Genomic DNA, 72,089 nt, shown 5'->3' on the forward strand with positions numbered 1-72,089 from the left:
CCCTGGGGGAGGTGATCGTTCTTTTGGACTGGAACCTTTGTGCAAGAAAGCTGGCGGCCCTGGGGGGGGCTGAGGCTCCCGGCTCCCTTGGGAGCCACACAGGTCAGGGCTGCAGGAGAATGTCTTTAAACAGGAAGAAAACAGAGTCACTGGGTAAGTGGCCTTGGTCCCACTGATGTCTGTAATCCCGAGATTAAGAGGCCTGTTCCCCATCCTGGCTCGGCTGTCCAGACACTGCTCTGTCTTCCCTCCATCCCCCAACTCTGGTTTCTGCTTTTTTCTGTCTCTAGGTCTCCCTGTCTCTCTCTCTCCTTTGTCTCTCACTTGTGTCTCTGCAGTTTTGCCTCTCCCTTTGTCTCCTCTTTCCATCTGTGTCTCTTCCTGTCTGTATCTCTCATGTTCTCACGTGTCTCTGTGGTTTTGCCTCTCACTTTCTCTCTCTGTCTCTGTCTGCCTCTCCATCTCTGGCTCTTTATTGCTATGTCTCTCCCTCTCTCCTTTTTCTCTCCTGTCTCTGTGTGCCTGGGACCAGGAGGTGGCGCTCAAACCGTCTCTGTCCCCCGGCTTGGTGGAGTGCCCGGACCGTGCTCCCGTCACAGTCCACTGCCGGGTGTATCTGGGGGATTTGCTGCTCTCTTGCTCACGACTCACTCCCAGAGACCTACTGTGAGCAGAGGCTGGTTTTTCGGTTGGAAGACGTGGGTCTCAGAATTAATGAAGAAGTGTTCTGAAACACATTAGAAAACAAACTCACAGGCATGCTCTCAGAAAATGGCAGCTGTCCTTCAGGATGTGGCCCTCCCCCGAAGGCTGCTCTGGAAATCAAGTCACAAATGGAGGCTCCTCTCGGGCTGTTTCCCTCTCGGTGGCACAGTGGGTAGAGCGCTAGGAAGACCTACATTCAAATCCAGCCTCATTACTAGCTATGTGATGCTAGGTGTGACTGAGCTTGTTTGCCTCAGTTTCCTCATGTCCAACTTGGAAATCCTAATTGCTCCCTCCCAGTAGGGTTGTTGTGACTTAGGACTAAGTTGGTCAGAACGGTTCCAGGCACATAGTAGGCCCTTTCCAAAATGTGAGTTATCATTACTGGTCTTGTTCCCAGTTGTCTTTACCATTACAATAATTTCCCGGGATCAGTGTTCCTGCTGTTTAAGTTGTGGTACGGTTTTCTCATTTTCTTGGGTTGATTTCCCATGTTTCGCTTCAGCTCATTGGAGTCTCTTTGAGCTTCTCTGGATCTGTTCTTGTCATTTTTTATAGCCCAGAAATATCCCACGATGCTCACGTACCGTGACTTCTGCTCCCCACATTTCCATTTATTTGCTGCCACCGATCTTGAGCCCCCTTCAGCTTATACTCAGCATGGAGTCTATGGGCCACAGGTTACAGATACTTCTGTCCCATAATTCCAAACTGCTTCCAGAATGGTCCATTAGTTGTCCATGGAGGCCCGGGCCAGTCTGGGGAGTCAATGGGCGTTAGGGAGAGGTGGCCATGCTACAGATGGTTTTCTGGGAACCAAAGGGTTCAAAGAACTGGCTTTTACTTCCACATTCACCTGCTGCACAGAAACTCCTTAAAGCCCCAAACCATCCTTTTCATGTTCTTGAACAGGCCACCCAGTGACCCACAAAGACATTCTCTCCAATAATTAAGGATATTTGTTTGGTCACAGAGACAAACTTGAAATCTGCTTTTCCAACGTGGTGGTTACTTCGCACTGTTGCTTTCCAAAGACAGACCAGAGCAGAATGAGGCTCCACATCCATAACCAGGGAGGGGACCCTGCTGTTTGACTTTTTGCTATCTTGTCTTAGACTGATCATGGTCACTAACAGCCCTCTCAAGGACTAATTCTAGACCAAGGATGCCGAGTTGATGGGGTTCCTGAGAAGAGAGGGAGGCGTCAGAATGCCCAGAAAGCTTAGTTCCCTTCTTGCAGACATGGCGAGGAGTGGTGGAGCTGAGATGGTCCTAACATGAGGGCACGTTCAGAGGTGGGAGGCAGCAGAGAGGGGCCTGCAATGGCTACAAAGGGGAAGTGACGGCTAAGAGGTGAGTGAAAGGATGGCTTTTGGCAGGGAAGGCCTGGAGGTCAAGGAGAGGAAGGGGGAAGCAGAGATCACGAGGAGATGGTCTTGAGGGGATTCTGAGGAAACTGCCCACAGCAGCCCACCTGGGGCATAACCTCATGTGACCCTTGCGCGTCATAGGTTGGGGCAGTGTTCTGTAGCTTCTTGACTGGGCCATTCTGTCCTGCTGGGACACTTGGTGCCCATGGCAGGCTCCCACCTGGTTGGCAGGAGGTGGCCCATGTAACCATCTGCCCCGACTGAAGCTTCTTCCTCCTTTGTAGGAGACAAGCAGCGCCTCCCCTCCTGGGGCTGTTGAAGGATCCGATGAGACACCTGTACAGGACTCCACACAAGGCCCGGCCCACATTCAGTAAGTGTGCACAGGTAAAAGTGAGCAGTCACTGTCTGTACCATTTTTACAAGGTTATTGCCTACTTAAAAGACTTTTTAAAAAGTCAAACTACCAGGATTTTCTCACCCATGACAATCAATTCCTGCTTGGGCCTTTTCATCAAAAGGGCAAATTATTTTAAAAATACATCAAGACCATGCCGGTTTGTGACCAAGCCCTTTTCCAAAACCCAAGGGCACTCTGGAAAGTATCCTAGGCTTCTGGAAAACCAGCCACCCAACTCTTCCCACTTTCATAAAATCCAAGCTGCTCCTCCAGGCCAGATTCTGTCCTATTTTACCTTCCTGCCTAACTGAGCTGCCAGACGAAAATTTCATTTTTAGTTAGAGCTTTGACCACTCTTCAAAAACCCAAAATAGACATCGAGAAAGGTTTAGTGTAAACATATTTAATGTCACTGAAATTACATTTCCTTCAACACTTAGAAAAAGCTCCAGGACTTCAATGGGTTCAAATAAATATCCTATGAGATTAATTGTCACACATGTGGAATTGACTTTTAAAATAACAGTGCACAATTCAGGACCCTTTGAAAAACAACTAAAGTTTTCAAAAAAATGTACAGTAGTACAGTGAGCTGAAGGAAATCTTACTACAAATATCAGAATCTCCCAGTCTCATGAATGAATGAAACCACCCAATAAAAGCACTTATTAAAATGCACTATCCAATCGGCATAAATTTGTGAAATTCTCTTTTTAAATAGAATTATAAATGGAAGTCGAGTCCTTCTAAGTAAGGAGCCAACTTGAAACTCCGGAGTTTCAGGAGCATCGTTCTCGGAGCTCTCAACAGTGTGGCCTAGATCCCCTCTGTAATGCAATCTCTTTCTTAAGCAGCTTCTAACAAGTCTTCCTCGACTAGCCAATTCAGCAAAGACAGGCCTGCCTTTCCCTCTAGACCTCAGCCACAAGAGGAACGCAAAGGGCAATGCCTAAAAGCAACAACCCAGAGGCCAAGACTCTAACCAAGAAGCTCTCGCTAAGGTTGAGGACTAGAAAGGGGCCAAAGCACAGAGGCTTCTCCTTCGGAAGGATGTATGAGGTGGCGGCATCCCTCCACCTGGGGATCAACTTTTGGACTTCTCATTGCCCTTCCTTTTGCAGCTGGCTCTGATTGAACTGGACCCTCACACCCAGAGTTCTCCCTTCTTCTCCAAGAAGTCTGTCGGGTCTCTGTCCCCTCTCTCGTGACTTATTTCTCACTGCCAGCAGTGGGCACACTGAAAAGTCAGCAGAGAAGAGCTAAGATTTACTAAGCCAGTTTGCTAATATAGGGAGATAACGGTCTTTGCCGACCACTGTATTTTAAAACCACTAATGGAGACGGGTATCAGGAATCACTACAGAATAAGGCCTAACCACATAATACTGTTGTACTCCAAATTAATAAATATTATGGGACTAAGAAGCCATTCGATGGTGAATTCAGCACAATGTTTAAGGACCAAAAAATACGTATCTGACATGTATTTTATCCCATGTTCTAATAAAGAATGTCAGGCTGTTTCATCCAACAGAACACAATGAAAATGTCGCTTTTCTGGATTGCTCAGTACACAGGATTCTCAAGTTTGATCTTGAACAGAAAAGATGAGGAATCAGTTTTCAAGAAAAGCCACGTAGTCGGTCAATCTGGCTAACTGTTGCTCATTGGGGATCGGTGGAACCGGAGCAGGCTCTGTTTACAAAAACAAAAAGAACAGATGTAAATATGACCCGAGGGACGACGAGACAGCAGTCGCATTTTCAGGCCCCCAACTTCAAAAACTAGATTTCTTCGGCCTGGGATTTACTTGTTTCATGGTCACTGGGAAGCTTTTGAGGGCCAAGTAAAAAAATCTAAGGATAACTGAATGCAGTCAGTCTTTAGACTATAATCAGAAATTCAGTGAACAATAAATAAAGGATTGGATCGTTGAGTTTCCCCCCCAAAAAATCTTTTTTTTAATTCCCTTTCACTGAACAGGGGAAAAATCTAGAAGGAAAAAGATGTAGTTAATTGGAAGGACAGCTCGTGGTCACTCCTGAAGCAGCCACGACAGGAATGGAAAGCCCTGAACAGGCTCCTTCCATCCTTTCCCTCTGAGCGCTTTGTCAAAACAGCCCAGAAGCCAGGTAGGAGGGCAGCATATCCTCAAATACTGTGTCACTTCAATGCCAACAGGAGGCCGGCATACAAGGGGGCAGAGCAAGGACCCTCAAGGCACTGCAGGAGACTCCAGAAGCTTCAGGCCCACCCTGTATCCTCACCAACTTAATTAAGTCTTATGATCATCCCTCTGCCAGCCTGATCAAGTCCACAATCATCACTGCAGGGCAGCTTGATGGCACCATGGACAGAACACCAGCCCTGAAGTCGGGAGTTCAAATCTGATCTCACACACTGAACACTTATTAGCTGTGTGACCCTGGGCAAGTCACTTAGCCCCAACTGCCTTGCAAAACACCATCCCCCCCCCAAAAAAAAAAAAAATTGGTCAGTACTCCATTAAGGGCAAATGTTGGTCCCTGTACCCTGTTAAACTACCATGTCAGACCAAGAAGATTCTCTAAAAAATAACTGGAACCTTCATCTGCCCCAATTCAGAACCCCATGGTCAAAAAGAGCTCAATCATGAAGTCAAACAAGACAGCCCCAACCAGGGAAGAGGAATCGCAGTCCGTCTGACAACAACCAGAATGTGGTACTTAATAATATTCAACCATAAGACTACAAGGCTACTGCTGAGTCTGTGCCGGCAATCCATGGGGCAGGGAGGTGCTACGGGGATGGGAATGCTGGGTTTGGAGTCAGGAAGACCAGACTGGTCTCAGCCACTTATTGACTGGATGACCCTAGGCAAGTCACTCTACCCTGCTTGCCTCAGTTTCTCCCTCTGTCAAATGAGACAGAGAAGGAATTGGCAAAAGTCCTCCAGTATCTCTGCCAAAAAAAACAAACAAACAAACAAAAAACCCAAAGGGGCCACTGACTGAAAGTAACTGAACAACAAAAATAAGTAACAAATCTATGGAAACTACAAACCTGATAAAGGAATAAATCTGTTAAAGGAAACATCCAGGGAACCTGCAGGTAAGAAAACAAAAGTATTAAATAGTTTTCATACAAAAGTCATAAACACACAGAAAAGCAGCATGTCTTTTCAACGGATCATCATGCAGAGCCACGACAGGCAGAGCCGCTGGTGGACCAGAAGGACGCCCGGCCAGGACAGTCTGCCTCCGCAGCCCCTGGTCCCGTGAGACTGTGGAGCCACTAGAACTATCGGATGACACAGAGGAGGGGACGATCTAGTCAAGTGACCAGAATTTTCCGAGACAGCGCATCTGGGGTGGTCTTCACCACAAACTTGTAAAACTGACATTTCCAATCACAGGCCACAAGTTACATTTCTTATTCCAATTTAGCCTGTCACACCAGCTTTGAACGCTCTGCCATCTTTGTGACATTTGCACCTTCATTTATCGTATCATCAGCACTTTTAATCTTAAGTTGTTGGTAAAAAATGTCAAGATGCCCCAAGACCAAGTATAGGCCCACGGTCCCTTCCCCAGCAGGTGGCCCTCCAAGGCGACACTGATTCGTCCATCAACGGCCGGCCCGCCAGAGAATGGGGGAATGCTTGTGCTCTGTCTAAACGTGCTGGCTCTCGCCAGCCTCCCTCACACTTACTGAACAAAGCCTTTTTTGTTTGTAAAACCGGTGCCTCCTGCAGAGTTTAAGGTTCTCTTGTCAGGACACAAAGCAGAACTCACCCTGACTCCAAACCAGAGGGAGGCTAGCGAAGGATCGGATGTCTGAGCGCTCCCTCCCCCCACGGGCAGCAATGCCAGTGAGCGGTAAGCCTTGGGCAGAGTTGGCACAAGGGTTCACACTCACGCTCCAGAGCTGCACATTCTCGCCCTTCTTTCTGCCCTAGACTCTCCCTCGGGTGTGCCCCTGATGGTCCATGTTCTCCTCCTACCCCAAACGTCCACGGCATCAGCTCTGGCCAAACGTGCCCGTGGGAAGGCTCTGCCTCGGGGGTCAGTGTGGGACAAGTTTCTCACACAAGTTCCTCGTGAAGCCCCCCGTGAGGCATGGGGAGGGCAGCGTACGCACATGGAGAGCCCCCAGCGCAGGAGTCCTGCGGCAACGACCCGGGCGGCGTTTCTGCTCTAAGAACATGGGCCCGGGCGCAGGCCCCATAAATCGGACCCCCAGAGTTTTCGGTTGTTCTTCTGCTCGACCCCCTCAGGCTAAGGCATAAAACGAGGGTCTCTGAGCCCCCAGGGTCAGTTCTCCTGCTCCTCTGCCACAAAGAGCCGTCCGTCCTTCCCGGGGCTCCAGACCTGACTCAGGGAGTCCGACCCGCCTCCTTAGGGAAGGAGCCCGCGTTCCTGCCCCTGAGTCTGGCCTGTTTGAAAACCATGACTTGAATCCCGTCCATTTTGTAAGCAGAGCAGCCCAGAGCAGCCTGTAAATGGAGGCCGAGGCTGGGCCGTGGAGCCACAGCGCCACCTACCGGGTTTCTTGGGCATCACCATTCTCGTGGTGGAGTCGGCCTGCCATCCTTGCTCTAAGACACCTGCGAGAAACCAGGAACAGACGTAAGAGCCGAGAAGGCGACCGCCATGACGGCGGCCAGGAAGGAGCGGCGCCCTCTCCCTCTCCTCCAGGACCCGGCCCCGCGCACACGACGCCCCGAGGGAGCTGCCTGGTGACCCAAGCCCACCCCCGGCCCCTGAACCCCGGCGGCCCCGCTTATTTGTTAGAGGCGACTTTCAGGAGGGGGCGCACGAGCAGACACCCAGCCCCGCGACACTCTCATCTAAAAATGGCGACATCAGCAGCTATTATTTATTATAGCGTTTTAAGAACACAGAATGGTTTGTCTATTTCCTCACTCCCCCGACCCCCACAGCTGCCCTCAGGTACAGGACATCATCACCCCCACTTCAGAGATGAGAAAACTGACACCGGAAGCATTTTCTAGAGGGTAGAAAGCAAAATTATGAGAATGGCTTACACAGAAAGTAAAGCCATGAAAAAACAGAAGCACGAGCTAAGGGCAACAATGACCGCCACCATCCTCTCAGAATCGAGGGACCCGCACGTCTATCACATTAAGGAGACAAATAACGGAGGATCATTCCACTCCAACAATTTACACTAATTTTTTAAATTTTTTTTAATGCCAAGGATGACCTGGCTTTTAAAACTCTTGTGCTAAAATGAATTCCTTTTGTTTAGGGGAAAAAAAAACACTGAGTTTTTGGGCTTCCACGTCTCCGCCTCCAGAAGCTTCTCACTAACAAGACAAAAGCAGTCACCCGGAATGCAGGGAGGCCCCCCTGATAATCCTGCCTGTGACAATGAGCTGGCACTCTTCTCTGGCCTGGGGTCAGAGGTCCCCCCGTAGCTGCGGCTCCAGGCCCAGGTTTTACTTTTGATTATGGAGAAGCCACACGTCCGAGGCCTCTGGGCACGAGGCCCATATGCCATGAGATGCTGAGGATGCTCTAAGGGGTACTGTGTCTCCCTAGGGATAAAGGCCCTTGGAAGGAGGAAGGGAGGGAAAGCCATGTGGTGATAGTGGGAGGAAAATGTGAGAAGGCTGGCCTGAAGGCACAGGAGAAAATGACAGGATGAGATGGAGCTGGGATCATGGGGGCTGATGGGGACAGGGCAGCTGGAGGGGAAGTCCCCGAAGGCTGGACTTTAGATCGCTGGAACGGCCCCCCATGAATGGCAGAATGACAAGGGAGGAGCTCCACAATGTGAATTCCAAACCCCTGGCGTGCCTTTCGGCTCCCCAAAATAACCCGAGAACAGCAAGACAAATTACCTTTCACGGCTTCTTCTACGGGAAGTCCGACAAATGCTGCGAAATCATCGGCGATGATGGAGGTGTACGCCTGAGAAACCAGTGCAAAGGCCCGTCTTCTCGTGGCATCTAGGGAGTGGGGAACAAAGAGGGCTCATTATCCCATACAGCCTTCCTTGGCAAGACACAGCAATAAGAGTCTTAAAGCTCCCCCTGCCCCCCAAAAGCTGTCTGTTCTTGGGGTCCATGGGGTTATACACTTTTGTGTGAGTTTACAATGTCACATCTCTGCTGAAAACTTACTAGAGATGATAAGAAAGCTAATATGGTAAGAAAAAGTATTTTCACAAAGATCCAGGTGGATAATTTTTCCTCTTTTTTAAAATAATATTTTATTTTTGCAAATACATACAGAGTTGTCAGCATGCAACTTCACAAACCCTCGTGTTCCAAAAAATTTGGAAACCAAGTGAACAAACCACCGCCAAAGGCGGCTCAGAGGGAGGCGGCTCGCTCCAGTGCCATTTTGTGGGCGGGGGCTGAGGACAAGCTGCTGGGCAGCTGAGAAAAGTCCAGACCAGGCTTTCTCAGGCCATGATGCCAGGTCGGACTCTTGCACGCCAGGGTGTCAGTCTTGCCCGGCTCTGCTGCAGAGAGGCAAAGGGGAGCCCTCTAGGCAGGGGGCAGAGGGCAGACCAGGTGACCTCACCCTTGAGAGAAACTGGGCCCCCTGAGAAGGCTCCACAAGGCAGAGGACGGTCAGGAGATGACCAAACACCGTGTCGGCCTGTTCCCGCTCCCGTCCCCCTGGCATTCCGAGGCACATGGCCAGACTGGGGCGTTGACCTCCCAAATCCCACCAATGGGATGACTGACGGTCCAGTGCCCCCCGCCCTCCTGCTCTTCCTCACACAAGACTGGCCCCCCCCTCCTCTCCTGCACCTGCAGGTGCACATGCTCTTCCAACAGCAGGTGAGCTTCCCGAGGGCGGGTCTGTGCAGTCTCGTCTCTGTACCTCACAGCTAGGACTCCATAAAAGCTGAAAGTGTCACTGGACACCTGCCTCGTTACCCTCCTGCCTTCAGAGAGTCCCTGCCCACTTTCCCCTGATTCTAGAGGAAATCTCGGGCCTGCCCGGCCTCCTTCTGGCCCCTCTTTTCCCTGCCCTCACCCCATCCAGCAGCTGGGACTCCCCAGCAGGGACATGATTCCCAGGAGGACATGGGACCCCCTAGGAAGAAGTTGGGATAGGGCTAAATGTCTGTGTTGACAAACAGAATGGATGGGACATGGCAGGAGGAGGGGAAAGAGAGAAGACAGAGGGTCTGAAAAAGTCTGGGCGGGGGGAAGGGATCCACCTCGAAAGGGTGGGATGATTGCCGCCCAAGGAGCCAAGGCAGCTGAGGATCCAAGCTGCGAATGAAGGAGGCCTCTAGGGGTCAGACAACCAGAGCCTGACCAAGGAGGACTGTGGGGCCACTGGACCGAGCTGTGGGGCCAGTATCGGGGTGAATATCGAGCTCCACTGTCCCTTTCCAAACAGGTCAATGCAACGCTCTGACCTTGGCCCACTGAGTGACCTTCATCCTGCCCGCAACATCCCTGGCTCATCTGGCAAAATGGCCCCTGCTCTAACAGATCCTTTGACAGCCCCCGCTCCCCAAAGTCTGTGCAGCCACACTCAGAAAAACCGATTCTCTTATAGAAAAAACACAATAACCAAGAGGGGCCTTTGTGTCAAACCCAAAGCCTGTGGCCTGCACGGTGAATGATCTTGAATCAAGATGGCGCCACAATCCAATGCTGGCTCACTTTGAAAAGGGTCTTCCTCTCTGAAGACCCACCTTCCCTCACCCCTGACAGCCCTAAACCTGAAGAAGAGCGAGGAGCACAGTGAACACGAACTTGGCTCTTCAGCAAAAGCCCGCCCCTACCTCTGAGTGCCTCCATGATGGGCTGAATGGTCTCCGACCACTGGTGTGAGCTGATGGTCGTGTAGATGCCTGGGAAATCTCTCTGCCAGATTCTCTGGCCCACCGACCAGATCCCCCCAAGTTCAGAATTTGCCTGCAATAAACAAAGACACCTTCACTGCCCTTGAACATTTCCATTTCACCACCTCCCAGCGTCCTGTGCTTCACAGAGAACTGAACAATGATGGACAAAAATCGATAAAGAAAGAATGACTCCGAGCCCCACGTGCAGGATCTACCGACGTGCCCACGTGGTTGTGGCGTCCCACTAGAACAGAACCAGGCCACCACACCGGACCCAGGATCCCGGTGCGCCACCCCTTGACTTGGTTTTTAAATATGGGCCACATTTAATTGTCATTCTATTTATTTGCTTAAATATTTCCCAACGACATTTTAATCTGGTTTGGGCCACACTGGGAGGGCGGACGGGGCCGTGTGGGGCCCGGGGCCTCCTGTTTCATTCCGTATTTGGCTGGAACGTTTTCTAGTTCAAAACCAACGAGCAGAATCTGAAACATTTCCATCCTCAGTTGTACTTAACTGTTACTCTAGAGGTTTTAAAAATTAAGATTAATGTATAAGCACAACTCAGCCTTCTAAAACCCTAAGAAAGCCATGCTTGTATTTCAAGACTGAGCCTTGGAAGGAAAACCAATGTTAGAGATACTGAAGAAACAGGTTTTCTGATATCCAGACTTCTCCTGTCGCTACAGAACCCCGACTCTTTAAGAGCTGGGAGGTGTGAGATCTAAACTCAGATGATGTGGCCACAGGAATTGCTGAGCAGAACGCCCCAACTCCTTCCGTCGTTCTATAAAACCCTGTGTAAAACTTCAAGGACTCCTGATGTCACTGGAGGGGAAGCTTCCACCGAGGGCGCCCCCACAGCCTGACCGGAGCCCAGCCCATCCCCCTCCCATACAGGGCTTCTGTTGACAAGCTGGCTGGTCCTCCAATGACGGACTATGCCAGGATTATCATCCAAGTCTTTCCAGCATCTCTGGAGAAAACCACTGGTTGGGAGCACTTCCAAGCGCATCATGTGCACAAGTTGGAGGAGATGACCTCTTGTGGCCGGGACTGTCACGCTACCTTCGGCTCTGCTGACGTAATCTAGGAGAATCAAGGATGTGGCAGCCGGAAAGGGTTTGGAGGGAACTCAGGAAGTGATTAAAATAACCTTTCTGCCCATCAGGTCACCACCATTTCACAAGTCACTCTCTTATTTATTTGGGCTGCTAAGTTTGTCCTAGGGCTTGTGTCAGGGCTGTTGCAATAGGAAATGCTGAAAAAATGTCATGACATTGGATTGGTAATCACAGAACAGCTCATTTCTTTCTTTCTTTCTTTCTTTTTTTGCTGAGATAACTGGGGTTAAGCGACTTGCTCAGCTAGGAAGTGTTAAATATATGAGGGCAAAAAAGTTATCAAACTGTGCATACCCTTTGACCCAGCAGCGCTACTACTGGGATTATATCCCAAAGAAATACTAAAGAGCGGAAAGAGACATATATGTGCCAAAATGTTTGTGGCCGCTCTTTTTGTTGTAGCTAGAAACTGGAAGATGAATGGATGTCCATCAGTTGGAGAATGGTTGGGTAAATTGTGGTATATGAAAGTTATGGAATATTATTGCTCAGTAAGAAATGACCAGCAGGAGGAATACAGAGAGGGTTGGAGAGACTTAAATCAACTGATGCTGAGTGAAATGAGCAGAACCAGAAGATCACTGTACACTTCAACAACGATACTGTATGAGGATGTATTCTGATGGAAGTGGAAATCTTCAACATAAAGAAGATCCAACTCACTTCCAGTTGATCAATGATGGACAGAGGTAGCTACACCCAGAGAAGAAACACTGGGAAGTGAATGTAAATTGTTAGCACTAATATCTGTCTGCCCAGGTTGCATGTACCTTCGGATTCTAATGTTTATTGTGCAACAAGAAAATGATATTCACACACATGTATTGTACTTAGACTATATTGTAACACATGTAAAATGTATGGTATTGCCTGTCGTCGGGGGGAGGGAATAAGGGAGGGGGGGTAATTTGGAAAAATGAATACAAGGGATAATATTATAAAATATATATATATATATAATAAAAAAAAATTAAAAAAAAAAAAATAAAAAAATAAATATATGAGGGCAGATTTGAACTCAGATCCTCCTGACTTCAGGGCTGGTGCTCTAGCCACTGTGCCACCCAGCTGCCCCAGCTCATTTCTTTTTTTAAAATTTCTATCTATCTATCTATCTATCTATCTATCTATCTATCTATCTATCTATCTATCTATCTATCTATTTATTTATTTTGCTAAGGCAATTGCCTTTCAGTGACTTACCCAGGGTCACATAGCCAGGAAGTGTTAAGTGCCTGAGGCCAGGGCTGGTGCTCTATCTATTGCACCACCTCATAGCCCTGCTCATTTCTCTTAAAGCATGAAACCCAACCGATATTTTCATATGGGAGGGAGGGAAGAAAGGACTAAGCATTTATAGAGTGCCTACTATATGCCAGGTTCCCCATTAAGCACTTCACAAATATCATCTCACTTGATGCTCACAACACTCCTGAAAGGGCAGAGACATGTCCTGCAATTTTGCAACGGGGGTTACTGAGGCAAGTGGAGGTAAAGTGACTTGCTGGCCACACAGGCCAGCGCTGTATGCGCTGGGCCCTCAGCCTCTGTGGAACACTGATTACCACGCCAAACACGTGTTATTCAAGTGCTTCTCAGGGGCACGATTTTTCATTGGCGGAATCGATTCTAACGATGAACTTCTGCATTTGTAAACCACTCAATACAGGGCACAAGACAAGGAGAAGAGAATTTGGGAGGTTAAGTATAATCTGGGTGAACTGAGCAATTACTATTACTAGAATCTTATTAAATATATTTGAAGCACGATAACTTCACACAGGAGTAAACATACGTGGAGATTACTTACCGATTTTATAGCAGGAGGAATTCTTTTCCAGAGATATCGGGCATTATTCCTAATTTGTATCCCCAAAGGGAAAAAAGAGAAATCAATTACAATTGCTTCATTAGGTACAATGTCCTAGAGCTACAGAATGTTTTTTAGAAAACATTCAAATTCCCCGTTACAGCTCTAGCGTTCGCTTGGGCCCGTGTGCGCACATGCATGGGGGGGATGGAGGGGGGAGGCAGCAGCCTCCCAGCTGGAAAAGTCAACTGCACTTTTTTCATCGGGAGAAAATCCATTAGCGACATAAGTGAGTTTACACCGATGCTCACTGCAGAGTGTGCGGGGAAGCTCTGCCCCACCTCGTCGTGAGCACAGCGAGGGTCCCAGCCTGCTCGAGGCCCTGGTTCTCCACACGTGGCCCTCGATGTTCCCCATGGGCCTCAGTTTCCTCAGGACCACGTGGCAGGCACATTCTACCTAATCCAAGGCAGCTGCTGCCCTAGACCAAACTGTCTTTCCCTTTGGAACTAAGTAATACTCGGTGCTGCCAACGTTGTTCAAAAAGCAATTTAAAGGAAATTTCAGGGCTTCTCAGAGGCTTGGTGGCAGGCTAAGCCTAAAACTGGGACTTCTAGCTCAGTTTCTGGACATCCAAATTACTTTTCTTTCTTATCAGTTTCAGAATCTAAATATAATCACAATGTGGGTTACATTTAACTTCAGACACCACAGTCTCCCTCCAGAAAATGACACGTTCTTTAAAGAGTTAGACATAAATCAACTTTACAATTGAATCATATTTTAAGCCCGCTCTGGGAACAATTTCAACTTGATTCCATCTAGTTTAGTGACTGTGCCGGCTGCTCAGCCCTGGGAAGCACAAAGGGCGGCTCCGCTCAGGAACGAATCAGAGTGAAGGAGACAGCCGCAGGTGAAGTACGGGGGGGCGTACGTCGGGGCCGCTCCGGGGGGCAGAGGGTGTGGCCGGGGACGCCCCGCGGGGGCCGACCCGAGGGTGAGACCGTGGGGTCCCTGCAGGCCACAGCCCGACCTAGGAAACCACAAATTCACCGCATCTGGGTTGTTTTCTCTCTGTCTGGTCAAACATTTCTGACCACACCGTGACCCGGCCCGCGCCCCTCCGAGGGAGCAGAGCCGCCTGGCCGCTGCCGTCCCGGGGACCCCGGCGGGGGACGCGTGGCTCTGGGACTGCCGTCAGCGCCCATCGAGAGGCGAGGCTTCCTCTGGCGGGGGCGGGGGGCGATCTTATTTCTTCTCATTTAGAGGATGAGCCAGGGCCACGCTACAAATGCTGACTTGGCATTGCCCTTGAACTTTTCTCTCGTTCCTTCAATTCAGTTCTGTTCAACCAGTGGTCATTATTAAATGCCTGCTGTATGCAGAGTAGTGGGGGCTCAAAGGCAGACAGGGCAGTGGCCCCGTCCTGGGGAGTGAAGATTTTTGGGGGTGGGGGTGGGGCTCGAGGAGACCCAAGCCTGCAAACAGGGAGGTGAACAATCTAAGGAAGGAGAGGGCAGAGCAGCCTGCGTGTCCGGCCCGGCACCGTCCCGGGGGCCGCAGCAGCTGAGCGGAGGGCGGGACAAACAGGGGCGACCGGAGCCCCTCTCGCTCCACTGTCCGGCCCCAGGATGGAGGAGGGCCCGGAGCGGCCGCCCGGAGCCCCCTGTGGCCTTCACTCGGGGGCCGCCTCCTCCGGGGAGATCTGGGCCTGACTTACATGTCATTGTGCAGCAAGTACAGAGCCAGCAGCTGCCCGTAGACGGGGGGCGTGGCGACGCCGCCGGGAGCCTAGAAAACAACACGACAGATGAGACCGAGGCCTGGGTGCGAGTCCTGCCACCGAGGGGCCCGGGCCGGGGGGAGCCCCCCAGGAGGCCTTTCCTCCCCCGCCCGCGAAGCCCCGGGGCTGCCCCTTTGTGCGATACTTTGACCACAGCGTTCTAACCGAAATGGGAGCCGGAGCCGGCTCTGAAACAGATTTCAACAGAATCTGTGAAGTCAAACAACGAAGCTTTGCCTGGGCTGGGGGGGAGGGGCTCCCCACCCCGTCGGGAGGCGCACCCCACCCCCCAGCAGCTGCGGGTCCTGCTGGGCGGGCGACCCTGCCCAGTGTCTGTGAGGGGCCAGGCCCAGCCCCCCCCAGGAAGCGCTCCGTAAATGCACTCCCCTTCCCCACAGACGCTCCTGAAACCAGGGAGGGACCCGGCATAGCGTTGCCATGGAAACACAGCAAAGCCCAGAATTCCCCTCGGGCTGCTCCAGACAGATTCTGACACGGGCCCTGCGGGGCCTGAGGGGAGACGGGGTCTGAGCCCTGGGGGGCGCACTGGGACCGGAATGACGGGGGTCAGTGTGGCGGGACCCGCCACCTCCGACCTCCACTGGCCTCTTCCCCAGGGTCATGAGCATTCATTAGGCGCCTACAGCTTCCCTCCCTGACTAGTGCGCCCCCAGTGTCTCAGACCCTGCCCAGTCCGGGCACAGGGCCACACTCAGGCCTCCCCCCCCCCCCCCAGGGAGCCCCTTCCTCTCTATCACCAGCTCCTGGCCCACAGCAGGTGCCTAATAGATGCACAAGCTGTAGAGCAAGTTCTGGTCCCTGTTTCTCCGCTGTCTGCATTCCCAGCGCCTGGAATACAGTAAGTGCTTAAAAAATGTTGGGGGACCGGCAGGTTCACCCCCTTCCCTGTCTTGCTCCCCCCCAAACCGGCTTCTGCGGGGCGGAGCTTGTCTCCACGTCCTCAGGACCCCGCATACAGTGGGAGGATAATAAATGCTCATTTAATAAAGAGATCTGGCCTAAGGACACAGGGGACCTGGTCCTCCTCCCACGCGGGCGGGGCGGGGGGGAGGTGGGGGCTGAGGAAGGGGCCTCGCTTGGGTCTCCCCCTCCCGGACTCTCAATTTCCCATCAGTGAAACGAGAGGATGCAGCAGTGCTTCGCCTCCCCAGGGCCAGACTCTGTTGCCAGGGTAACCGCCCCCACCTGCCTCCGCTCCGCGGTTCCGGTAACCGGCGCCCCGCCCCCCGCGGGTTTTGTTGCCCCACGAGCGCCCCTACTCCCCTCCCCCCCGCGCGCCCCCGCCAGGGACCGAGCAGCGCGCTCCCGCGGCCGGGCCCGCCGGTACCTCGAGCTCCTGGTTCTCGCACTGATCCAGCAGCTTTTTGAAGCTGAAGGCGGCGTTGTCCGCCATCACTGCCACGGGCATCTTCCCCGCCTGCTCTGGGCCTGGGCCTCCTCCTCAGCCGCCGCCTCAGGCCGGGCCCCGGAGTTCACAGCCGGCCACTGAGTCCAGGCTCCCTCAGGCGGCGTCGCGCCGAGAATGACGCACCCCCGGCGCCCAGCCCTTCTCCGGCCACCCCCCCACTTCCTGCTTCTTTTCCGCATGCGCAGACTTACAACTTCCGGCTCCCTCAGCAGAGCTCCGCCCACCGGGCGGCATGCCTAAGCCGCTCTGCTCTGAGATCTCGATGCTCTGGAGAACTCCTCTCTGGTCCACCTGTGGTAGAAGACAAGGCGGAACTGAAGATGGGGCGAGCTGGAGGCTGGGTCCCGCATCCCGACCCTCAGGCCTTCGCCCCGCCGGCCCTCACCCCGCTTCTGCCCGCAGAACTGCAGCCCGCTACAGCGGACGGGGAAACTGAGGCCCAGACCTGGCAAAGGACGGCCAGTGTGTCCCATTTTGCAGGTGAGGAAACTGAGGCTCAGAGAACTGAACTGTCCAAGGTCACGCGGCTCACAGGTGCCACATGTGGTCCGGCTTTATCCCTGCCAGCTCGGGGACCCTCCCCCATAACAGATGTAGCCCCTCCCCCATTACCCATATAACCCCTCCCCCTTACATTTGTAACCCCTCCCCATTACAGATATAACCCTTCCCCATTACACATGTAACCCCTCCCCATTACACATGTAATCCCGCCCCATTACACATGTAACCCCGCCCCATTACAGATATAACCCCTCCCCATCACTGATGTAGCCCCTCCCCATTACTGATGTAGCCCCTCCCTATTACAGATATAACCCCTCCCCATTACACATGTAACCCCTCCCCATCACTGATGTAGCCCCTCCCCATTACAGATATAACCCCTCCCTATTACAGATATAACCCCTCCCCATTACACATGTAACCCCTCCCCATTACACCCCTCCCCATTACACATGTAACCCCTCCCCTTTACAGATATAACCCCTCCCATTACACATGTAACCCCTCCCCATTACACCCCTCCCCATTACACATGTAACTCCTCCCAATTATATTATATCTTACAGATATAACCCTCCCTATTACAGATATAACCCCTCCCCTTTACAGATATAACCCCTCCCCTTTACAGATATAACCCCTCCCCATTACAGATATAACCTCTCCCCATTACAGATATAACCCCTCCCCTTTACAGATATAACCCCTCCCCATTACACCCCTCCCCATTACACATGTAACTCCTCCCAATTATATTATATCTTACAGATATAACCCTCCCCATTACAGATATAACCCCTCCCCTTTACAGATATAATCCCTCCCCTTTACAGATATAACCCCTCCCCATTACACCCCTCCCCATTACACATGTAACTCCTCCCAATTATATTATATCTTACAGATATAACCCTCCCCATTACAGATATAACCCTCCCCATTACAGATATAACCCCTCCCCTTTACAGATATAACCCCTCCCCATTACACCCCTCCCCATTACACATGTAACTCCTCCCAATTATATTATATCTTACAGATATAACCCCTCGCTATTACAGATATAACCCCTCCCCATTACAGATATAACCCCTCCCCATTACAGATATAACCCCTCCCCATTACACATGTAACTCCTCCCAATTATATTATATCTTACAGATATAACCCTCCCCATTACAGATATAACCCCTCCCCATTACAGATATAACCCCTCCCCATTACAGATATAACCCCTCCCCATTACAGATATAACCTCTCCCCATTACAGATATAACCCCTCCCCATTACAGATATAACCTCTCCCCATTACAGATATAACCCCTCCCCATTACAGATATAACCCCTCCCCATTACAGATATAACCTCTCCCCATTACAGATATAACCCCTCCCCATTACAGATATAACCCCTCCCCATTACAGATATAACCCTCCCCATTACAGATATAACCTCTCCCCATTACAGATATAACCCCTCCCCTTTACAGATATAACCCCTCCCCATTACACCCCTCCCCATTACACATGTAACTCCTCCCAATTATATTATATCTTACAGATATAACCCCTCCCCATTACAGATATAACCCCTCCCCATTACAGATATAACCCCTCCCCATTACAGATATAACCCCTCCCCATTACAGATATAACCCCTCCCCATTACAGATATAACCTCTCCCCATTACAGATATAACCCCTCCCTATTACAGATATAACCCCTCCCCATTACAGATATAACCCCTCCCCATTACAGATATAACCCCTCCCCATTACAGATATAACCTCTCCCCATTACAGATATAACCCCTCCCCATTACAGATATAACCCCTCCCCATTACAGATATAACCCTCCCCATTACAGATATAACCTCTCCCCATTACAGATATAACCCCTCCCCTTTACAGATATAACCCCTCCCCATTACACCCCTCCCCATTACACATGTAACTCCTCCCAATTATATTATATCTTACAGATATAACCCTCCCCATTACAGATATAACCCCTCCCCATTACAGATATAACCCTCCCCATTACAGATATAACCCTCCCCATTACAGATATAACCCCTCCCCATTACAGATATAACCCCTCCCCATTACAGATATAACCCCTCCCCATTACAGATATAACCCCTCCCCATTACAGATATAACCTCTCCCCATTACAGATATAACCCCTCCCCATTACAGATATAACCCCTCCCCATTACAGATATAACCCCTCCCCATTACAGATATAACCCTCCCCATTACAGATATAACCTCTCCCCATTACAGATATAACCCCTCCCCTTTACAGATATAACCCCTCCCCATTACACCCCTCCCCATTACACATGTAACTCCTCCCAATTATATTATATCTTACAGATATAACCCTCCCCATTACAGATATAACCCCTCCCCATTACAGATATAACCCTCCCCATTACAGATATAACCCTCCCCATTACAGATATAACCCCTCCCCATTACAGATATAACCCCTCCCCATTACAGATATAACCCCTCCCCATTACAGATATAACCCCTCCCCATTACAGATATAACCCCTCCCCATTACAGATATAACCCCTCCCCATTACAGATATAACCTCTCCCCTTTACAGATATAACCCCTCCCCATTACACCCCTCCCCATTACACATGTAACTCCTCCCAATTATATTATATCTTACAGATATAACCCTCCCCATTACAGATATAACCTCTCCCCATTACAGATATAACCCCTCCTCTTTACAGATATAACCCCTCCCCATTACACCCCTCCCCATTACACATGTAACTCCTCCCAATTATATTATATCTTACAGATATAACCCTCCCCATTACAGATATAACCCTCCCCATTACAGATATAACCCTCCCCATTACAGATATAACCCCTCCCCATTACAGATATAACCCCTCCCCTTTACAGATATAACCCCTCCCCATTACACCCCTCCCCATTACACATGTAACTCCTCCCAATTATATTATATCTTACAGATATAACCCTCCCCATTACAGATATAACCCCTCCCCATTACAGATATAACCCCTCCCCATTACAGATATAACCTCTCCCCATTACAGATATAACCCCTCCCCATTACAGATATAACCCCTCCCCTTACAGATATAACCCTCCCCATTACAGATATAACCCCTCCCCTTACAGATATAACCCTCCCCATTACAGATATAACTCCTCCCCATTACATTTGTAACCCCTCCCCATTACACATGTAACCCCTCCCCATTAAAGATATAATCCTTCCCCATTACAGATATTACCCCTCCCCATTTCAGATATAACTCCTCCCCATTACAGTTATAACTCCTCCCCATTACAGTTATAACTCCTCCCCATTACAGATATAACCCCTCCCCTTACAGATATAATCCCTCTCCATTACATGTGTAACTCCTCCCCATTATAGATATCACCCCTCCCCATTACAGCCCTCCCCATTATACATGTAACCCCTCCCCATTACACATGTAACCCCTCCCCATTACAGATATAACCCCTCCCCATTACAGATGTAACTCCTCCCTTTACAGATATAATCCCTCTCCATTACACGTGTAACTCCTCCCCATTATAGATATCACCCCTCCCCATTACAGCCCTCCCCATTACACATGTAACCCCTCCCCTTACAGATATAACCGCTCCCCATTACAGATATAACTCCTCCCATTACAGATATAACTCCTCCCCTTACAGCTATAACCCCTTCCCATTACAATTGTAACTCCTCCCCATTACAGATATAACTCCTCCCCTTACAGATATAACTCCTCCCCTTACAGATATAACCCTTCCCCATTACAGATATAACCCCTCCCCATTACATGTGTAACTCCTCCCCATTATAGATATAACCCCTCCCAATCCAAATATATCCCCTCCCCATTACAGATATAGACCAAGTGACCACCAGTTGACCCAGGCTCAGTCCCTTTTGGGACAGCTCAGTGTGATCTGGGAAATTCTGCAGGGAGCTCTCAGATTTCCTTCTGAGACAGGAAGCTGGTTTTCTTTGTCTTGAAAGCCTTTTCTTTATTGCCATTGTGTCAGGGAGGGCTATTTCTAGCAACCAGGGAGGCCCCAGTTAACTCCTAAGCAGGTAGGAATCTTTGGTTAACATGGTAGGAGACAATGTTTTTTGTAGCAAGATGCCATACAACTCTATTTGGGAGCCCTGTGATTTTCACCTATTTTCTCTGGAGCGAAAATTCTGTGGGATGATGTAGCGAGCTGTCGTCTCCAGAAGCTGCTGGATCTCTCTCTGGGAAGAGATCTGCTGTGTCTTCTACTCAAATCTCTCCGACAGATTCTTCTTCCTGTAACGAACCGTTGTCTCCAGGCAGTTGCTGTTAACTCTTGTCCTTAGAAGTGACTTCCCTTCCTGCAGAGAGCCCCGTCAAGCCTGATGCAATGCAGAGTCTTTCTTCTTGAATCCTGGCTCTGAATCTCCTCCAGCTCTTATCCTTCTCCAGGCCGATCTGCTCTCTGCGCCCAGTGCTGTCTCTTTTTATCCTCCCAGAGAATGGGCGTGGGATAATGCAAGGGCTTCTGGGAAGAACCACCCCAGCCAATGAGCTTGCCCCCTCTATCAAGTCAACCTGAGTTCTCACCTTGTAATTGTCCAGAAAACCTGAATTCTCACCTTGTCACCATCCAGACAACCTCAGTTCTCACCTAGTAATCCCAACATCTCCCCCTTTCTTTTGATTTAGAACATAGGACAGTCATGACCTTGAAACATAAATCCATCAATATGGGAAGTATTGCAGATAATTACATAAATGACCTTGAAACATAAATCCATCAATATGGGAAGTATTACAGATAATTACATAAATTACATAAGCACATAGTAACATAGTAATGTAACACATGCTAGAAGTATATAACATAATCATAATCAAATAATCATAAATTGAAAATTTATAAATGTGCATAAGTCCATTGTCCATTAGTCTCATCTTGTGTGAGGAAGTCCAATGATTCCTGCTGGTTTTTAAAGTTCTTTAACAGTCTTCTTATTATCCATGCTCTTTCAGTGTCAGATGTTTCTTAGATCTTCTCCTTTATTTTGAGGTCTTTCTCCTTTTCTGTCTCTCTCTGATGGACAAGGCGAATATGACTCGTTGGCACCCATCTGATTCCTTCTCCTGCTGAAGAAATACAAGCAAACCCTCTCTCCCAGGCAGTTAACCTATCTAATTTCCTTCTATTTACCACTTTCTAAATCTCTTCTCATCATCTGACAATTACATTGGAGTTGTTTGCACTGGGCACAGCCCTGTTGGTTTAAAAGGCCTGTATTCTCCCCAAGTGTAATCCATTTTTGCAATCTGATTGCCTTTTGGCTGATTGATCATGTCTTAAAATTCTCTGGATGTAACCTCGGCTGCCATCATGCCCCACTTGGGGGGCTGAAGCTGGGCCCCACCTGTCATTTCCCTGGGTCAATCTACATTCGGAGGCCCAGTGGAGGCCCTTGTGACATTTTGGACATGGAGTTTTAGGTCTTCTCTCACCCTGTCTTCTCACTGTATCTCCATATCTACACTGAGCTCTTAGATGCCCAATTTTTCCACATTGAAAACATCGCCGAGTTTCTCTAGAAGGCCCTTGCCAGGAGGGACCCTGTCTTTCCACATTCATCATTGTCCGGGTGTAAAAAGCATTTGTTCCCACTGTAGCACAGCGTCTTATGATCTCCTCTAAAGGAGCATCTTTGTCTAATCCCCATATAATTCTTTTGCAAATCTCATTGGCATTTTCCTTAGCCAGATGTCTGGTCATTATTTCTGTAGCTGAATTTTCTCCAATAGTTCTTTTGACAGCAGTTTGCAAACGTCCCACAAAATCTGCAAAAGGTTCATTGGGACCTTGCTGTATTTTAGTGAAAGCCTCTCCACGATCTTTCTGTCCAGGAAGGACACCCCAAGCTTTTATTGCAGCCTTAGCAATTTGTTCATATATTGTCATGGTATAATTAATCTGTTCCGAATTCTCTCCATATTGACCTTCACCAGCTAAGTGCTCAAAAGTGAATTGTGTGTTAACTCCTATTTCCAAATTGCATCTGACTTGAATTTTACATAATTCATGAAATTCCGAAAGCCATAATAAATTTTCTCCAGGTTCCAGGCATATCCTTGCTATGGATTTCCAATCATTCGGGGTTAGGACTTCATAAGACAAACCATCTAGTAACATTTTGACATAAGCTGATGTAGCCCCATAAAGGGTACAACCTTTTTTCAAATCCTTAATTTTATTCAAATCTAAAGGTGCATATCTTCTCATTTTATGACCTACAGAATCAATATTTTCAATCACAGGATATGCATGTATAAAATCACTTATATCCTGTCCTTCTCTCTTAGCTTTAACCAATGCTTTTTCTAATCTTGTCATAGGCTTAGGCTTCTTCACAGGCAATTCTGTTTGTGTTTCTGCCTCTTCCCCTCTTTCTTCCTCCATCTCTGAAGGTGGGGTTGATGTGGGCCTGTCAATAATCTGTTCTCTAGGCAGGGTTGAAGCTTCTTCAAGAGAATCATACCATAATTCCTCATTTAAATCCTCTTGCTCTAGGGAAAGATCTTGATCTTTCCTTTTTTCCTCACACTTCCTCCTCTGTTCATTTTTAGAACTTTTCCTTCTCCTACAACTTGCTTGATAGTTTAAGGCTAATTGAACTATGTTGTAGATATAAAATACTTCTGCAGAAATTGAACGAGGCCCATTTTTTGCTTGAAATTCTTTCATTTCATATCCCACTAGCTTCCATTTATCTACATCTATCTTTTCTTCCTCTAAGAACCAAGGGGATGTGCGTCTTAATGCAGCCAAGAGTTTAGCAATCTGTACCCAGGTTACAAGTAAACTCTGCTCCTCAATTATGTTGATTATACTCTCTATAGTACCACTCCTGAATGGGGGTGGAGCTGAGGTTGCTTCTGGGGCTGGGGATGAGTCGGATGAGGTCCAGGGATTGAATTTAGCTAACATCTGCCCCATTTCAGCTATAAGAGATTCCTGGTTTAGCCCTTAACAAGTTAAGTTCCTTATTTATCTATTAGCACGCTCACTTAATCTTTAACAAAGTTTCCTCGTTACTCACGGTTCTGGGTCAGAGAGACTGAGATCTAGATCTGAAGCTTTTCCACTGGAATCAGGACTGTGTCTGTCCCTGTTCGGGCGCCAAATTGCGAAGGTCTGGTCTAGCTCCTCTTGTCAGGATAAGCAAAAGTCCTTGCCCCACGTTGGGCGCCAATTGTAACGAGCTGTCGTCTCTAAAAGCTGCCGGATCGCTCTCTGGGAAGAGATCTGCTGTGTCTACTCAAATCTTTCAGACAGATTCTTCTTCCTGTAGTGAACCGTTGTCTCCAGGCAGTTGCTGTTAACTCTTGTCCTTAGAAGTGACTTCCCTTCCTGCAGAGAGCCCCGTCAAGCCTGATGCAATGCAGAGTCTTTCTTCTTGAATCCTGGCTCTGAATCTCCTCCAGCTCTTATCCTTCTCCAGGCCGATCTGCTCTCTGCGCCCAGTGCTGTCTCTTTTTATCCTCCCAGAGAATGGGCGTGGGATAATGCAAGGGCTTCTGGGAAGAACCACCCCAGCCAATGAGCTTGCCCCCTCTATCAAGTCAACCTGAGTTCTCACCTTGTAATTGTCCAGAAAACCTGAATTCTCACCTTGTCACCATCCAGACAACCTTAGTTCTCACTTAGTAATCCTAACAGGATGACACTGGCTAACTTCTTGTAGTCCAGCTCTGGGGGAGGCATTCAAGGTCCTCTCAGGACCCCAGAAAAGCCTTTTGGGCTGGGGACGTGGGCAACGGGTTCAAAACAAACCTTGGCCAATTTGCCCACAGCTGGAGAGTGTAACATGGGCCTGGCAGATGAGCCCTAGGAGCTTGAGCTATTGGAGATCTGGCCTCTGGAAGCATCTGACCATACAGCATGAAGCAACGGGATCTCCACTGCAGAAGGAGATCTCTGGCTATTTCTGGGCTGATTGTTATTGCTGAGTTGCTTCAGTTGTGTCCTTCTTTGTGACCTCATTTGGGGTTTTCTGGGCAAAGATACTGGAGGGATTTGCCATTTCCTTCTCCAGCTCATTTACACATGGGGTGCATAATTGTTAGAGACTGAGGTAGGATTTGAACTCAGGCTCTTCTGACTGCTGGCCCAGCACTCTATCCACTGCACCACTTAGCTTCTCTATATGATGTGATTATTGGTTGATTGTTGAGATGGAATTGGGTTGGCATAAAAAGGACCCCGATAAGGGCGATGGAACCCTTTTCCTCTGTCTGGTTGGTTCAAATGAGGAAAAGTCTCTGAGTGGAAAGAGAGAGGTCTTAGGTCAAAATGTGGCCAAGGAATATGGGCCTCAGATGGTCTCTCCTACTCATAGGGATTGAGGATCACACTAGGCTGTGACCTTATAAGTGGAAGCCAGCATCTGTCTGGGAGCTAGAGGTCATGCCAGATGTGGCCAGCCCAGTGAGGAGGCACGTGTGGGTTAAAAGCGCCAAGAGGGAGCCTCAGGCCACACATTCATCAACCAGGCTACATTCAAGAGTGAACTTGGTGATGACCAAAGCTTTGTAGAACCTACTTCAAGGTTTGGGCCCAGCTTCCCAGAGTTCAAAGGGGTCTGGGGGAAGATGCAGCCTGAGTATAAAGAGAGACTTTGTGACTTCTGCTTTTGTGTGTTTTCTCAGAAAACATCACTTTGTCAAAACTGATTAATATGAATTAATGATAATCAAGGTATAATCACTGAAGGACATTGGGGAGAACACGCTGGATTGGGGACTCAAACCAATGGCACAAGAGAAGGATTTCCCCTGGCTGGAGAAGATGGGGTCTTGCTTGGGGACCTGACTTCTGAGAGTCAATTGAGTTGGAGTTGGTACACCTTACACCTTGTATGCACCATATACAGGAGAAAATAGCTACAAAGTGTGGAGGAGTTAACTTGGGAGCTAGTCCAACTCTCCCTGTTTTTCAGAGGATGGAAACAAGGCACAGTAGGGTACATCTGACCTCTCCTGACTCCTGGCATGAGACTTTCCCACTGTGACCTACTGTGGCCCATCAGGCCTATGGAGGCAGGAAGTCCTAGGAGACACCTCCAAGGGGCACCCCAGGCAATGCAAGTGATTTCATTTAGCAGAAAAGCAGAATTAATTTTCAGAAAATGACCCGCCTCCTGAGAAGAACATGAACCATCCTTGCAGGGAAAATGTTACGTTTGCATTTTAAAAACCAGTTGCAAATCATCTTTTGGCAGCCTGTGAACATAACTCCAAAGGGGTTGACAAACTTGTTCTTTTGGAAGGATGCTGAGAGCAGTAAATCCATCCCCTGGAGGGAGAAGCTCCAGGGGCCTTTTTTGCACAATCCAGAGAAAAGTGCCAATGATCATTTAATCAAAAAGTGTTTGTTAAGCATCAAATGTGTGTCCCAGCTCTCCCTGCCATTTCCTTCTCTGCCTCCTGACCTGGATTTTCAGCCCTCTCAGAATACCGAGGTATTCACCACCCCCACACACTGGTTCCCTCTTTGTTCCCTCTTCACTCAGGGATTCCATCAGCTCCCATGGGGTCAGTGATGGTCTCTGCAGGTCTATGTGCAGGAGCCCAGTTAGACTTATCTCCTGAAGATACATGATTTACATGATTTACCCAAGATGTCACAAGTAGTAACCTTCTGAGGAAGGATCCCTTGGGAACCTCAGACCTGTCTCTCTGATTGCCAGTTGGATATCTCCTCCTAGGCATCTCTAATTTAACATGTTCAAAAGAGAAAACATGACCTATCCCCTCCATAAAAATCTATTATCACTTTTCTTCCAATCCTGAATGGGGGAATCAGAGAAAGCTTTTAAGCTCTCAGGCTTGTCTTGGACTTCAGAAAACTTGGGCCTCTTCCACCCCTTTAGCATAAGCTGTGTAGCCACGGCCAAATCAAGCAAACACTTTAATTTTCAGGTCCCTCATCTATAAAATGGCGACCTAACTCGTAAAGTCAAGGAGATAATGAATGTGGAGTCTTTGTCAAGCGTTATTAGCTACCTTTGTCATCATCTTGGAGAAAGTGATGCTTGATTTGGACTTTAAAAGATGATTTGACATGAAGGGAAGAAGGGAAGAGAAGGGGAAGAAGGAAACTGCATGAGCAGAAGCCTGGAAATGGGAAATGCCAGTGTTGGTGGATTATCTAAAGAGGATGGAGCACAGAGTAAGTGGAGGGGAAGAGTTGGGAAGTAGGGTGATGCTACATAGTGGAAGGCCTTGAGTTCTGGATTAGTAAATTTAAGCTGTGGAAACAAGTCAGTAGACATTGAGTACTTGCTGTGTGCCTGACACTATGTTAAGTGCCGGAATGATGAGACAGAAAACTGTTGTGGAGATCAAATGGACAGGGAATAGTAGCTGATTGGATGGAGGAGATGAGGGATATGGGATGTTAAAGACAGCTGAGTTCAAGGACTCTACCTGACACTCCCAGATGTGTGATCATGAGTAAGTCACAACTTCTGGACTTCACCTGATTCCTCCATCGATGAAATCACAGATCTGTGGTGTATTGGTTTTCTGTGTGTCTTTTTTAGACCGAAAACCTCTAGACAGAATTGCTTTAGGATCTAATTTTCTGGAAAGGGATTTGGCCATGGGTTTGGAAATTTGTGTAGTGCTCGAGGCAGCAATAACTAGAAATTGCAAAGGTCACGACCTGCATTGAAAGGAGTTTTTTCATATGGTGGCTCCCTATCTCGGGTAATTGAGATCCAGTATCGGTCTCTGTCTCTATTAGAATATTTTAAGGCATGCATCTATATTAAGCAGACTTCTTTTGGAGTAGAGAAATGCCAGAGCTAAAAGGAACAAGAGCTTGACAGAGATCATTTTCCTCGCACAGCTTCTCTTCTCACCCAGTTGTCTTTTGTATATAACAGAGGGGTCGCTAGCAGTAATAGAAGCAGCTCTGTGCCCCTGTTAACCGCCTTAGCTTATAAATTTCATCCAGGCCATTTCCAATCATTTTGATCTATATCATAAAATATTTTAAAAGATCTCATTAAGTTCTTTAAAAAATTGTTTTTTAAAATAATAGCTTTCCTAGACAACAAGTGATCCAATACAGGTTAAATATGCATGATTCTTCTAAATATATTTCCGTACTTATTATACTACAAAAGAAAAATCAAAGTCTTGATCTTATATTGCCTTTGGACTCAGATGGCTCTGGAGGGGAAAGTGAGGCAGGTGATTTTGCACAACCGTCCTTCACTTAAATCCAATTCACTTGCAAGTCATGGCACCACCTCCCTGATGTTATGGTCCTCTTCGAGAACAAAGGACAAAACAATAACTCTTAAATTAAGTCTTGATTTGCTTCTTTCTGGGGTCCCCACACATCTAATTTCATTGGTATGAGTTTTCTTTCCATCAATAAGATTGAAGCCTCTCCCTATGCTCTGTAATCTGTGTCTGTGGTTTTTCAGAATCCTCCTTAGAAGAACTCCTCAAAGGGCTGATGATTTCCAGGCCAAAAATCATTTGCCAATCCATCCCATTCCATGGATACATTCTTCTCTCCTGTTAGGATATAGGCTCCATGAGAGTAGGGATAATCTTGCTTTTGTCTGTGTGCCATCAGTCCTTAGAGCATTGCCTAGAACACAGTTTTTTATTGGTATCCATTGGGTTCATTTCTTTGACGATTTCAACACTTCAGGGGGAGCCTGTATCACTCAGACTCTGTAGAGTAGTGCCTCATATCTCTCATTTCCTCAACAATGACTTTTAAAATATTTTTCTATCTCCAGTCCCTAGTACAGTATCCTAACACATAGTGGGTGATTAATAAATTCTTATTAAACCAAATTGAACTGGCAGAATCAAAAGAAGCAAATTGAATTGACAGGGCAGAAACCTTGGCAGATTCTTCAAACTAGAAAGATTTCAAAATCTTTGGCCTGAATATGGCCATATGTCTATTTGTCTTTCATCTTTGGGAGGTGAAGAAATATATATTTATATATATAAATATAAGCATTTATTAACATATATATTATATCATTTATTTATATACCTTGTTGAAGGATAACCAGGCAAAATTCATGGAGGCTAATCCAGGTTGACTGCAGGGTGAGCGCCATTTTGTTTCTGTCCCTTTAAAGATGATTGAGCAAGAACTTTTGGGATTGGAGTCAGTGCAGATGGAGGGTACACTCACTCCAGGGAACTTATACAGTGTTACACTTCCCTATGTTGTGGGGATCAAATGAGATCATATTTTTAAAGTGGATACTATATGTTTACATCATCATCTTGGAAGTATTGAAAAAATATTAAAAGAATTTTGAGTATCTTTTGAAGTTCTATAAATTCAAGATAATAATTTGTAAAGTAATAGAAAATTTATTAAATGCTTAAACAATACCACATTATTAATAGTAATTCATAGCCTTGCTAGTGGTTTGCAGAAGAGCACATACCTTAGCAAAGTATTTCACTTACAACCAGGGAATAATTTAGGCTCTGGGAAAATATGCCTCAATAAAGAATGAAAATCTGGACGGATGTTTAAATAACATTGTTATCACAAGAATGTATGAGCAGAGGAACAAAAAAAGGTTAACAATGTCTCTAGAGGGGCAAAAATTATTCTTAGAAATAAAAGATTTCTTCATTTTCTTGTGACATTTCAGCAGTTAACCATCTATTAAGCACCAAGTTAAAATACTCCTTGTCTCATTTCTCTTTGTGGTCTAACAACTAAAACATTGGGCTTAGAACCAGATTGTTTTAAGTCGATTGAGCATTAAGAGGGGTTACCCTCATTAAGAGGTAAGAAGAATGGGAGAAAAGATAGATGGGGAACAAATGAGGCTCAAATATGCTCCCAATTTGTAGACAAAGAATTTGGAAGGCAGACAGCATGGTGAATGATGGTATCCATGTACCACAATTCCATACTTCTCTTCACATCAACTCTAAGAACTTTTGAAGATTCTGGCAAATGAGATGTTTTTGTGAGCCTCCCTGATGTATTCTTCCAAGAATTTATGAATGGCCACTAAGTGAAAACCAAGAATTATGAGAGTACTGGGTAATAGGGTATTTTAATGGGACAATTGTTGACTTGATGCTCTGCTTTGAGGGAGGAAAAAGTCCCCAAAGTCCTAAATGCTGCAGACAGGGCCTCCAGACCTCACAGAAAGCATTCTGAACAAAGAAGATGCTGCTTATTCTTGTAACCAATCTAACTACAATCTTCATTTTCTAAAAGTTGGCTTCCCATCTCTCTGGAAGAACTAAATACAAGATTAGTACAACACTAAGCTGATCAAATCCATTAAAGCTTAAATCTGTGCTAAGATTTTTGGGGACATTATTTCTGCAGATGAAGAAAATAGGAATCATTTTTATCCATATGATGTTCCCCACCATGGTCAAAATCATCACTGTTGTTATCATTTTCTGTTCATCAGAACAACCTCGGGTGCATCATCCCAATGCCCTTCATAATCATCGACAAAAACCTGCCATTTTTCCTTACAATGACTGGCATGATACTATGGTGGCTGATCACTACCCTTTTGGGTCAGGGGATTCTATGACTCATGACTAATCAACAATGAATCAATACTATTCAAAGACAAATTTATTAATCCTGTACTATGCAGTTGGGGCATATGGAATGTTCAGGGAGGATGACTAGTATCTCTGGTTCTGCTCACTCATCTTTGCTGATACCTGGGACCAACTTTTCCTTGTGATTACAAGAAGCCACCTCTTGGTAAAACTGTCTTGGCAGATGGGCTAAACCGGTGAAGATGACCAATGGGTCTCAACTATCAATGAGTTAAGGGATTGTCTGCCCAAGTATGTGAAGATTTTCCCTATGGAATGGGTGGATGAAAGCAATTGTTCCTGAAGTTGGCTGAAGCAAGTGCTAGGGAGTGCTTAGAACTTGACCAGTCATCAAAGATGTCAAGATCATCCACTGCATTCCAGGCCTTTCCTAGTCATTCAGATTTCTCTCTTTACACTGGACTTCAAAAGAGAGTCAGGATGATGACTTTGTGTGGCTCTGCCTCACTGAAATCCAATTCATGTGTAAGTCAAGATACCATCTCATGACGTCATTGGTTCTCTTCAAACAAAGAATAAACAGCTTTGTTCTGAGAACTATGATCAGTGCTGGTGTTAGAAAAGCAAAGGTGAGACAGTTCCTGGTCTCAGGGTGCTTCCATTTTATGGCTGAAGAAATGGAACTGAGATTGGACCAAATGGACTCATACTTGGATCAAATGAACTCACAGATGGAAAAGCATTTGAGAGATTTGAAGCACAACATAAATGGCTGCTAGTCTTATTATCTTTATTGGTGCTCAGAGATTCCATATGGCTTTGTTGCCTATTTTTGGTGACTTCCTGGTCTAGAAAGAAGGGAGCTGGTCCAGATGATCTCTAAGGCCCTTCAAAGTCTCTCACTCTTTAGAAAGAATCAATACTGATGGAAAAGAGATTGTATTGGTTACTTTTAGAATGGAAGTTCAAAATTTCTTTTCTTTTTTAAATGTTGAATTCTGCCCCGAGACCAGTTGTTCTCCAACAGCGTTCTCTTTCCTTGACAGTGGTGTCTATACTGATTATCACTATCCATTGAAGGTCAAAGAGAAAGATGTTGGACATAAGCCAACTTAAGGACTATGGAAAACAAATCTTAAATTAGAAATGAAAAATCCATGCATTATTTTGCAAAGTTCCTTTTTTATATGACCCTCAAGTTAATATATGGATGGATGTTAGTGTTGTATCCATCATGGTGGAGTGATGGAAGTCTTGGATCTAGAGTCAGAAGACTGAATATCATGTATCTCCTCTAACAATGAGAGGCCTGGACCAGCCACTTCTAGATCTCAATCCAAGATTCTGGCCGCCAGGTTTGTCAAGGGTCTATTCTCAAGCCCTGTGTCTGCATTTCACTGATGTGTGTGCATTTGACTCAGCCCTCTTTTCTCCCTTGCCAGGGTGGGGAGATGGAAGCCTTCTGTCTATCTCTGGAGTAATGATGATTGACTCATTATCAACCTAAATACCCTTTACTTCCTCTAGTAGAAAATTCATTGAGGGCAGAATGCAAGTTCATTTTTGTCCTTGTTTTCTGAGGGCCTAGCAAAGAGCCCGGCACAGACAGTGCTTAATAAATGATTGTTGATGAGCCCTGTCAGTCCATCTATCAATCAGTCAACTGTTAGGATTACCAGGTGAGAACTCAGGTTGTCTGGACAGTGACAAGGTGAGAACTCAGGTTGTCTGGACAGTGACAAGGTGAGAACTCAGGTTGTCTGGACAGTGACAAGGTGAGAACTCAGGTTGTCTGGACAGTGACAAGGTGAGAACTCAGGTTGTCTGGACAATTACAAGGTGAGAACTCAGGTTGACTTGACAGTTCTCTGGCTCAGACCTTTGGTTAGGGCCTTTAAAGGGAGTTTACACCTTAGGAATTCTAAGAGGAGCAAATTCATTGGTTGAAATAATGTTTCCCAGAAGCCCTTGTGTTATCCCACGCCCATTCTCTGGGAGGATAAAAGAAGGGCAGCATTGGGTCTGAGAGAATTGACTCTGGGCTGAAAGGACAAGAGCAGGAGGAGATTCAGAGCTCCCAAGAAACCTGCGCACAGAAGGAAAAGATTTTACAGATCTCCTCCCAGAGAAGGATTATAATTGAGCAGACGGGACCCTCACAATTCAAGAACTTTACAGTCAACAAATCATTATTATTTATTATATTTGACAGTATAATTTGGACAAATCATTCAAAATGATTGGGCCTCAGTTCCCTTATATTTTAAATGATGGCCTCTGAGGTCCTTTCAGCTCTAAATTTATGTGCCTCTAGTCCTATATCCTGACTGACCCTGTTAAATAAATACACAAGCCTAAACCACATTTTTGCACCTTAGGCAGAATTAGGTTGCTTAATGGTAAGAGTCTTGGACTTGGATTCAACTCTTTCCTCAGATGTCTCTTAGTCTGAGTTTCTTTATCTGTAAAATTGAATTAATAATAGCACCTTTCTCACAGGATTTTGTTGAGAATCAGATAAGCTGAATGAAGCATTTGGCAGTCCTCAAAGTGCTTTATCCATGCTAGCTATAATCATGGGATCATATTAATTCTCAGGGGCCATGTTTTAAAAAGTTAGTTGGCTAAATGATGATGAAAGTGACCTAAAGAGAAACATGGCTGAAGGTGGTAGAATTGGCAAATGATCAACCTCTCTGGAAAACTATTTGGAGCTAGATAAGAAAAGTTACTGAACAGCTTATACATAGTATCAGGCTCAGTGATACCACCAATAGCCTATGTCTCTTGAAGAAGGGTCTGTCCCATCCAACCCAAAGTATTTAGAATTGTACTGCTGTGGGAATGAACAATGGGAAAGAAAATGGAGACCCATTGACTGGGGGATGACTCATGGAATTGTGATATATGAATGCCACGGAATATTATCGAGCTGTTAGAAGTGATGAATTTGAAGAACTTGAAGATGTGAGAGAATTTGTATGAACAGATGCAGAGCAAAACGAGCAGAATAGGTGAACAGTTTATATAAAAGCCATTCCAAGCAGCTCAGCATGGTAAGACTTGATCAGATTTGCATTTATAAAGGAAAATAAACCAGAAAGATACCTGAACTCTGATAAATGTAGTGATTAAGCATGAAGTCGGTGACCTCTGTGTAAAAGACGCCTCCTTCAGTTTGGTGAAGTGGAAGTCGACACTAGGAGATGAATGAGGCATTGGATGTCAGATGGGGCCAAGATATTAATTGGGTTGGCTGTACTTCCTCAGTGAGGAAGAGTTGTCCTGGGAGAAGGGGGCAGAGGCAGAGTGATGGTCATTGTCAAGTGAGTGATTTTGAAAGTATCAATGAAACATGTATTTAAATCATGTTTCAGGTGTTGCAAGAGCAACATCTGCTCTGGACTCTTCTGTCTCCTACTCACGTTGGCCACAAGAAACCCCAGAAAAAACCTGATGTAATAGCTCTTCTTTGAGGGCGGAGGATAGTTTCTTGGGCTCCAAAGCCCTTTTCCAGTGGGCTTCAAAGCCCTTTTCCAGTAGGCTTCCAATGATTACCAGGCAGCCACTTAAAAATAGATACTGAAATGCTATAATAGAAACATTTGGGACAAAATCATCCTCATCCTTCCCAAAGTCTGGAATCCACTCTCTCCTTGTATATCCTTATTCTCTGGGGAGGCAGGCTCAATCTTAGAGAGATCATATAGCTAAATTGTAGTTTCTAGTTTATTTGTAACCCTTTCTCCCATTTGTGGGGGCCCCAAGACCTTGCCTTTTGGAGCTCATTACTGAGTAGTGCCTGAAACCCTAAAGCTTCCTGTTCTCAGTATGTCTCTTATTTCCCAAGTGGACACAGCCATTGGCCTTCACTACTCCAGCAACACCATGACTGTTTTCCATGGAAACCCAAAGGCCACGGGGTTTTCCTCTGGTCCCAGGGCATGGCGAGGGAGACGAAGATGTTCTCTATGCACAGCCCTAGGGCTGCCCTCTTGGTGGCTGGAGCTGCCCCACTACCAAGCTGGCTATTGCAATGGCAGACTTCAAACTGGCTTGCTGGTTTATCTAAGTCCCACAGGGCTGTGACGGACTCTTTTTAATTTAATTCTCTTTAACCAAAACACATTTCAGCTTTCATTCAATTCATATCCACTCCACTCGAGCTAATTGATTCAATAAAACAATAATTGTGCACTCTGAGTTTATACTTTTCCCAAATGATTTTGTAATGCTGAGAAGCCCGGAAACCTGATAAAGGTCACGAGGCCCAGAACACGCCTTCTTAACCTGGACCCAGGAACTTGTTTTAAAAAAAAATGTAATACCCATGGCAGTGTAATGGTTTCTTTGTCATTGTATGCATTTTACTTCAGCTTTAAGAGCGTGCTTCTGAGCAGGGGCTTCAGATTTCACCAGGCTGGGGGGGTTCGGGACACAAGATTTGTTGGGTCAGTTCTTTAGTGGGAATGGGGGTGATAGCGGATGCAAATTGAAGTGGCCACGACAAGAAGTGGAATAAATGCCAGAAAATGGGATCAATCCTCGATGGAAGGGAAGCCTTGTGTGGGCAGGAGCGCCTTCCTTTTCGTCCCCTTTAGCCCCAATGCCAACAATTGCTTTTTCCACAGGCTCTAGATGCAAAACAGAGAAAACATGGGTGAGTGTAATGAGAAAAGATGGCCACAAGGTGGCGCTCAGCGCAAAACAATGCAGCTTTTCCATTTCAGATGGATTCTGCTTTATGTGTCCATCCTTTCTACCCATCTCTGCCTTTCTCCTTCCTTCCCTCCTTCCCTCTCTTTCCCCTCCCTCCCTCCCTCCCTTCCTCCCTCCCTCTCTCTCTCTCTCTCTCTCTCTCTCTCTCTCTCTCTCTCTCTCTCTCTCTCTCTCTCTCTCTCTCCTCCTCCTCCTCCTCCTCCTCTTCCTCCTCCTCTTTCTCTTCCTCCTCCCATTCTCTATCTCTCTCTCCCTCTTTTTCTACTTCCCTCTTCCTTTTCCTTTCTTCTTCCCTTTCTTCCATTTCTTTCCTTCCTCCTTTCCTTTCCTTCCTTCCTTCCTTCCTTCCTTCCTTCCTTCCTTCCTTCCTTCCTTCCTTCCTTCCTTCCTTCCTTCCTTCCTTCCTTCCTTCCTTCCTTCCTTCCTTCCTTCCTTCCTTCCTCTCTCTCCTCTCTCTCCTCTCTCTCTCCTTTCTCTCTCTCTCTCCCTCCCTCCCTCCCTCCCTCCCTCCCTCCCTCCCTTCCTTCCTTCCTTTCTAAAACTTTTCTGTCCTAAAAGTCTTTTCTGCCTTGCTTTTTATCATTCTTTTCTGGCTAACAACTCCCTCCCAGACATCATCATTCTAGATGAGTTCTTCTATTCCAGTCCTAGTATCAGAAGATGAAAAGTTTTAAGCAATAAGGGAACCTCCAAAGCTACCCAGTCCTTCCTCCCATTTCACAGAGCAGGAAACAGAGGACCAGGCAGAAAAATAGCCATGACCAAGGCCACAAGCAAGATCATGGATCTAGCAATAAAATGGAAAAGGACCTTTGAGATTATGGAGTTCAACTGTCATTTTGCAGATGAAGAAATAGAGAGAGGCACTGAGAAATCAAGTGACTTGAATAATCAACTTGCAAACATAACATAGAGATCTAAAGCCACTATTGCGAGAGGGACTCAGTTCAAATTTTGCTTCTCTTCCTACCTGTAGGACCGGAGTTTCCCCATCTATAACATGAGGGGCTTAGATGATCTCTAAGTCTATTAAATTTTTCGAGGAGACCTGGGATCCTCCATTGCTCTCCTCTTAAAGACAGCAAGTATACCAGTGACTTTCCTGGTACAGGGATCTCTCAGAGGAAGCCCTGTTTACTGGTGCAGATCAACACTTCCTCTGCACCAAGAGTGTTAGGGAGCTGCTTGAGGTGCAGGAAAGAGTCCCAAGCCAACATGTGTCAGAAGCAGGATCTGAACCCAGAGTTTCTGACTCTGAAAAGTGACTCTCTTTCCACTGCATGGCCCTGCTCCTTGAGCCTTCAGTTTACAAAGAGGAAGCATTCTTAATCCAGGGGCCATGAAAATTAAAAAAAAAAATGAATTTGTCTTTTTTACAAATTGTTTTCCTCTGTAATCCTATGTATTTAAACACACCCACGTATACACATACATTTACTCATATACATAAACACACACACACATTGAAAAACAGTCCTTTGAGAAGGGAGGCCCTCAATGTACAAAGAGGCCATGGCATAGAGGAAGGTCAGTAGTGAATCCAAGGAGGCTGTTGGATCATGGGAGCTAGAGGCAGAAGGGAGCCATTTTTTTTTTTTTTTTTTTTGGAGGGGGCTGATGACTCGTTCCAGCCCCACAGGCTGGGCGGGTCTGCCAGATGTGGGAGCCTTTCACCAGACCACACTGTCTTTGGACAGCAATGAATAACAAGGGGCTCCTTTGGGCTCCTTTGGGCTCCTTCGGGAGAATGGTTCTCCTCTCGGTTTTCCCGCAGGGTTTAATACTAAACTCTGTGTCTTGCTTCCCATCCCCTCCCACCTCTCATCTCTCACCTCTGCAGTCCACATTTCTTTCTCCCTTGAGCTGCATCCTGGCAAGGCTTTGTTAGCCATACTCCAAGCCCTCCCCGGCTTGGCAGGGCATCAAGCAGGCAGCTGGGGAAAGCGATGTGGTTCTGACAGAAGGCAAGGTATCCCCATGGTAACCTGAGAGCTCGTAGCCCAGGAGGGATGCAGGGGGAGCATCGGCAACACAAGGGGCAGAGAGGGGAAGCAGGAGTTTTCCCAGTTGAGCAGACAAATGTCTTCAGTATTAGCACGGAGAAATCCGATGAACCCCAGCCCGTCTTGAACAGAAATCAGACACAAATCCTGGTCCAAATCCAAGCTATCCATCTCCTTCACCTTCCTTTTCTGGTTTCTTGCTTATGTTGACTCTGTCTTGTGAAGGATTAATCTCATGCATGATGTGAGGGATGGGGATAATGAAGGTAAAGATTGGTTAACCACGAAGTGCTATATAAATGCCAGTTATGATTATTATTTCAGAACAGACCTGGGATTTCATTGCCGTGATTGATCAGCTACGAAGCATTTATCAAGCACTGGGACACAAGAAAGGCAAAAAGCCAGCCCCTGCCTCCATAGAACTCATAATGTAATGGGACACAGCATTCAGGCAATGGTGTATAAATAAGCTATCGATATGACAAATAATTCATCAATACGCAGAAAGACTAGAATTAAGGCGGATCAAGAACATCTTCCTGGAGAAGGTTGGATGGTAGCTGGGCTTGAAGGAAGCCAGAAGATGGACGGAGAAAATTCCAAATGTGGAGGGTGGCCAGTATAAAAACACACACACACACACACACACACATAATACTGCTAGCAAGCATACATATAGCACTTCTTATTGAGAGGGGTGGTTATGAATAACCAATGATTTGGGGAGAATCCAGAGATTCCCCCCCCTTTTTCTTTTTCAAGTCCTGATGTCAAAAGTTGATTCTTTGAAAGATATTACTGATAGGCCCAGCAAGATTTAGCAATGATGAGACACAAACCCCGGACTTGCTTATTGCGAGGCCAGCTCTCTATCTGGGACAGCACACTGTCATTATCATTGTCCTCCTCCTCTTCCTCCTCCTCCTCCTCATTATTACTGAATCAGAGAGACTTGGAAGGGACCTCACTCAGCCGTACTTCCTCCAGTCTGTCCAGGCTGTCAAATACACCTAATGAGGGGCCATTTCCTTTCTCGTAGACTGCCATGGGGCTGGTACCTACTGCTTCCAGTGGCACCTCATTTTAGCTTAAAAATGACTTTTTTTTTTTTAAAGCTCAAGGTCTCCCACTGCATCTGAGGTCATCAGTTATTATTGAACTCCAGTGGCTCCGGAAGAGAGAATGAGGCTGGTGACTTTGCACAGTCCTGCCTTGCTTAAATCTAATTCACTTGCAAGTCAAGACATCATCTTCCTGATGTCACTGGTCCCCTCAAGAACAAAGAACAAACAACAACAACTTGATGAAATGTTAAATGGCTCAGGGTCAAGCCGAGATCCCTGTGGTTTTCCAGCAGAGTTTCTTTCAAATGGGCATTGAAACATCAATAATAACTTTCAGTCTATCCAAGCAGACTTCATTGCAGATGATTGCATTATCTAGTCCATATTTTTCCAGGTTTTCCACAAGAATAGTATAAGATAATTTATCAAAAGCTTGGCTAAAATCTAGTCCAATTCTCCACAGCATTTTCCTCACCTGCTAATTTAGTAATCCTGTCAAAAAAGGAAATAAAGCTGTGTGACAAACTTTTCTTTTGTGCAGGCAGGTCCGACCTTTGTAATCATCTCTTCCCTTTACTGACCATCTTTTTTCTTCCCTCCTTCCCTCCCTCCCCCCTCTTTCGCTCCCTCCCTTCCTCATTCTCTATTTTTCTTTCTTTCTTTCTCTCTTTCTCTCTTTCTTTCTTTCTTTCTTTCTTTCTTTCTTTCTTTCTTTCTTTCTTTCTTTCTTTCTTTCTTTCTTTCTTTCTTTCTTTCTTTCTTCCTTCCTTCCTTCCTTCCTTCCTTCCTTCCTTCCTTCCTTCCTTCCTTCCTTCCTTCCTTCCTTCCTTCCTTCCTTCCTTCCTTCCTTCCTTCCTTCCTTCCTTCCTTCCTTCCTTCCTTCCTTCCTTCCTTCCTTCCTTCCTTCCCTCTATTCCTTCCACAAATTCTCCATCCTTTTTTCCTTCCATTCTTTTTTCCTCCTCCTTTCCACTTTCTTGTTTTCAAAGAAAAATTATGTAGGAAAAGGTAAAGAGCCATTCTTTTCACTAAAATAAGTTGCAGAATTACATTTCACCCCAGTCTTAGGATCCCATTTGTAAAGTGATTCTAAAGGAAAATCCAATTTTAAACTGTTGACAGCATTTGTTAGCCATTTCCAATGGGTGAAGAGGCAGCATGGTCTAGTGGAGAGTGTTAGGTTTGGAATGAGGAAGACTTGATGGACTTGGGACCTGTTGCTGCCCCCTGCCAGCTGTGTGACCTTGGACAAACCATTGAAACTTCTCAGTGCTTTCATAGGCAGCTCTTCAAGTTATTGAGAGTTGTCCTTCTGCACCTGGGAGGGACTTTCCATGTTGACAATTCCTCGGCACTGATCTCAGGGATCTGGACCTGCACAAAACAAGTAGCTTTGGTGACTTGTTGGTCCCAAGTCAGATGGAAGGTAGGTTCAGAATCCGTACATCTCCCCAGGTTAATCATACTCTTTGTCCCAGCGGCAGCTCCATTCTATTCTCAGCAGCCCCATTCCCTGGTAATTCATTAGTTCATTGTCATTTCTCATCAGTGTTTCCCCACATCCACGTCATGGGTCTCCAGCCATTGTGTGGCTGTGCTTCACTTTTCCAAAGAACATACTGCAGAAGCAACAAACTAAAACCTCCAGGAAGAGAGATGTTTTCTGAGCCAGATTTTCTTCTGTTACTTCTGAGATGGTTGTGGATATCTGGACACTGGATTAAGTTAAAATGTTGGATCTTCTCCTCTTCTCCTGAACTGAGAGAAGTGATCAGAAAGGCAAGAGTCTTCTTCCTTGCCAATTCTCTCTCTGAGGACAATAAATTGGCTTGTGTTGTCAAAAGTCCCACAAACAATCTGTTAATAAATTGATGAGTGAACAAGAGTTAAGTGATTCTTATGTGCCAGGCACTCCTGCTAAGTGCAGGAACATGCTATTTTATTTTTGAGAAGACACTTCCCATTGGCAGGGAGCTTATACTGTATTATGTTATATAATAAGGAAACTGCAAAACTGGGAAGCTGGTACAATGGTTGAGAAAAGTCCAGAGTTCAGAGTGGAACCCAGAGAGAAAGAGGAATGAATGTCCTTCTCATGGATACTTTCCATAAGGTGAAAAAAAATTATTAAAAGAGGTGATAACGCTTGGAATCTTTCAAAGTACTTCTCCACCAGGCATTCTCTCATTGAGCCTACCTGTGTGAGGTAAGCCGCGTAGCTCTTGTTATACCCATTCTATAGAGGATGAGAATGAAGTCCCAAGCAGCAAAGCAGGGACTAGGGTTAGGGTTAGGTCTCCAGATTTCAAGTCTAGCATCTCTTCACTATATCCTGCTGATTCAGACAATAATGTGCGTTGAATGAGCAAAGAAGAATATTGTCAGGCCTTAGATTTCAATACCTTTTAACTGCTCCACATTAAGGCAAGACTTCCCGTGGACTGTGAGCAGAAAGGAGGGAGGGAGACCATCAGCAAGCCTCAGGGGCAGGGAAGAGACTGAGACTGCTACTGATGAGTCTCCATTGAATAAACAGGATTTTCACATAATAACAAAGTGGGATGAGTGCTGTCAGGTCTGTTAGAGTTTCCTGGTCTACAATTCTTGTACACTTTCCACTAGGCCATGTTGCCTCTTCAGCCATTGGCAGGGTCTAATGAATGCTGTCAACAGTTTAAAATTGGATTTTCCTGTGGAATCATTTTTCAAATGGCATCCTAAGGCTGAGGTGAAATGTAATTCTGTAACTAATTTTAGTGAGAAGAATGACTCTTTACCTATATATTTTCTTTAAAAGAAAGGAAGTGGAGGGAGGGAGGAAAAAGAATGGAAGGAAAAAGGAAGGGAGGATTTGTGGAAGGAACAGAGGGAAGGCAAGAAGGGAGGAAGAAAGAAGAGAAAGAAAGGAAGGAAGGAAAGAAAGAAAGGAAGGAAGGAAGGAAGGAAAGAAAGAAAGAAAGAAAGAAAGAAAGAAAGAAAGAAAGAAAGAAAGAAAGAAAGAAAGAAAGAAAGAAAGAAAGAAAGAAAGAAAGAAAGAAAAAGAAAAGAAAAAAAGAAAGAAAGAAAGAGAAAGAAAGAAAGAGAGGGAGATAGGGAGGGAGGGAAGGGGGAAGGAAGAAAGGAAAAAAGGGAGGGAGGAAGAAAAGAAGAAAGAAAGGGAGGGAGGAAGAAAGGAAGGAAGGAAGGGAGGGAGGGAGGAAGGAAAGAAGAAAGAAAGGGAGGGAGGAAGAAAGGAAGGAAGGAAGGAAAGAACCAGATCAAACACTGAGTGTTATCCCCTGGCCAAATGCTGTTCAATCATGTAACAGAGAATACAAGAGAGTTCACTATCATTTCTCATGTTAGGGATTCAGAAGAGTCCTGAGTCAAAGGATCATGGAACTAAAACTGGACAGGACTCTAGAGATCTATTTCTCCCATCTAACTGATTGAGGGACAAATAGAGGCTGGGGGGGATGGCTTGAGTGATTTTGTATCATATTTAGAACTGGAAATTTAGAATTTAGAACTGGAAGGAACATCAGAGCCCATGTTGTCTCACCACCTCATTGTACAGGGGAAGAAACAGCTCTAGGGAGGTCGAGGCTTGCCCACAGTCACTCCCCAGGATGGCCTGGCCACGAGTCTCTCCTTTTAGAGTTCTTTCTTAGCACATTCTCCTTTCTCCTGCTTGCCTTGAACAATCTTCTTTATATGTTGCTTCCAAGAAAATGAAGAAGCTGGTGAGGAGTTTGCCACTGATTGGGGTTTAGAGAGGGCCGGGCATTGAGCTGGCAGTGATCTTGGACATCACCCAGTTCGGGGGCTTTTGACCTGTTCGGTGTCAAGCAGACAGGCTGGCGAAGCCTTGGAATCCTTCTCAGAATTCCTTCTCAAATGTATGGAATTAAAGATGAAGGAAAGCAATTATGTTGGAATAGTTATCAGAATACTTTCCCATATACTGGAGTAAGAGCTCCTGATTCTAGTACAAGCCCCTCATTCATAGAGGAGATAATAGGACTTGGAGAGACAAAGAGATCTTCCCAGAGTCATGTAGCTGAGGGATGGCCGAGCTGGGGCCTGAATCCCTTGCACCTTGCCCTTGGCCCTCCCCGAAAGGGCTCCTCATTCGACCTGCAGTCATTGTCTTGGAAGGATTCCCTTCAGAATCATCAGAATATGGTGCAGAGATGCTACGTGAACTCTGCAGAGACCTCTTTCCCTACTGCCTTTTCTTTTAAGCAACTGGGTAGTACAGTGGATAGAGCACTGGGTGTGGAACCAGAAAGCTGTTGTTTAAACATTTTTCAGTAGTGTCCAACTCTCCTTGACCTCACTTGGGGGTTTACTGGCAGACATCAATGTAATTTGCCATTTACTTTTCCAGCTCATTTTACAGATGAGGGAACTGAGACAAACAGGGATGAATGACCTGTCCAGTGTCACACAGCTGGGAAGCATTCGAGGCCACATTTGAATTCAGGATGAGTCTTCTGTAGTCAGGAAAACCTGAGTTCAAATCCTGCTTTCAGCATGTATCGTTAGAAGATCAAGCTTGGTCTTGGTTTGCCTCGGTTTCCTTGTCTGGAAATTAGGGATGATAACAGCTTTAAGTCTAAAATGAGATTTTTTTTTTAAAGTGCATTACAAATTATATAAATACCAACTACATGCTAGCTATTATTATTCTTTAAATGTGACTCAAATCCAGGGATCTCTGATTGCAAATGCAGAGGGCAGCATATTCCATGGTAAGTGAAGGCCAAGACTCTAATGAGCAGAATGAACGCTCAGAGGAACTCATCTGCTGTGGGGCCCTTCAAAGACAGTGGAAAATGTGGAGGAGAAATGTTAGCCCTGAGGGCTTTGATCTCTGGAGCCTCAAAGGCAGGCAGGCGACACCCATGTTTCTTGAATAGTTCCCAGAGTGATCTCTCCATTGTAATCCACCCCACACTGGTTACCCTCCTCCCAGAGTCCCTGCAACCCCTCGAGGACAGCCAGTTTCTAAAATATTTTGAAGAACCCACCAGTTGTTTTTGATTTCCTAAAGTTGTACAAATGACTTAATTCTAAAAATATTTGAAGGCCTGTCATCAGAAAGTGTCATCAGAATGCTTAGAGCCTGGAACCTGTTGGGTTCCCTGGTGGGTGTCCCAGCTCAGTGCCCTTGGTCATTTTCAAACATTAGGAGCTAAAAATGGAGGGGGAACTGGGAAGCTCCTGAAATGGAAAATATTTAATTCACAAATCATAGGCCCACCTTAGGGGTCATCTTATCTAAAGGCTTACCCCCTTGTTTAGGACCATAAGGACCTTAGGGATTATTGAGTTCAGCTCTCATTTCACAGACATGGAATGAAAGTGACTTAGCAAAAGTCATTCATATCTGTAGGTGAGTAAATAGAGATTTGAACTCAGCTCTTTGGTTCTAAATCTAGTATCACCATGTTCAGCTTCTCAGGCCTAGGTTTCCATAGAAATTTGGATTTTATAACTCAAAGGAATCTTTGACATTATCTTGTCCAGAGATTCTTAAGATGGGGTCTATGAATTTATTTTTTCTGTAAAATTGATTTCCTTTATAATTCTCTGATTTTTTTTTGCATTTAAATACATTATCCTGAAAAGGGATTGCCAGATTGCCAAAGGCAGGTGTGTGGAACTGGGGAGAGGGCCCAAGACATACACACGTATACATACAGTGTGTTTATATATCCATCTACCTATCATCTATTAGTCTATCTATACATCATATTTCTATCTATCCATCCATCCGTCCATCTATTTATCAATTTATCCATTTATTTATCTACTTATCTACCCATCTATCTATCCATATACCCATTTATGTATCTATCCATCCATCCATCCATCCATCCATCCATCTATCCATCCATCCTTTTATTCATCCATCTATACATCCATCCATGCATTTACTTATGTTTTCATCTATCTGTCTATCTATCTATCTATCTATCTATCTATCTATCTATCTATCTATCTATCCATCTATTCATTCGTCCATTCATCCATCCATTCATCTATCCACCCATCCATCCATTTATCCATCTCTCCATCTATGTATCTGTGTACCTATGTATCGATCTATGTACCTTGTATCTATTTTTCTTTTTATGTATCTATAGTATCTATTATCTTGTATCTATGTATCTATTATGTATCTATATAGCTTGTATCTATGTATCTGTGTATCTATGTATCTTGTATCTATTTTTCTACCTATGTATCTATCTATTATCTTATATCTATGTATCTATTATGTATCTATATATCTTGTATCTATGTATCTGTGTATCTATGTATCTTGTATCTATTTTTCTACCTATGTATCTATCTATTATCTTGTATCTATGTATCTATTATGTATCTATATATCTTGTATCTATGTATCTGTGTATCTATGTATCTTATATCTATTTTTCTACCTATGTATCTATCTATTATCTTGTATCTATGTATCTATGTATCTCTCTATCTCTCTCTCCATCCTGACTAATACAGGAATGCAGTGTCACCTGGGAGACTTGGCTGAAGTTAGCTCTCATCAGCATCCTCCCTCACCTGTCATTTGATTATTCCAGGACCTAGATCTCTTTCTCTAGTTCTCCCAGACGCACAACACAGGTTTCTACAAGGACATCTCACTCTGCAGGAACATGAAGGATGACACATATCTATTGATCCCATGCCAGACACCATCCCAAAGGAAACACCTACTTTCACAAGGCAAGAAGGAGGGGTCTGGCCACCAGAAGGTGCAGGAACAGAAGTTCTTGGCATGATGGTTACAAACAACTCCCCTGTCCAGAGGGTTCTGGCTCTGCCAACTTCTCAGCAAGTTGGAAAACGGCCCAGCTGGAGGCCTTGCAAGGGAAAGGTCAAAAAACATAGGTCTAGAGTCGAAAGGGACCTCAGAGGTCATCTAGCCTCCCTACCTATTTTTCATATGAAGAAACTGAGATCCAGAGAAAAGTCTTTTAGGAGATCCCCTAGGAAACATGGGACAGAACTATTCAAATACTGGTGGTGACTCAATGGCAGTGCTCTTAAAAAATATTCTAGGTTTTGCTCCTCAAACTTGTCTGACTCTTATGACCATTCCTGTTAAGGTTGCTTCCCATGTGCTGTGTGTATACCCATTTTTGTGCCTGTTCTCTGCCTGTTAGAATGGATCCACCTTGCCATATGCTTTGTCAGATTAATACTAAAAGGATCTAAGGCACACACCCAAAGGTGAAGAAGTCCTGCTCTATGAGCAGATCAGGAATGGAAGTTAAGCTGGCCTGGACTGTGGAGATTCCATTCTTTGCTCTTTTTAAAACTTAAAAAAAAAATCCTAGTTTAATTCTGAGTGAGTGGGGGACAGCCAGAAAGAGAAATTCACTTGATCTTAAGGACAGATTTCTCTTCATTTTAACCTAGATACCCTTGGGCAGAAAGTGGGGAGGGGTCACCTTTCTCACCACTCTCTCTGTCTCTTAGTCTGTTTCTGTCTTTCTTCCTTTATTTTCTTGTATTTTTCTCTTATTCTCTCTCTCTCTCTCTCTCTCTCTCTCTCTCTCTCTCTCTCTCCTTTATGACTGTATCTTTCTCTTTCTTCATTTCTTTGTCTATCTCTGTCTCCTCTCCCTCAGTCCTTCTCTTTGTTCCCCTCTTTTGTTTCCCTTCCTCTTGTCTCTTTTCCAGCCTATCTGCCTTCTCTGTCTGTCCCCTTCTGTCACTTCCTCCCTCCTTTTTTCTGCCTCATTCATTCTCTTTGCACATCTCTCTTTTATTTCTCTTCTCTTCCTCTTCTTTTACACTCCGTCTACTCGCCTGTCCCTTTCTCTACTCTTACTTTCTTTATCCAAATGTCAACCTAGAAAAGATCTGAGATTTATCAGCATCCTCATGGCCATTGGTTTGATTTTTTCGGTTCTTGGCAAAACTGAGCTGCCCTGGAAAGTGACTCAAGGTAATATTTTATAGGGCCGTTCTTGAGATGATCTCTGAGGTTAAAGCTGAGCCTTCTTTCTTAATGCTGCACATAGTAGTAGCATCTTCATGTGAGTCACAGTGAACCTGCAGCTTCTTTTTCTTCCAGGTGCTTTGAGTTCCCTTTTTCTTCTCTTGGAAAATTCCCAAGATGAAACATCATTTTTTTGTCTGACTATGAACACTCAAGCAGTTCCATGGATTTTTCACCAATTCTTTCTGGCTGAGGACTTCTCCCTCCTCCCCAACCCCAACTTTCATCGCCTTACAAGACTGAAAATAAGCTCAGAAAAAAGATGTGCACGCCTCTGCCTGCTAGCTAGAATGGGCTTGGGCGTTTCCTTTGCATTAAAAAAATAAAATAAACAGTATTTTGATAAGACTCCAAGGACAAGGTCAATCTCCAGAGCTCAGCTCCACTGTCTTTGGAGGCCCTCCTCGTTTACATTACTTGGGGATGTTCTGGAAGGAAAGGGGCTGACAAAGTGATTTCCTTTCATGACATCAAAGGTGATTGGCCCAAATCATATCACAATTAGGGTTGTCTTCATCTGGCTCCATCGCAGAAGTATATATTCAGCACCCAAGAATCCATGAGTCATTTAAAAGAAAATAATAAAGGCAGTGGTTCATGGTGGTTAGAGTACTTTGTAATCAAATAGTCTGGGCTCAAATCTGAACTTTGCCATGTATGCCAAGTGCAAGTCACTTCCTCTGGGGCTCCTAGTTTTCTCTAATACCATCGATGAGTTATAAAGCATTTATTAAGAGCCTACTGTGTTCTAGGCAATATTCTGGAAGCGGGAGTTACCAAGGGGGGTAAAACTCACTGCTATTCTCTTTATCCTGCTTTCACACCTCTGTGATGTGGGGGAGGTTAGGTTGGGGAGCTCTGAGGTCCCTTCCCAATTCTAAATTTATGATTCTTTTTTTTTGGCTTTTGGAAAGAGCTTTGGTTTTGCCTCATGGTACAAAGAAAGGAAAGCCTTCTAAATGCCCAGGGCATCTAGGAGAGAAAGCAACTGCTTGGCTTTGGTGGCAACAAAATAAAAAAAAAAAAAACACAAAAAAACCTCAAAGTGATGTTATACAGTCAAGTGAAAGGAAGTGTTACACAAATCTAAATAAATTTGGAAATAAAAATCAAACAAAAAAGACATTCAAATATGTTTATAAATGTATAACAAGTAATCTTCATATTTTCTAAGGGCTTTCAATGTGACATCTCCTATTCTCACAACTATTCTGTGAGGTTGGTACTGTTGTTAATAATCTAGTCTGCTAGATGAGGAAACTGAGGCAAGCCTGAGGTCCCCCAGCCAGTAAATGTCTGAGGTAGGATTTTATTCCACTGTGCCACCCAGGTGCCTCATTAGATACCCTGTCCACACTTAAGGGCTCCCAGCCTGCTAGGGCCTATGAGATCGGATGTGCCCTCTGAGTAGCCTCTGAGAACTGAGAGGGAAATGCCAGGAAGAGGCCTTGGGGGAGAGCGTTAATGGAGGTCTAGTGGAAAGCTTTAATTTGGAGTATGTCTAGCAATTTCAAGAAGTTCTCTGCTGGAAAAATTCAAGGTCTACGTAGCCCATATGTCTTCATGAGCCACAGAGCTGAAATCTTTTTATTCTATTGTCCATGCATGAACCCGGCAAAATCTTATTAGGCCCAGGTCCTGAGAGTCGTAATTTATCCTTTATTGCCTTGAAAACTGGGGAGATTTCTCGTGCCAAGACATTTCAGGCGTGCGCTCTTTGGTCCTATTGCTTTTATTTCTTCCAGATGAAGAACTGGGTGCTTTTAGATGTGGGGAAATCTCAGGGCTGAGGAGGAACCTCACTTTGACTCTTCAGCTGTCACCTTGGGGCAAAGTATTTCACCTTGGTGAAACTCAGTTTCCCCACCTATAAAAATGAAGGGAGTTGGGCCCCTTTCCATTAACATATAAAATACTGGGAGAGATCTTTAACACATTATGGCAACTACTTGAGTGGGAAGTCCAATTTGGAATCTGCCTCAGGTACTTACTCAGGTACTATCCTTTTAACCTTTTTCAACCTCAATTTTATCTTCTGTAAAATGGGTATAATAATAGCATCTACTGATGTTGCGAGAGTCGCATGAGAGATCATAAATAGAGAGCTTTGTCTGTCTTAAAGCTTATGATAGATTCTAGCTATCCAGGGTCACAAAGTGAAGTCCTAGAAGACAAAGCCAAGTCTTCCAAACAATGCAATTGAATGGAGGAGCCTGGTAAAAATCCACTGGGAAATGGGGTTGGGAAGCAGGAGCTGCCTTTCCTTCTCCAGCCCACCTTCTTTTGCCCCTCCTTTCCTTTTCTCATTCCTTTTCTTTGCCACAGAGCGAAGAGTTGAGATCTGCTCAGTCAAAGACAATCTGGAGTAAGTGATCCACAGCCTTAGAAATCTGTTATCTGAAACTGTGCATACCCTCTGATCCAGAAGTGTTTCTACTGGATAATATCCCAAAGAGATCTTAAAGGAGGGAAAGGATCCACATGTGCAAAAATGTTTGTGGCAGCCCTCTTTGTAGTGGCAAGAAACTGGAAACTCGGTGCATGCCCCTCAGTTGGGGAATGGCTGGAATAAGTGATAGTATATGATTGTTATGGAATATTATTGTTCTGAAAGATGTGATTCAGCAGGAGGATTTCAGAGAAGTCTGGAGAGACTTACAGGAACTGATGCTGAGAGAAGTGAGCAGAACCAGGAGATACATGGCAACAACAAGATTTTTGTGATGATTAATTCTGAGGGACGTGGCTCTTTTCAACAATGAGATGATTCAGACCAGTCCCAACCAGCTCCAGTGATGGAGAGAATCATCTGTATCCAGAGAGAGAACCCTGGGGACTGTCTGGATGACAATATAGTATTTCCACTCTTTTTGTTGTTATTTGCTTGCTTTTTGCTTTCTCTTTCATTTCCCCCTTTTTGATCTGTTTTTCTTGCACAGCATGATAATTGTGGAAATGTATATATATATATATATATATATATATATATATATATATATATATATATATATAGTACATATTTAACATATATTAGATTACTTCCTGTCTAGGGGAGGATGAGGGGAAGGGAGGGAAATATTTGGAACACAAGGTTTTGTAAGGGTGAATGTTGAAAATTTTCGATGTATATGTTTTAAAAATAAAAGGAAGAAGAAGAAGAAGAAGAAGAAGAAGAAGAAGAAGAAGAAGAAGAAGAAGAAGAAGAAGAAGAAGAAGAAGAAGAAGAAGAAGAAGAAGAAGAAGAAGAAGAAGAAGAAGAAGAAGAAGAAGAAGAAGAAGAAGAAGAAGAAGAAGAAGAAGAAGAAGAAGAAGAAGAAGAAGAAGAAGAAGAAGAAATAGAAATCTATTATCTAAACCCTAGTGCCTCCCTTTACTTATGACTCCATTTCTTGCAAAGGCTGCGTGATCTGCAGTTTGGGGACTATTATGAAGCAAGAGGTTGAGATTGGCTCACCACCATGGTCCTTTCTCTCTGGGCTTGCCTTCTGCTGCTGCCATAGCTAGCCACTGGCTGGCAGTCTTTCCTTGAAGCGTTCTCTCTAGGTGGAATTTTGCTTTCTGCCTTTTTATTTTATTTTTATTTTTTGAGGCTGGGGTTAAGTGACTTGCCCAGGGTCACACAGCTAGGAAATGTTAAGTGTCTGAAATCAGATTTGAACTCGGGTCCTCCTGAATTCAGGACTGGTGCTCTATCCACTGCGCCACCTAGCTGCCCCGCTTTCTTCCTTTTTAGAAGGAGACAGATTTAGAACTGAAGTTTTCAGGGACCTCTGGGTGAGTCTGTGTATGTCCCCACAAAGATAGCAACCCTCCTCTGTATCCCTCAGATTATTTGGAAGGTGCTGAGCAGACCAGAGCCTCTCCAGAAAATTGAAGGAGCTGGAACTGGAACCGTGAACTAGTAGGTACAGATTTTTTAAAAATCAGACTTGGCAAAGCAGCTCATTCATAATGTTTATCCTTTAATGCATTTCTTAGGTGTTCACATTCCTCCGCTGAATCCCTTTGAACATGAAGCTCAAAGGCTTGTGGCTGGAAGGAATCTCAGATTGTTGATTTCTCCTTTAGGGCAAGAGGAGATTTTTGCAATTTGGACATTCTTTTGACAGCCATAGAGCAGGGATAAGTTCAAAGATAAAAGAGGCGAGATAACTCGGTGAGAGAAGAAAATCTTTAGGTCATGGGACCTCAGCTTGAGAGCTGGAAAGGACTTTAGGGAGAAGTTAGTCTAATTTTAAAGTTTGGAGATGGCTGAGTATCCAGTCAAAGTCATTTAGCTAGTAAGGAACAAAGTCAGGCTTCGAACACAGGCTCTGGGATTCCAGACCCAATGATTTCCCCCACACCTTGAGGTCATGGACATATTTTAATTAAATGTACCATTCAGGAAGACAACAGTCAACCCATTCTCACCCTGGAAAACTGTCTCCCTCTAGAACCTATAAAAAGCATGATTGAGTCCTAATGGTTAGCAGAGGTGATGTGAAAATCACTGCTGGGACTTTGAGCTTATTATCATTATTTGTTTCTTTTAATTCTCACTGATCATTTCCAGAAAATCATTTTCTGGGTGGGGCACTAGAAATAATGTGAAGGGACCTTTCATGAATCTCCAAGAACTCTTAAAAACAAGTATTAAATTTGACATCAGAAGTCCTGAATTCGAATTCTGACTAGTTACTCCCTAATATGATCTAGGACACATTTAGTCACTTCCAGGGGTTATTTTAGTAAGAGAAGGACTATTAATGGCTGGCCCCTCAGGTTCCTAGGCCTGAAAAGACCCCTCCAGGACCATGTAGTCATAGAGGTCTCGGTTCTTTCTTCAGGAAAGGGCTCTTCCCTATTTACTTCTCTTGAACTCACCCTTTTATTCAGCCCTCTTTTTCTTTTCCAGGTAACAAAGAGCAAGGCTCTGTCTGGGGTCAGGCATCCAATCAAGGGACTTGTAAGCCTGTCACTAAGCCTGTCATTTAAATATCAGTGGCCTCCAGGTTAGCATAAGATCAGCTTCCCCTGGTATTTATGGCCTTCACAATCTGACTTCCACCTGTCTTCCCAGATATGTCCTATTATTTCTTATCATTTGTTCCATGTTCTAGGCAAGTGACTTGGCCAAGAAAAATGGACCTTTTATGTCTTCCTTGAGCCTTTAAATAAGCTTGGGATGCTCTTCTTTTTCATTTCTTAGGATCCTTAGCATCCTTCGAGGTATAGCTCAGGTGCTTTTCTAAGGAAAAATTTCCCCTTCACTCCTTTTCATTGTTTTCATTTACTTATCTTTTACATGAAGAATAGAGAAGAAAGGGAGCTGTGCTTAGCCCAGAGCCTGACACATAATAGATTCTTGTTGATTGATTGACTGACTTTTTCTGTTTTGGCTTTTCTGTGCCTGGAAGGGTACCTGGTACCCAGGAGGCATTCGGTGATTGTTGGACTGCCTTGCATTGAATTTAGATTGAACAACAGAGATATAAAAGGCTTTTGGAGGGCCTGTTCAGACACTGCTTGGCGACTTTGCCCCTCCAGCCAAAGCTTGGCATAAAAGTGGTTAATAGTGCGATCTACTCCCCCAAACAGCCAAATGGATAAAGAGATCTTCTTAAGTCTGGACCAGTTGGAGGAGATTAAGGAGTGGTGGGGGTTGGGGCTCCAGGGCCGGGAAAGAGGTTTGAGCTTTCTCTTCTCATATCCAGTTTCTAGGTAAGAGGATAAAGTTTCTTCCTTTGAATGTGCTGCTCATGACTTGCAGGGCAGACATCATGCTCCCCCTCGATCTGTTAATTTCCTGTGAGCTCACGCATGTTAGGAACACCTGTTCCCCCTGTAAAGCCACAGGGATATTAAGTGTGGGTGACTGGGTGAGTGTAACCTTAGACGTGATTAGGAAGGCCAGTTTCCATGTGTAAAAGGCTTAACCAAGGACTGGGCTCACCAAGGCTCAAGCTTTTCCTCGCCTAATCTTCTTTGTTAAATAACAATAACAAAGATTCCAGCACCCAGAGGTGGGCCCCGTCCCCTTCCTCATCTGTTTGTTCTTCCATGAGGAGATTCTCTTCTTGGGCCACCAGGGAGTCTCCTTTTAGTTGGCCTGAAACCAAGCCATTGATTAAACAACAACAACAACAACAATAACCAAAGAACCGGAGTGATCGTCACCACCTCTGGAGGTGTTGGTGTCCGATTTCAAGATGCCCAAGCCTTCCTCCCCATTCTTTGCTTTCTTCTCAGTTACCCAGGTCTTTGTTGTAATGGTTCCTTTGTCCTGCCACTTTCCTCTGAGAACAGCTGGCTTTTCCATTCACAGCCTCAAAGCATTTTGTTTTTTTCCTCTCCCTCGAAAGAGAGAAAATAACCAATCGACTAGCCTGGGAGTCTTTGTTGTACTGGGGAGAAAGAAACTGGAGAAGGAAGGTCATGACTAAGACTAAGACGCTTAGCATCTTCATTATAGTGCCAGCACAAACTTCTGGAAGGGGACCAGAAATTCTGAACCTTGGACTCCTGGGACAGTCAGCCTAGAGACCCTTCTCAGAATTTCAATAAGACTTCAGTGAAAGTAGAGATGGATTTTTTTTCCCTCACCCAAGTTCATGGACCCCTTGCAATCTATATCCATTGAGGGTTTGTGGATCCAAGATAAAGAACATCATCAGGATAAGGGAGAATTTTGGGTTGAATCAATACTTTTCTAAATTAGCTGTGTAATTCTGCAAAGTAATTCAGCTATGTAATTCAGGTAAGTCACATAAGATCCCTGAGCCTCTGTTTTTTCGTATGTAAATTGGGGATGATTATATCCAATGAGCCTATCTCCCAAGGTTGATTAGTTAGTTGATTGGTTGTTGTCCTTTGTCCTTGAAGAGGATCAAAAGGTCATGGCTCTTTTATATGAGTCAAGTTAGTGTGTCCGACTGTGACCAAAACAAGCTGAGAACACTCTGCCACAAGTTGGACACAAATAGTCCCTAAGAACATCTGGGCTGGATTCTAAGGTAATTAGAAGGCTATCCTCTAGGGCATTTCCCTTGATGGTTCTCATGATTCTCCCAGAATTCAGCTCTTTAGTCTCTCCACATGGGGAATTTGTATCAGGCAGGCGGACTGATGCACTCTCTGTATTCTACATTGCTCTTAGTCATGGGTCTTGGAAACAGCTGTTCTTGGACTCAGCAAGCTGAGGTCTGTGCCCTGCTTCTGACATAGACTGGCTGTGACATTCTGAGTCACAGCTTCTTTCCGTGCTGTAGAAAGCTCTTTAAGACTCTACAGTCAGTCCCAGATGAACTGTCAATCTCTAACTGGGGACGAAGTTTCCATACAAACTTTGTAATGAATTTGTAGGCCTGGATTCCCACTTCCTGTGTCCCAACAAGAGGGCAATAGAGACCCTGATTAAAGCTTTCCTTGGATCCAAGATGAATGACAAGTAAGGGGATCTAAAAATCCCCAAAGTGGATAGCTCCCATGTTTAGGCTAATCATGGATCTTTTTTAAGGGCAAAGGATATCATAAAGGCCATTGAGTCCAAGACCCCTCATCTTTGTTATTATTGCTGTTCAACCATGTCCAAGTCTCTGTGACCCCATTTGGGGTTTTCTTGGCAAAGATACTGGAATGGTTGATTATTTCCTCCTCCAGCTCATTTTACAAATGAGCAAACAGGGTTAAGTGATTTGGCCAGGGACACACAGATAGGAAGTGTCTGAGGCCAGATCTGAACTCAGGTTTTCCTGACTCAAGCTAACACTAACTCTGAATAATCGACTAACTCTAACCTGACTCTAATTGAATCTAACCGGACCAACTCTAACCTCATCCTAAATGCCCAGTGCTCTATCCACTGAGCACACAGCTGCCTTCTCAACCTTACTGATAAATAATTGAAGCAGAGAGCTTCAGGGATTTGCTCAGGTTTATATACAAATAGAATTTGAGGAAAGAAGTGATGCTTTATAGATTTACAGTTTCATGTAAAATCACCTTCTTATTATACCGTTATGGAAATGCTTCTTTTGTTCCGTAAATTAAAAATAAAATAAAAAGAAGAATTTAACCCAGATCTTTGAGATTTCAAGACCACGCTGAAGAAATCTTTGAGATTTCAAGATGATACTGAAGAAAAAATCAAACCCATCTTGAATTCTTTGTTGTCCCAAATATCGGTGAAACACTGGAAGACCTGAAGAGAGATTTTACATGTTTTTTTAGGGGGTAGAATATAAACTGCTTGAGGATAGGATTAATTTTTTTTATCTTGGTATTCTAATGTCCAGCCTTGTTTTTGGCAGAGAATCAGCTCTTAATACATGTTGATTGGATCGGATTGGCTTAGACTGGGGAAGGGAGGTAAAACTTTACCTCTAGGGGGACGTAGAAGGAGCTCTCTTTTCATCTTGCTTAGGATGGTCCCAAGGGAGGCTGCCAGGAGCTTTTGCCCAATATAGGATAAGTCAAAGTCGAAGTCAAAGTCTGGAGACTTCCCAGATTCATTGGAGTGCAGCTTGGAGAAAGATAATATCTTGACTTATAGAACATTTTAAAGACTCTCTAAGCATCTTTTATTGATGCCTCCTGTTTTTCTTTTTTTTTTTTAAGCTTTTTATTTTCAAAACACATGCATAAATAATTTGCGACATTCATCCTTGCCAAACCTTGTATTCCAAAAATTTCCCCTCCCTTCCCCTTAACCCTTTTCCTAGACAGCAAGTAATCCAATATATGTTAAACATGTGCAATTCTTCTATACATATTTTTACAATTATGCTGCACAAGAAAAATCAGATAAAAAAAGAAAAAAACGAGAAAGAAAACAAAATGCAAACAAAAACAAAAAAGTGAAAATACTATGTTGTGATCCACACTCAGTCCCCAAAGCCCTCTCTCTGGGTATAGATAGCTCTCTCCATCACCAGTCAATTGGAATTGACCTCAATTACATCATTGTGAAGAGTCAAGTCCATCAGAATTGATCATTGTATAATCTTGTTGTTACCATGTACAGTGTTCTCCTGGTACTACTCAATTCACTTAGTGTCAGTTCATGTAAGTCTCTCCAGGCCTTTCTGAAATCCTCCTGATGATCGTTTCTTATAGAATAATAATATTCCATTACATTCTTATACCATAATTATTCACCATTCTCCCTGTGGGCATCCACTCAGTTTCCAGGTCCTTGCCGCTACAAAAAGGGCTGCTACAAACATTTTTGCACATGGGTGTTCTTTTCCCTTTTTTATGATTTCTTTGGAATACAGACCCAGTAGGGACACTGCCGGATTAAAGGGTATGCACAGTTTGATAGCCCTTTGGGACTCTCCAGAATGGTTGGATCAGTTCACAACTCCACCAATAATGCATTAGTGTCCCAGTTTTCCCACATCTTCTCCAATATTCATCATTGTCTTTTCCTGTTCATCTTAGCCAATCTGAGAGTATAAAGTTGTCTTAATTTTCATTTCTCGGTTCAATAGTGATTTACAGCATTTTTTTCATATAACTAGAACTGGTTTTAATTTCTTTATCTGAAAATTGACTGACCCATACTACAATTCTGATCCACCTCAGTCCACAGGTTATTCCAAAATATCCCAGAGAATAATTTGGAATTTATTGTTCATTTCTTTTGACCATATATCAGTTGGAGAATGATGCCTTTTGTTTCCCCCCTACCTTTTGTTTCCAAATAAGCACTTAAAGATTTCTTGGACTTATTTATACCTAAGATCGCATGGCATCCTCACAACAGTTTTATGGCGTTCATGGTCCTTTTTTACATATGAAGAAACTGAGGTTCAGAGAGATGATGGGAAATGCCTGAGATGACACACTCATTTAGGTGAAAGTCATCATGACTTCAATTCCAGAATTCTATTAACAACCATCCCACTCTACTTCAGAAGAAAAGGCACAGTTAGCTCTGCCCTCAAGATTTTTCTGTGTTCCCATTAATACTGTCCACAACTATTAGTCAGGTAAAACCTCACCGTATTCCCATAACTCTCTACGACAATTTCCTTGGAATTTTAATAATAATAACAGCTAGCACTAATATAGCATTTTGAGGTCTGCAACACATTTTTCACATGCCTTTCACTTTAACATGGAGGAGAAAGCCCTAAGATAGTCCCATATTCTTCTGAAGTTTAATCAGTCTTTGAGGCTCTTGGTTTCACTGACTGAAGGACTCACTTAATCTCACTCAGAATGACTCAGATGTCAGCAATGGGAAATGGACTTAGGGTGCCTAAAATATTTCCTGTCCTTCAGCTATCCTTTTGGATTTGAAGCAAAAGCTGCTTTCACCAAGACTACTTGTGCTTTTCGTGGAGAAAGGGGAAAATGAGAATGGTCTGGAAAATAACTTAAAAGATTAGATAGAAACAAAAGGACTTTTATACTTCTTTTCCTTTCAAGTTTCAGATTTGAAATTTAGGCATCTTTCATTCAAGGAGAAAAGGAAACCAAAGCAAATGACTTTGATGGAGGAGTGAAGGACCGGGAAACCACTGTAGTCTCAGCTCAGAGTTCAGGCATTTCTCCCAAAAGGTGGGAAAGGCATTGAGGAACAAATTCTAGCTACTGTTTGCTGCTTTCAAATTCCATTCCAGGCTGCTGTTAAAGAGAATGAAGGTATCAGTGCCATCTACAACTTTCTAGCTGAGGGAAATTCAAAGAGGGGGCCTGGATGTGTAGAGCTGGGCAAACTAATTGCACATGCCCATAAAATGGGGAGTTTAACACATTGCTAACCTCATCTAACTCAACATTCCCTGCTATCACCTAGTGATAGACTCTTAATTTCCAATTCTCGATTTAGAATCCTCTGTTAGGTTCTTACTAAGTGCTTATGAGATAATGAGATATTAGGTTCTTACTAAGTGCTAAGTCGGTACTTGACAGTTTTCTAGTTCCGGCCTTTCCTGGTAGTTTGACTTGTGAATTCCTAGGGAAGAGCTTGCGTGCTTGGGAGGAGCAAGCTCATTGGTTGAAGTGGTTCTTCCCAGAAGCCCTTGCATTATCCCACGCCCATTCTCTAGGAGGATAAAGAGGGCAGCACTCCAGAGATAGAGGGTCTCTGCTTTAGACCAGGCTTGACGCAGCTCTCTGCAGGAAGGGAAGTCACTTCTCTGGATGAGAGTTAATGGCAACTGTCTGGAGACAACGGTCTCTACAGGAAGAAGAATCTGTCCAAGAGATTTGAGTTGACACAGCAGATCTCCTCCCAGAGAGCGATCGGCAGCTTCTGGAGACAACAGCACGTTACAATCTTCCAATTCTCATTGGATCTGGTTGATCCAAGGCTTTCTTTCAGATGCTGGTTTGCCTCCCATATACACATTCATCTCTACATTAAGTGGCCTTAGATGCCAAGCTCATCATTGGTTGCAGATATTGTTATTTTAATTCTGATCCTTATACCTCAGTCCCTGACATTGGCTAACATAAACTACAATTCTACCCATGGTTATTCCAAAATATCCCAGAAAAGATGTTTCCCCTACTCTCTTAGGATTATATGGCTTCCTTTTAGCACCATAGAACCCATTAAGCAGAAATGTCTTTCGGGTTCCGACTTCAGCCCTGCCAAGGGATTAGGAGAGGAGGCACACAGAAAACCAGGAAAAGCAATAGGAAAGGCATGAGAAGAAACTCTAAAGGCCAGGGAGTGCCGACCATGTCTTCTGTTCTCTCCAGAGAACTAAGATTAAATCTCATCTCTAAAGCCAACCATCTATATTTTTTTGGCCAAGTCCACTTCACTTTTCTGGGTCTTAAGTTTGCTCATCTATAAAAGAGAATGAGGAGCTTTGACTGGATGGTCTCAGAAGTTTGATCCTAGCTTCATTCACAGAATTACAGAATCTCAGTTTTGGAAGGAACTCCTAGAATCCATCTGCTCTGCTTTGAAGAGTAATCTTTTGCTCACTCAGTCAATCAATAAGCAGCAATTAGGCACCTCTTTGTGCTAAGCATTGAGAACACAAGGAAATGCAAAAATATGGTCCTTACCCTTAGGGAGCTCACATTCTAAAAGAGGAAACAATACACAAATAATTAGGTATGGACAAGTTTAGATGCTGAGTAGATAGAAAGTAATCTCATGAGGAAGGCACCAATACAAACTTTCCCAACAAAAAGTCATTCAATCATCACTTCAGGAGGTGAGGGAAGCTCATTTCACTTCAGTTTTAGTCTTTAGTGATTATGAAACTTTTCCCTTAGAATCAGCCTTACTCTGTTCACTTCCATGCTTCCTAGTTTTGTCCATTGTGGTCAAGCCAAATAAGGCTGATTATTTTTCACATAACATCCCTCAAGATTTGTGAAGATGGCTAGTCCTTGAAGCCACATGCCCAACTTTCTCTTGGCTAAACTTCTCCAGGTCATTCCACCATGTGTGGGGTGGGGAGGTTCTGCATCAACCCAATCACCCTCCTTTGGAAACTCTCCCACCCAAACTGTGGTATTCAGGACAGAAAGCAATAGTTCAGGTGTTGTCTGGCTAGGGCAGCATGCTGGGGGACCATCAATCCTCCTCCCGTTTCTGGAGAGCTACACATAGTTTTCTATTTATGGAGTCCATTAAGTCCTATTGAACTTGCAGTCTATTTTTCCCCCAATCTTTTTCAAATGAATTGTTTAATGGTAAGTAGTTTTAATTAACTTTCTCTGGATGGGATCTTTTCCTCCTAAAGGAAGCTTCTGGTATTATTTCTAAAGAATAAAAGAGTAAGGAGAGATGAATTTACTCCCCCTCATTTCTCCCCCTCAAAAACCCAGATTCAGAGGAGCTAGGTTTAAACCTGCCTTTTATTACTTGCTTGATATTGGCCAAGTCATTTTTCTACCTTCAGCTTCAGTTCCCTCTTCTATAAAAAAGAAGGGTAGCATGAGTAGTCACAAAGTAGTCACAAAACAGAGAGGGAAGTGTAATATAGTTACATTTCATTTTGCGTCCCATTTCTGGGATTGGAGAGGCCCATTAAGGCTAATCCTTCCCTTTTGAGATCTATTTCTAACCCCTTGTGCTATCTTGCCTTTCCCGGAGCCCCACAATGGCTGGAGCTAAGAACACAGGATGATGGACTTCTTCAAATAGCACATTAATAGATGCTTAATAAATGCTTATTGTTTTTATTTCTGCACCTACTTATCTGGTAGGTATGGTAGTTGAAAAATTGTGGTAGGAGCTGGATTAAGATGAGAAAATGACTTTGAAAGTCTGGAATTCGGCCACAGTTTCCCCCCTTGTGCTAAGTCTGCCTTAAAAACTAAAAAAAAAAAAAATGCTGAGATGGAATTAGGTAGATGTGAGAAAACCCTACGTGAGGGGCCCTGGGTTCTGGGTAGGGTCTATTTAAAGAGGAAGGTCGATGGACAGCAGACAAAACCCTTTGGAAAGGCAAGTAAATTCAGGCAATTGCCACATGGAATAAATATATGAGGATTTCCTATACACACTCCCCATGGGTCTTCTTGGGCCTCCAATTTCTCTATCACTTCCTCTGATTAGTCTTAAGCCCATCCCTGGTCCTCCCCTCCCATTGCAATCAGGACATGACCCTGGTGAGAGACTTTCTTTCCTGACCTTGACTGACCTCTCAGCCATGCTGAAGGGGTCGAGTGAAATGAGAGTTCAGAGTTCCAGAGGAAACACCTTCTTGCAGCTGGTTTGGAATCAACTTTCCATTAAGGTAGCATTTAAGCTCCCAAGTCCCAGGAGGGCGCTCCCTCAGAGAGCAGGGTTAAAACAATATCATAATAACAACAAGATGATGGCCTGCTCTCCTATGAATGGCTTACATTAGGGGCCTCTGGTGTAGCTGGAAAATATGACCAGTGGAAAGGGCAATTATACAGTAGGTAAGCCACGGAGGGCAGCTGGCTCAATTCACCACTTTGGAAGTTTATTTCCTTTTTTTTTTTTTTTTTTTTTTTTTTTTAACTTGTTAATGTGAAATAGTTTTCCTTAGGTTTATGTTGAGGCATTACTCAGAGCGCTGAATGAGCTTTTCTGTGTGTTTTCCAAGGAAAGCTACTGTGTACAATTTCTTTTTTCTTTTATTGGTTTAGGATATAATTGTGTGTGTTCCACAGGACTCCCTGGGAGTTCGGCTGTGTTATTACAGCCCTCCTCTGAATCCTGAAGCCATCAAATTTATTCCATAGGTGAGGGAAGGCACATTTCCATAAAAGAATTTCCTGGATTGAATTCTTATTCCTCTAAACACATCATTGCCAAGAACTTGTCCCTTTACCCACCTTGGAGTCTGGCTTTCTGGGTCTTACATTTTGATCTTCCTCTGTTCTCCAAACTTTGCACAGGCTGCCTCAGTTGCTGGAACATCTGCCCCTCCTGACCTCCTCCTCTCCCCATCATTAGCTTCTTTCTAGTTTTCAAGGCTCAGTATGAATGCACTTTTCACAATAATACCAATATCTACTAAATTCACAATAATTACCAAAAATGATCATTTATTAAACATCCATCTTCTGAATTTCCATCTTTCTGGAGGGAGTCAACATGACCTTAACCTTGATATTCCCTTTGTTTTGTAATTCTCTTATCCCATGTGCACAACCAAATGCCAATTCTTGTAATTTCTATCATTGCAATATCTCTTGGATAATAATAATATCTAGTATTCATAAAGTGCTTTAGAGTCTTTAGACTTTAGAGATATGATCTCATTTTATGCTTATAATAACCCTGGAAGATGGGGTGCTATTACATTTCCATTTTACAGATGATGAGACTGAGGCAGGCAGAGGTCATGACATACACAAAGCAACACAGATAATAAATGTCTGAGGCTGGATTCAAACTTAGGTTTTTCTTCTTCTGGGTCCAGCACCATATCCATTGAAAAAAGAAGAAAAAAGGCTCAACCACTTATCACCTTTCTCTGAACTATTTGTTCTTTAAATATGAATAAGATTTCCCTCCCAATTACATGTAAAAACAATTTTTCATATGAAAAAAACCTGAATTTAAAATTCTCGCCCTTTTCTCCCTGCTCCCTGAGATGGTAAACAATTTTTGATATAGTTCATTTATGTCCAATTGTGCAAAATATGTATCCATGTTAGTAATGTTGTGAAATAAAACACATATCTCTCCCAAAAAGCCATGAAAAAATAAAGTCAAGAATAGTATGCTTTGATCTAATTCAGACTCTATCAGTTTTTTCTCTGGAGGTGGATAGCATTTTTCATCATAAATCTTTTGGAATTATTTTGGATCATTGTCTAACTGAGAATTGTCAAATTGTTTGCAATCGATCATCATAGAATATTTCTGTTACTGTGTACAATGTTCTGATTTTTTTCACTTGATGCTGTATCAATTCATGGAAGTCTTTCCAGGTTTTTCTGTAACCATCCTGCTCATCATTTTTTTTTTATAACACAAGAGTATTCCATCACAACCATACACTATGTTCAGTCACTCTCCAATTGATGAGCAAACCTTCAGTTCTAGTTCTTAACCATCTCCAAAAGAGCTGCTACAAATATTTTTGTACATAAAGGTCCTTTCCTTTTTTTAAAAAATCTCTTTTATATACAGACTTAGTAATGATATTATTAGATCAAAGGTATGAACACATTTATGGTCCTTTGGGCATAGTTCCAAATTGCTCTCCAGAATGATTGGATTAGTTCACAATCCCACTAATAGTGCATCAGTGTCCAAGTTTTCCCACAGCCCTCCAACATTGTTTTCCCTTTCTGCCATAATAGTCAAACTGATAGGTATGAAGTGATATCTTAGAGTTGTTTTAATGTGCACTTTTCTAATCAGTAGAGATGTACAAGATAAAAAATAGCTTGAATTGCTCCATGTGAAAGCTGTCTGTCTCAATAGCATTTTATTATTCCAAATATATGCAAAGATAGTTTTCAATGTTCACTTTTGTAAAACCTTGTGTCCCAAATTTTTTCCCCTTTCTTCCCCCATTCCCTAGACAGCAAGCAATTTGATGTAGGTTAAACATGTGCAATTCTTCTAAATATATTTCTAATCTTGATCACATTGTTGTGCAAAATTTTTTTAATTTGATATGATCAAAATTATCCATTTTATTCCCTGTAATACTTTGTCTCTTATTTGGTTATAAAATTTTTCCTTATCCATAAATCCAGGTAAATCATTCCACAGTCCCTCAATTTGCTTGTAATATTACTCCTTAAATTATGTACCAATTTTGATCTTAGTTTGGTATAGAGTTGTTGCACTATACATAGTTCTGCAGTTTTTGTCAGCAGTTTTGAAAATAGTAATTTATTGTCCCCAAAACTTGATCTTTCGGTTTATCAAATATTAGGTTACTATGGTCATTTACTACTATGTATTGTGGGACCTAATCTATTCCACTCATCCAACACTATTTCTTAGGCAGTACCAGACTGTTTTGATGACTATTACTATGACAATTTGAGATCTGGTATGGCTAGGTCACCTTCCTTCATATTTTCTTTCCCTTAATTCCTTTGATATTTTTGATCTTTGGTTATTCTAGATAAATTTTGTTACCATTTTTTCCTAGCTCTATAAAATAATTTTTGGTAGTTTTATTGGTACAAAACTGAAAAAGCAAATTAATATAGGTAGAATTGGCTCCACCTATTCATGAGAAATTAACTTGTTCACATCTGACTTTATTTGTGTGAAAACAGTTTTGTAATTGTGTTCATATAGTTCCTGAGTTTATCTTGACAGCTAGACTCACAAATATTTTATATTGTCTTAAGTTAAATTAAAAGGAATTTCTTTCTATCTCTTGCCGCTGGGCTTTGTTGTTCATATAAAGAAATGCTGATAATTTATGTGGATTTATTTCTCATTGGCTATTTCTTTTTCTTTTTTTAAATTAATTTTATAATTATACCTTTTTGACAGTATATATTCATGAGTAATTTTTTTATAACATTATCCCTTGTATTCATTTCTCCAGATTTTCCCCTCCCTCTCTCCACTCCCTCCCCTAGATGACAGGCAATCCCATACATTTTACATGTGTTACAGTATAATCTAGATATAATATATGTATGTAAATCCAATTTTCTTGTTGCACATTAAGTATTGGATTCCAAAGGTATAAGTAACCTGAATAGATAGACAGTAGTGCTAATATTTTACATTCAATTCCCAGTGTTCCTTCTCTGGGTGTAGTTGTTTCTGTCCATCATTGATCAGCTAGAAGTGAGTTGAATCTTCTTTATGTTGAAGATATCCACTTCCATCAGAATACATCCTCATGCAGTATTGTTGTTGAAGTGTATAGTGATCTTCTGGTTCTGCTCATTTCACTCAGCATCAGTTCATGCAAGTCTCTCCAAGCCTTTCTGAATTCCTCCTGCTGGTCATTTCTTACAGAGCAATAATATTCCACAGCCTTCATATACCATAATTTACCCAACCATTCTCCAACTGATGGACATCCATTCATCTTCCAGTTTCTAGCCACCACGAAAAGAGCTGTTACAAATATTTTGGCACACACAGGTCCCTTTCCCCTCTTTAATATTTCTTTGGGATATAAGCCCAATAGCAGCAATGCTGGGTCAAAGGGTATGCACAGTTTGATAACCTTTTGGGCATAGTTCCAGATTGCTCTCCAAAATGGCCGGATTCTTTCACAACTCCACCAACAATGTATTAGTGTCCCAGTTTTCCCACATCCCCTCCAACATTCATCATTATTTGTTCCTATCATCTTAGCCCTCATTGGCTATTTCAATAACCTCATAACTGATGTCCTTGTTTCAAGTTTCTCTCTACTCTAGTCAAATTTCACACAACAATCATTCCCTATTCAGAAAATACCAGTAGTTCCTACAACCTCTAGAAGAAGGATTCTTAACTTGGAATCTTTGAACTTGTTTTTTTAAACTATCTTGGGGATTAATATTGAAAGCTGCCTTAATATTTCTATGACACATATACAGAACAACTATAATTGTTGATAATTAACAAATAACAAATAATTATTATTACTAATCTCTTTATTATTAATCTCTTTTTTAATGATCACTTTGGAAACCCCCATTCTGAAATCTCTTTCTTATATAAATGGAAGGGAGATGCTGTCTGCCCAATCAGGCATCTGATTCTCTTACAGGTGACTCCAAATCATGGAACGTCATCTCAGGTTTTCACCTTACTTTTAACACTGTGACATGTTTTAAATAAGCGTTTGGCTTCAATAATTACCCCAAGGATTTGTTCAGTTCTATATATAGCACAAAGTCTAGATAATCAGAATACATAAAGCTCTAGTATACATGTGGCACTGTCCTAGGTCTCAGATTACAAATAAAAAAATGGAGAGATCCTATTCTCAAAGTACTAATATTCTAACGAAAAAAGAGCAAGTAGCTCTGTAAGAAATGACCAGCAGGAGGAATACAGAGAGGCTTGGAGAGACTTGCATGAACTGTTGCTGAGTGAAATGAGCAGAACCAGAAGATCACTATACACTTCAACAACAATACTGTATGAGGATGTATTCTGATGGAAGTGGAAATCTTCAACATAAAGAGATCCAACTCACTTCCAGTTGATCAATGATGGACAGAAATAACTACACCCAAAGAAGGAACACTGGGAAGTGAATGTAAACTGTTAGCACTACTGTCTATCTACCCAGGTTACTTATACCTTCGGAAGCTAATAATTAATGTGCAACAAGAAAATGGTATTTACACACATATATTGTATCTAGGGTATATTGTAACACATGTAAAATGTATGGGATTACCTGTCATCGGGGGGAGAGAGTGGAGGGAGGGGATAATTTGGAAAAATGAATAAAAAAAAAAAGAAAAAAGAGCAAGTACACATATGAGTAAAATCAAAATATATACAAGTAATAGGGTATTTGGGGGAAGAGAGGACAGTTGCCATGGACAGGAGAAGAAAAAGCATTATGGAAAAGGTTGAATAAGTTGAACTCTATGCTCTTCTTGAGCAGTCCATCTGACCAACAAGCATTTGGGACGAGTGATGGGAAAAGCTTCTTAGCAGAGTATAGTCTGATTGTAGGATCCTTTTCTAACTAAATAGTTGGAAATCTTCCCATTCTTCAAGCCAGTTAAAAAAGAAATAGACAGATGTTAGAAAATCTACTATAGCAAACGATATTATAGACATACCAGTTTGCCAAGATATCTTAATAGGCTTTTTTTCATGTTGCTTGATGGTTATAATGCGCTACTATCAGATTCTTTTTTTAAACAAAGTCAAACCACATAACTTCTTGCCCAATACATCAATCCCTAGACATTTGTTAAGTGCCTAACACTTAATAATTCTACTACTGCTGCTTCTTTTATTCTAGGAGGCTGAGGAAACTGTCCTATTCTCAGATGATATAAATAACCAATCCAAAATAAACAAGGGATATTAAAACAACAAAGATGATAACAGCATCATCATTGTCTATAATGATAAAAAACAAAATGAGGATTTTAGGGCAAAGATATGTAATATAAAATCGACAGCAATAAGGATTTGGCTAATGGATGAATTCCCTTTCTTCCCTGGGTTTCCCCACAGTGAGGTCTTGTCCCTGGTCCTGACCTCCCTACAAATAGTGCAAGGTGAGCTTCTTACCAAGCAGAGAAGTAGACCTCTCTTTTATTCCCAAATACTGGATGCTTCCCCATTCTGGGTGTTGTTTGACCGTAGTCATGGTAGGGTCTCTAAAACTTGAAACATGTCTGTTTTGCTTTTTACAATCTTGCCTTTTTTCTGACTCTTCTCCCCTCCCTAGCTTCTCTGTTTTATAGCCTTGTTTACTAGTTAAATTATTCCCAAGCTCACCATGTTTTATCTAAATAGTAGAAAGAATAACAAGACAATAAAAACTGAATGCTTTGAAATGATGATGACCAAGTTTGGTTTCAAAAAGGAGATATGAGAATGCACATATACCCCTTTTTTACAGAGGTGGGAGACCTCCGGTGTGAAACACTAAATATAATGTTGGACCTGGTCACTGTCTTATTTATGTAGCACTCTCTCCTCTGAACTTTGCCTCCCAACTCAAACTTGAAGTTGGGTCCCCTAAGAGACAACTAGCAGAAGTCTGAGGAATTTGGAGGTTCCAATAATAAAAGCATAGTTCATGAGCCCATCTCACTGAATTTAATATTAATTGTCAGTTGGCACAGATAGCTCAAAGCAGATGCATTTAGCAAATGTTATAGAATGATAGCAACAAACCTTTGCCTCTATCAATCTGGATTGTAGATTTCTACAAATACCCATTAGGAAAAGGATATACACACATAGGGTACTCTAGTTGTGGGGGGAGATAGTAGGATATTGAGGATATTATTAATCTTTGGGCATTAGGAAGAAAAACAAAGAATACCCTTTAAAGTAAGATTTGTGTTTTTGTTTTGCTGAGGCAATTGGAGTTAAGTGACTTGCCCAGGGTCATGCCACTAGGAAGTGTTAAGTGTCTGAGTCCAGATTCGAACTCAGATACTCTTGACTTCAGAGTTGGTGCTCTATCCACTGAAACAACTGGCTGCCCCTAAAGTAAGAGTTTTAATTCATTTAAAATAGGAATGAACCAGAAGTAATGTTTTCAAAACTTTGTGACCCAAGTCCTGGCTAATTCATCCAGAGTATACAACTTAGTTTCTGTTGCCACATTGCCAGGAAAGCGAGTAGAAAAATGATTCTTATTTGGCCTAACCTTGAACCGAATTCAATGTTCAAGGCAATTTTGGTTAGCACATATATAACATGATTCTTTAAAAAAATTCATTTGGAGTTTGGAAACGAGGTGTTAAAAATACATAATTTTCTTTGACCCTCCCCCTTCAGCCCAGTGCAAGCCATTGTGGGAGCAGGGGCTCTACTGGACTTTGTTCTACTGCCTAGCAGAACAGCCCTCAGTCATTGGGTGGGCCTTCCAAGGGAACAGGGACACCAGTAGGACAGGACAGGACTCCAGCACTGAGTAGGAGAGATGATTTGACCATTAAGAAGAGGAGCCCATTGCTGCAGTAATGATGACCACAGAAAAGTTAGAATTTTAGAACCACGGAGCCTCAGAAGCCCAAGTGGGTGTTAAGATTCAACTTTGACATGGGAAACGGAGATAAAATCTATGTCTATTTGGACCAGACGCAAATTTCATTGATGTGGGAAACTCCCAGTAAGGATTCTACCTCTGACAATGTAGACTCAGCATGGTTTTGCAAATTATTGTCTTAGGAATTTGTCTCAGGTTTGAAAGGTTGAGTGACTTGTCCAGGGTCACACAGATATGTGAGAGGCAGGACTTGAATTTTGATCTTCCTGATTCAGAGACCTGCTCTCCATCTTACCGAGAGAGAGATGGATAATCACCTTGTATGTGCTGCACTAGATTGTAAATTCCCTGAGGACAGGAACTATATATATATATATATATATATATATATATATATATATATATATATATATATATATATATATATATATTTGCTTGTATTTGTATGGTTAGCCCTGTATTTGTCTGCTTTTTATACTGTCTATCTGTCTGTCTGTCTCTCCCCTCCCCTTCCCCCCCCCCAGGTTTCACTTAACATTCAATAATCTGGCAAAGATGCCTTTAAGGGGAAGAATTGTGAATATTGGGAAGGTTGTGGAAGATAGGGGCACTAACAAACTGTTGGCTGAGCTGGGAACTGGTTCAACTATTGTGGAAAGTAATCTGGATTATGAGGAGAAAATAACCATAACTTTTAACTCAGATATTCAGTGCTGAATAAATGGAGAATATGGGAACTGGAACACCATTTTTTAGGTTTCTAAAACACTTTACATAAGGTATACCAACAGCCTTGTGAGATAAAAGCTATTATTGTTATCATTTTACAGATGGAATCACTGATGATCAGGAAAGTTAAGTTACTTATCTAGGGTCGCACATCTACGAAGTCTCTGAGATACAATTAGAACTCATGGCTTTCTGACTCTCGGTCTGTGATGTTAGATGTTCTATTCCAGGAAGGACAAGGACAATTTGGGATGAATCCTGAGATGCTCAATAACCAGGATGGACAATTAGGAATGAATCCTGAGATGCTCAGTAACCAGGATGGAGAAGGCATTGTGCAAAGAACAGATGACAGAACTGGATTGTCATTCTAGAAGAGAGAAGATTCTGGAGAATGTGAGGACATGAGGGATGACCAAACAGATCAGCTTCCCAGTATAGGGGCAGGGGCAGTTACCTGCACAGCTGCAAGTCTATGGACTCTGTGATCCAGCCCCACTGGCTTACTTGCCATGCCATACTCATTGATGATCTCATCACGATGGCTTTTCCCATCTCCCATTCCCAGAATCCATCATCTTTTCATCTCTGGTCCACAGAATCCCTTGTTTCCTTCAAGATTAAGATCAAATTCTACCTTTTTTTTTTTTTTACAAACTCTTCCCTAATACACCAAGTTGTGCATGTCCTCCCTCCCATAATAACCTTGATTTTATTGTATCTATTCTTATATATGTACAAGTTCTTCCCTCAATAGAATATGAGCTTCTTAGGAGTAGGGGATGTTTCATTTTTTCTCTTTGAATCTTTAGTTCCCAGGACAGTGCCTCCCATATAGTTAGTGCTGAGAAAGGAGAAATATAGATGATATGTAAATAGATGGATGTCTAGGAAGATGACTATAAATAGATGATAGAGAGATGATAGATAAATGATAGTTAGATGATGGATGGTTAGGTAGATAACCAATAGAAAAAATGATAGATAGAATAGAGATAGATAACTGATAAATGATGGCTATATGAATAGATAGACATATAGACTAACTAAATATAGAGAAAGGTAGATATAGATAAAACATTATTATGATTATGTCAGACACTGAACTATGCTCAGGAGATACAAATATAGGCAAACAAGAGAGTATTCTCAAAAGATTCTAATGGAGAAACCCAATATATAAAGGGGAGCTCTAAAGTAGGGAAGGGTAAGAAAGACAAAGTAAGATGATTGCGTGAATGTCTGGGCATAGAGGGCCACACTAGCGAGAGCAGACAAAAGGCTCACGTTCCAGGTTTGGGGGACTCGGGGTCCAAGAAACTGCAAGTTTCTGATGGAATAAAAAGGATCACAGAGTTTCTATTGGATCTCATGGTTCATCAGAAATGCTAATAATATGAGGTTTCACCTGCAAGAGAAGTTGGTTTGAAATCACCGCTCACCAACTTGGAACTATGTCCAAAGGGATCAAACTGTTCATACCCTTTGATCCAGCAACTTCTCGACTGGATCTGTATCCCAAAGAGATCATAAAAAGGCAAAAGGACTCACATATGTAAAAATGTTTGTAACAGCCCTTTTTGTGGTGGCGAGGAACCGGAAACTGAGTGGATGTCCATAAGGAGAATGGTTGTGTAAATTATGGTCTATGAATGTAATGGAATATTATTCTATAAGAAATGATCAGCAGGATGATTTCAGAAAGGCCTGGAGAGATTTACATGAACTGATGCTGAGTGAAATGAGCAGAACCACCAGATTATACAATGATCAACTCTGATGGACTTGGCTCTTTTCAACAACGAAGTGATTTAGGCCAATTGCAGTATATTTGTGATGAAAAGAGCCATCTGCATCCAGAGAGAAGACTATGAGGACTGAATAATTATCACAACATATTATTTTCACCTTTTTTGTTGTTGTTTGCTTGGTTTTTTTTCTTTCTCATTTTTTTTTCTTTTTGATTTGATTTTTCTTGTGCAGCATGATAAATGTAGAAAAAAGTATAGAAAAACTGCACACACTTAACCTATACTGGATTATTTTGTGTTTAGGAGAGGTGGTGGGACAAAGGATGGAGAAAAATTTGGAACACAAGGTTTTGCAGGGGTGAATGTTAACTATTTTTGCATGTATTTTGAAAATAAAAAGCTATTATTAAAAAGTTGAAAATAAAGAAAATTACTACTCACACATAAGGCAGATCCCATATGGGTCAGTATGTTATTAAAGTATTATACAAAGAAGGAGTGATTTTTTCCACGTCTGGGAAAACTCCCAGTTTGAGGACTCTGTCACTTGAGGAAACTGAAATCTTCCTCCCTTTCTCCCTCTCAACTTGATGATTTAGTTAGTAAATTTAGCTTCATTTAGTATAGTCTAGTAACTCCATTGCTAATAGAGACTCCTGGCCACACTCCTGTTTTACAGAAAAGAAACTGAGCCATTGGAGGTGATGTGCCTTGTTTTGAGGTCATTAGTGGCAGGGTTGGAAATCCCACTGGGTTTAGTACACAGCCTGGCATGTAGCAGGATTCAATAAATGTTGGTTATTTTGGCATGGAACCCAAAGGCCAGGGCTTTAACTATGCTGGCCTCCTAGGATTCCAGGCTGCCTCCCCATCTGCTTTGGAGCTGGGAGTGAGCTTGAATTAAATGCACCTGGGGGAGTTGCTGGAGCTTCAGCAGCTCACAGCTGAGGCTGGAGAAGAGCCCAGCTTCCCTCCACTATGTTCTCTCCCTCCTTCAGGTTTCCTGGAGTTTTGCTGGGACTCCTTCACTCCCATCATTTGCTCTCTCCTCTGTAAAGCTGCTTCTAACAGGTGGTGGTGCTTTCTCCTTCTCATTAACCCACAAACTAAAGTGACTTTTCTAAACAATCCAATTGCCTCCGGTCTCTTTCCTCCCTATTCTGTCCTCCAAATAACTGACACATGATCTGACCATGTCATAATTCCAATGGTTTCCTTAGGCTTCTAGGATCGAATATCAACTTCTGTTTGGTCTTGAAAACCCTTCACATCCTGCTTCACTCTATTTCCAAACTTATTTCATGCACACTACATACTAATTAAATCGGGAAATTCGTTGCTTCCTTATACTTGTTCTTTCTGAGCCCTTTGCATTGGTCAAACTCCATGTCTTGAATGTACTCTATCTTCATATCCAACTTTATGGTAGATAATAGTTTAACTATTAGAGAGATTGAGCTATGTGCCAGATACTGTTCAAATATCTCATTTTATCATCACAAAAGCCCTGGGAGGAAGGTGCTATTATTTTCTCCATTCCACAGTTGAGAAAATTGAGGCAGATAGAGATTAAATTGCTTCTCCAGTCTTATAGATAACAATGCACTCTGCAAGAAAGAAAGAAAGAAAGAAAGAAAGAAAGAAAGAAAGAAAGAAAGAAAGAAAGAAAGAAAGAAAGAAAGAAAGAAAGAAAGAAAGAAAGAAAGAAAGAAAGAAAGAAAGAAAGAAAGAAAGAAAGAAAGAAAGAAAGAAAGAAAGAAAGAAAGAAAGAAAGAAAGGAAGGAAGGAAGGAAGGAAGGAAGGAAGGAAGGAAGGAAGGAAGGAAGGAAGGAAGACTGTCTCTTTCTCCTATAAGAATCTAATGAAAAGCTTCAAAGAAGCATAGTTAGCTTGGATTTCTAATGGCCATAGGAACTGCCTAGTTAGTGTTGTCAGATTCAACTGAATTAAAGATGGATTTGGAGTTTCATTATATTGCCCTCTAGAGACCTCCCCAAATTTGCAAAACAACCTGAAAGGAATGGATATAATTATTAGTTAATTCTTTAAGTGCCTTGGAAGGGTCCTACTGAAATTTCTCCAAAGTGTGGAAAAGATAGAGTCATTAATATCATTTTTTATAATGGCGATGGAATCATATAACTATAGAAAATGAAATTTCAGTTA

General features: G+C 43.5%; 1 protein-coding gene across 3 annotated transcripts; it reads right to left on the bottom strand.

The window, feature by feature from the left end:
• Positions 1 to 2,862: 2,862 nt before the first annotated feature.
• Positions 2,863 to 24,955, bottom strand: COPS8 (COP9 signalosome subunit 8). Of its 3 annotated transcripts, XM_074264412.1 has the most exons (9): positions 24,829 to 24,955; positions 16,365 to 16,736; positions 14,954 to 15,024; positions 13,234 to 13,282; positions 10,234 to 10,366; positions 8,321 to 8,428; positions 6,998 to 7,060; positions 5,518 to 5,559; positions 2,863 to 4,170 (listed from the first exon to the last, which is right to left on the bottom strand). In XM_074264412.1, exons 2-9 carry the CDS (start codon positions 16,443 to 16,445, stop codon positions 4,091 to 4,093), a joined length of 627 nt encoding a protein of 208 aa, XP_074120513.1. In that variant the 5' UTR covers positions 16,446 to 16,736; positions 24,829 to 24,955; the 3' UTR covers positions 2,863 to 4,090. The 3 variants fall into 3 exon arrangements, with proteins under 3 accessions (XP_074120513.1, XP_074120514.1, XP_074120512.1); XM_074264413.1 differs by lacking the exons at positions 16,365 to 16,736; positions 24,829 to 24,955 and adding an exon at positions 16,053 to 16,198; XM_074264411.1 differs by lacking the exons at positions 16,365 to 16,736; positions 24,829 to 24,955 and adding an exon at positions 15,182 to 16,198.
• Positions 24,956 to 72,089: the final 47,134 nt, after the last annotated feature.

Source organism: Sminthopsis crassicaudata, chromosome 4 (assembly GCF_048593235.1).
Source record: "Sminthopsis crassicaudata isolate SCR6 chromosome 4, ASM4859323v1, whole genome shotgun sequence".
Lineage (NCBI taxonomy): Eukaryota > Metazoa > Chordata > Mammalia > Dasyuromorphia > Dasyuridae > Sminthopsis > Sminthopsis crassicaudata.

Coding starts and splice junctions, on each gene's coding strand:
- COPS8 (XM_074264411.1), bottom strand. CDS start 15,445: ATGCCGGGTCCCTCCCTGGTTTCAGGAGCGTCTGTGGGGAAGGGGAGT. Junction 15,025..15,181: donor CGGCTCCGGCTCCCATTTCG/GTTAGAACGCTG, acceptor GTTGTTTTCTAG/GCTCCCGGCGGCGTCGCCAC. Junction 7,061..8,320: donor CGTAGAAGAAGCCGTGAAAG/GTAATTTGTCTT, acceptor GGTTTCTCGCAG/GTGTCTTAGAGCAAGGATGG.